This window comes from Ziziphus jujuba, chromosome 1 (genome assembly GCF_031755915.1).
Source record: "Ziziphus jujuba cultivar Dongzao chromosome 1, ASM3175591v1".
Taxonomy (NCBI): Eukaryota; Viridiplantae; Streptophyta; class Magnoliopsida; order Rosales; family Rhamnaceae; genus Ziziphus; species Ziziphus jujuba.
Window position 1 is genome coordinate 36,410,382 of NC_083379.1, and position 72,089 is coordinate 36,482,470.

General features: G+C 31.3%; 4 protein-coding genes across 4 annotated transcripts; 3 read left to right on the forward strand and 1 right to left on the reverse strand.

The window, feature by feature from the left end:
- Nucleotides 1-13,207: 13,207 nt before the first annotated feature.
- On the forward strand, nt 13,208-17,456 carry LOC125420681 (NAD(P)H dehydrogenase (quinone) FQR1). The gene is made up of 4 exons (XM_048467435.2): nt 13,208-13,368; nt 16,464-16,557; nt 16,813-17,075; nt 17,177-17,456. Exons 1-4 carry the CDS (start codon nt 13,346-13,348, stop codon nt 17,406-17,408), a joined length of 612 nt encoding a protein of 203 aa, XP_048323392.1. The 5' UTR covers nt 13,208-13,345; the 3' UTR covers nt 17,409-17,456.
- Nucleotides 17,457-23,200: 5,744 nt separating this feature from the next.
- LOC125418255 (transcription factor bHLH123) lies at nt 23,201-26,825 on the reverse strand. The gene is made up of 7 exons (XM_048469148.2): nt 26,160-26,825; nt 25,379-26,066; nt 25,154-25,267; nt 24,974-25,039; nt 24,621-24,686; nt 24,423-24,473; nt 23,201-24,267 (listed from the first exon to the last, which is right to left on the reverse strand). The coding sequence occupies exons 1-7, from the start codon at nt 26,483-26,485 to the stop codon at nt 24,118-24,120; spliced, it is 1,461 nt and encodes a 486-aa protein (XP_048325105.1). The 5' UTR covers nt 26,486-26,825; the 3' UTR covers nt 23,201-24,117.
- Nucleotides 26,826-46,391: 19,566 nt separating this feature from the next.
- On the forward strand, nt 46,392-50,460 carry LOC107404358 (uncharacterized). Its single transcript, XM_016011307.4, has 4 exons — nt 46,392-46,871; nt 46,972-47,142; nt 47,359-47,843; nt 49,632-50,460. The coding sequence occupies exons 1-4, from the start codon at nt 46,592-46,594 to the stop codon at nt 50,001-50,003; spliced, it is 1,308 nt and encodes a 435-aa protein (XP_015866793.3). The 5' UTR covers nt 46,392-46,591; the 3' UTR covers nt 50,004-50,460.
- A 14,630-nt stretch (nt 50,461-65,090) lies between these two features.
- Nucleotides 65,091-67,681, forward strand: LOC125418342 (indole-3-acetic acid-amido synthetase GH3.6). Its single transcript, XM_016011305.4, has 3 exons — nt 65,091-65,570; nt 65,726-66,666; nt 66,799-67,681. Exons 1-3 carry the CDS (start codon nt 65,248-65,250, stop codon nt 67,383-67,385), a joined length of 1,851 nt encoding a protein of 616 aa, XP_015866791.2. The 5' UTR covers nt 65,091-65,247; the 3' UTR covers nt 67,386-67,681.
- The last annotated feature ends 4,408 nt before the right edge of the window (nt 67,682-72,089 follow it).

Consider the following 72,089-nt stretch of genomic DNA (forward strand, 5'->3'; position numbering starts at 1 on the left):
AAGGATATCCCAGGCAAAACTGTATTTGGGTGGTAAACCGGCAGAACCTGATCAATGACTCCTCTGGAACTTCGATGATGAACACAATAGGCCATGCTGTCCTTCTTGCCCAGAAGAGTAGTGTTGTTTGGTTAGCAAATCCAACTAAATCTATACAAGCTCCAACGTTATAGCTTTTGGATTCTGGAAATATGGTACTGAGAGATGAGTAAGATGATAAGAAGTCAGACAAGTATTTGTGGCAGAGTTTTTTATTATCCTAGTGAAACTTTATTACCAGGTATATGAAGCTGGGTTAGGACTTGCAAACTAGTCTCAAACGGCGTATAGTATCATGGAAGATCATCTATGACCCTCCTCTTGGAGAACTTACTTGGGGGATAACACTTTATAACCATCCAGTCTCTGGTTTGGAAAGGTTTGAAGAAACATTATCGGAGTGGTCCATTGATTGACCTTCGATTCAGTGGTGCACCAGAGTTAAAACCAACAAACCCTTAATTCAGCATCAAATTGTTGTCCAATAAGGATGAAGTTGATTACATCTTCCACCTCAAAATGACTGAAAAATCGAGAATAGTTGTGAACCAAACAATGGTTATATTAGGGATCGCTATGCTTGGAGTTCAGTGACTCAAAGTTGGGATGTGTTCTCATCAGTGCCAAGAGACAACGGTGACAGGTATGGTCTTTGTGGTGCCAGCACAAATTGTATTATTGTGGAATCCCCTATTTGCCAATGTTTGAAGGGTTTCAATCCAAAAAGAAACTTCATAAACTGGTCTCAAGGATGTATAGAGGATAAACCATTCGGCAACCAGGACAAACATTCATCAGGGTTTATCAAATTTCAATGGACTGAAACTGCTAGATGCTACATTTACTTGGGTCTATGGAAGCTTGAGTCTCAAGGAATGCAGAGCTGAATGCTTGGACAATTGTTCTTCTACGGCTTTCACAAATTCTGATATCAAAGGAAAAGGTAGTGGCTGTGTCATGTGGTTTGGAGGATAGATATTAGAGAGATTAAAGATGGACAGGATATATATATTCGAATGCACGTTTTAGAGTTAGGTATGGGATCAGATCACTTTCTTATATGTTCATACCTCTAATTACTAATACCATGAAAGAAATAGTTAATATCCTTACTTTCCATAATGACTTTGTTTGTATTAGAATGGACAAACTTTCTATGTTGTAGCTTCTTTTTATTTTCTTCAAACTGTAATGATTTAATGATCCTTTTTTGTTATACTATGCCAAAATTAAATGTGAAGGTGGAAATGGTTAGCGTAAGATGAAAATAGTTGTGATAGTTTTGGCTGTCTTTTTTGTAGTCTATGGAATGTTCTTGCTTGTTACATCCACAAAATTCAGGACAAGGAAAGGCTTAGGACCCTTTGAACAACTTTGCAAAACCTATATATGATCCATGTTCAACCATTAAATCCCACAACATCCCACTTATATTGTCTATCTAATTGATACTAACTGCAACACAATCAATATTTTTGTGACATCCTTTTAACTTCCATGAGTTTCTTCTTTAACACTATAAAAATCCAGCTTTATGTCATCTTGGTAACTTTAAAGAACCATGAATATGAGCAAGGTTGTGCTTATCTATAGAAATCCCGTATGAATAGTTTAATAGTTTGCCTGCGAACTTATCCTAATTTTTATTGGATACCCTGAATCAAGAAAGGTGACCAAAATATAATATTTGGTTCAATTTGCATAAACATTTTTAGTATACATATAGTTTGATTTCATATTATGCTTTGTTGTCCATGAACTCATGATCTTTGTTAACAAAAGATGTTTGATTCATTGCTTCCATGCTTTTGAAATTTGGATTTGATATGTAGCTTAAATCAAGTTAGTCTATCCAATCCATAAACATATCAACTTATGTTCCTTTTTCACTTTATAACTTGAAGCTGCCATTTGAAGATCGGGGAAGGTGGTTTTGTACCTGTCAAGGTAACTCACAACATGATCAAAAGAACTGTCCAAACGAACACTGATCTTAGTATATATCATATAATACAAATAAATTTTCAGGATACCCTAGAAGATGAGCAAGAAATTGTTGGGAAGAGGCTTTCAAGTTCAGGACAAGGATTGGACACGAATTGAAAAATGAAGTTATTCTAATTGCAAAACTTCAAAACTGAAATTTAGTATAGCTTCTTAGTTGTTGCTTTCAAGGAGAAATAAAGATGTTGATTTATGAATACATGCCTAACAGAAGCCTAGACTCCTTCATTTTTGAATTGTTTCGCTCACAAGCCCCAAAAGTTTAATTAGAATAATATTGCAATTTCTTTTAAAACTTGGAACTTCTTGATATTTTTATATTAGTTTAACTTTTCGAGAATTCAACTATGACATTGGATTAATTTGAGTTATTTTCTATTTAGATGAAACAAAGAGCAAACTGTTAGATGGTTAAAGCACTGCAACACAATCTGTGGAATTGCAAGAGGGCTTCTATATCTCCATGAAGATTTGAGATTAAGGATTATACGTAGAGATCTTAAAGCCAGTAATGTTTTACTTGATAATGAAATGACTCCAAAATTTTCAAAATTTTGCATGGGTTGAACTTTTGGTGGAGATCAAAGTGAAGGAAATACAAAGAGAGTGGTTGGAACATAGTAAGTATTTCTTAAAATACTATATGTTTCAACATTTTGTCTAAATGATATATGTGTCAATAATGTTTTGCAGTGGTTACATCTCACCTGAATATGTCATAGATAGACTATTCTCAATCAAGTCCAACGTCTGTAGCTTTGGTATTTTGTTGTTGGAGATCATAAACGGAAATAAAAATAGAGGGTTCTATCATCTAGATCACCCTCTTAACCTCATTGGACATGTAAGTGGTAAAAATAAACAAATCATTCTCAGCCCATATCTTAATGTTTGAGATCTTAAGCTCAATGGTGTTTAACATAACATCATAGCACTTGATTTAGAAATTGATCTTTACTTATTATAGGCATGGAAATTGTGGAAAGAAGGTAGACCTTTAGAACTCATAAATCCATGCTTCAAGGACTAAAGTGATGTTTCTGAGGTGCTTCACAGCATTCATATCGGTCTTTTATGTGTGCAAGAGCGCCCAAAGATAGGCCATGCATGTCATATGTGGTTGTTATGCTTGGTAGTGAAAATGCCTTGCGTCAGCCCAAAACAGCCTGGTTTCTCATTCGGTAAAGACACTGTTGCAGCAGATTCTTCATCAAGCAAGCATAAATCCTTCAACCAATGAAATTAATCTAACTCTTTTAGCACCTCGATAAAGGTCTGTATAATCACTTTTAGTCTTTAATACGTTTATTGTTTCATTCTTTTTGCATTTCAATAAGTAAGATCAAAGCTCAGCCTACAAAATTAGTGTTAAGTAAAGTAAAATAACTATATTTGCAGAAATTGACTACTTAGGATTTAAGATGCAGTTTCTTGCATTTTGTTTTCGCAAAATGGAGGACTCAAATTTTTGAATGTTAATGCAATCATCGGTTTGATTAAACTAAATTAATTGGATGATTCAATTTTGGGTGGTTTGTCAAATGGAATTCATAGTTACTTTGAGTTCAAGATAGAGGAAGTGAGAAATTTTTATTTGTAATGTTTATAAAGAATGGAAAGTGAATGCGAATTGCATATTGCATGTTTAACAAATCTTAGTTTCCAAAATTTTTTTAGGCTTTGATTTGTCTTGTCTGCTCCTAAAAGTACTGTTGAATTGTTGGTTGAAGATGGAAGAGAAGTGTCAATCTCATGAGTCCCTATTGTTGAAGTATAACCTACTGTGCTAATGTGGAGACTAGTGCTGACGTGGATAAATGGAGCTGCACAGGTGTATTTCACACTGGCTTACATGCCAGGTGTCATAGAAACAACTAGAAGAATGTGTGCATGAGTGCATGAAAGTGTGAGAAAGAGGAATTGAAAAATTATGCTGTATAACATAATTGTAATCATTGCTTTTATGATGTAAGAAAGAATATATGTTGTTACATTGAAAAATATAAAAATATAAGTTGAGCTCATGTTTTCCTCTCCTCTAACTTTTCTCTCAAATTTTCATCATTCTCATAGAAATATACAGAGCTCTTCAATCTCCATTAACATGGTATCAGAGCTCATTGAATCTGAGTTGGGAGTAAACACTATGTTTTAAAAAAAAAAAAAAAAAAGACCAAACAAAATTCGAGCAACTCTGAGCTCGACTAAAGAGTGCAAGTTAGAAATTCAGATCTGCATAATCAATGCCTGGATCTAAAGTAAGAGCTCCAATATTCTTAGGTGAGAATTATGAGTTCTGGAGAATCAAAATGGTGACCATTGTCAAATCCTTTAGGCTTTGGAGATTCGTGGAGAAAAGAATTCCAATTTTTAATGAAAAGAAAAAGGTGCTGTTACAGATTAGATTTTCCCAAGGATAGCAAATGCAAAGACCTCAAGAGAAGCTTGGGAGCTCCTGTACAAACAATTTCATGGTGGAGATCAGGTAAGATCTGTGAAATTACAGAGTTTAAGAAGAGAATTCGAATATACTAAGATGAAGGATGATGAAACATTGTCTAGTTATCTTATTAGGCTGAATGATCTGATAAATCAGATGAAAACATTTGGAGAGAGTTTGTCTAATGAGAGAATGGTTCAAAAGGTTTTAATAAGTTTGACTGAAGCATATGAGCCTATATGTTTGGTGATAGAAAATACTAAGGATTTAGCATTAGTGGAATTTCAAGAAGTAGTTGAAATCCTTAAGAGTCAATAGCAGAGACTTAACTTGCAAGTCACTGATTCCATAGAGAAAGCCTTATCTACCATATCTGTAAACTCTAAAACACAGCATAAAGGAGTAATACAATCCAATGCAGCTAAATTCCAGAAGACTTGGACTTTAAAAAAGAAGAAGTGGGAACTGAAGCAGAGGTTTCAGTAAAGATTTCATGGAAATCAAGCTGTGAACACTCATTCTGTGAATACTGTTCATGGTGGAAATAGATGGCAAGTTGGAAGTAATCAAGAAAACTCAAAACTATAATGTAGAACTTGTGGTAAATATCATTTTGGAGAGTGTAGATTCAAAGGTAAACCAAAGTGCTATAATTGTGACAAATTTGGACATTGGGCAAGAGAGTGTCCAAATGGAAAGAATGTACAGAAAGCTAACTGCACAAATCAAATAAAACTGACATGTAACATGTTCTATGCTGCTAGTGAAGTTGATAGTTCAAGTAAGAGTAGTGAGTGGTATATAGACAGTGGTTGTAGTAATCATGTGACAGGGAGTATAAATCTATTAGTTGATGTTAAGAGAATTTTTATGGAAGAGTTCAAATGCCTAATAGAATTCTAGAGAGCATAGTTGGGAAAGGCACACTGGTGATTAATACTGATAGGGGTAAAAGACATATTGAGAAGTATTATATCTACCTAGTTTGAAAGAAAATTTGTTGAGTGTTGGTCAAATGGATGAGCATGGTTACTATCTAATGTTTGGTGGAGGAATGTGTCATGTTTATGATGGACCTACATTAGAAACCTGGTTATGAAGGTTAAAGCAAAGACAAATCGATGCTATCCATTAACTATGACATCAAGTGAGAGCTTGTACTAAGAGTTCAAACTGAATTCAGTGTGGAAGCTTGGCACAAAAGAATGGGACATCTTCATTTGAATGCATTGCTTAAATTAAAGAAGAAGGATATGATTTTAGGACTACCAAAACTTGGAGAAATTATAAAGGTTTGTGAAGGATGTCAGCTTGGAAAGCAGCATATAGAGGTTTTCCAAAAGAATAGTGGATGGAAAGCAAATCAGCCAGTACAACTAGTTCATATTGATTTGTGTGGCCCAATGCATACAGAAACACTTGCTAGAAACAAGTATTTTATGCTATTTGTGGATGATTATACATGCATGGTTTGGGTGTACTTTCTAAGAAACAAATCTGAAGCTTTTATCTGTTTTAAGAAATTCAAAGCAATGGTTGAGCTACAAAGTGGATTTAAAACCAAGTACTTAAGAAATGATAGAGGAGGAGAGTTTCTATCTACTGAGTTTGTAAAATTCTGTGAACTTGAGGGAATTAAAAGGCAAATGCCAGTTGCCTACACTCCTCAACAAAATGGGATAGTTGAAAGAAAGAATCAAGTGGTTGTTGAAATGGCCAACGCCATGCTACAATATATACAGATGCCTTATTATCTGTGGGGAGAAATTATTCATACAGCTGTGTATTTACTAAACAGATGCCCCACTAAAGCTCTAGATAATGTAACTTCTTTTGAAGCTTATAGTGGAAGAAAACCTTGTATTGTACACTTGAAATTTTTGGATCTCTTTGTTATGTTCATGTTCCAACATAAACAGGGTAGAAATTGGATCCTAAAAGCATTAAAGGGGTCTTTGTTGGATATGGAACTTGTGAGAAGGGTTATAGGGTATTTGATCCTATAACTAAAAGGCTAATTTTATCAAGGGATATTGTTTTTTATGAAGGAAATTCATGGGATCGAAAGAAAGATGAAAGTAATGGAAATGGAAGTTTCATTTTTGCAACAACAAATAATAGTAGGTTTACATGAGGGAATTCAGTGTTTGAAAATATTTATCAAACACTAAAGAAGTTAGCACAAGGAGTGTTTAATTCAAAAGAGGCTACAAGCAGTAGAAGTGACATTTCGAATATACATAGAAGCACAAATATGGATTCTGCACACTCTGAAACTAGTGGAATGCATGCTGAATTTGATCATACACCAATGAAATGGAGAAGTCTTACCGATATTTTGGCAAAATGCAACAATTACATCATTGAGCCTGAAGACTATAATGAGGCAACACAAGATCAGTCCTGCATCAATGCAATGATAGATGAGTTGACAATAATGAGAAAAACCAAAGCTGGAGGTTGGTGAACAGGCCAACAGATAAGCCTCTAATTGGTGTTAAATGGGTATACAAGACTAAATTCAATCTTGATGGTTCAATTCAAAAGAATAAAGTAAGGTTAATGACTAACGGATATGCACAGAAACCAGGAGTGGACTTCAATGAGACCTATGTTCCTGTTGCTAGTCTCGATGCCATCAGAACATTAATTGCTCTAGCAGCTCACAAAAGTTGGAAATTGTACTAGCTTGATGTTAAATCAGCATTTTTAAATGGTGTGCTGCAAGAGGAGGTTTATGTACAATAACCAAATGGATTTGTAATTAAAGGGCATGAAGATAAAGTGTATAAGTTATACAAGGCTTTGTATGGACTAAAATAGGCTCCTCAATCTTGATTTAGTGAAATTGATGCATATTTCTGTGAGAGTGGTTTTCAGAAGAGTCAAAGTGATGCCACTTTTTACATAAAAATTAGAGGAGAAAAGGGAATACTAATTGTGGCTATATATGTCGATGACATAGTGTATATAGGAAATGATGAAGAGATGCTTCACTGGTTTAAGGAAGATATGATGAAAAAGTATGAAATGACACATTTGGGATTGTTACATCATTTCCTTGGTATGGGAGTAATACAAACAGATTCAAGCATCTTTGTGCACCAGAAGAAGTATGCTTCCACATTACTAAACAAATTTGGTTTAACAAACTGCAATCTAGTTCTTACACCACTGATTGCAAATGAGAAGCTTAGCAAAGAAGATGGTAGTGGAACTGCAGATGAAGAGTTTTATCGAAAAATTATGGGAAGCTTCTTGTATCTTACAGCTACAAGACCAGATGTCATGTATGCAGCAAGTCTTTTAGCAAGATTCATGCATTATCCTACAAATAAACATCTTGGCACAGCAAAGAAAGTACTAAGATACATCAAAGGTACTTTAGACTATGGCTTACAATATGTCAAGGGAAAACAGTCTGTGTTAGTGGGATACTATGACAGTGATTGGATTGGATCTGTGGATGACATGAGGAGTACATCTAGATATGCTTTCAGTTTTGGAAGTGGAGTATTTTCATGGGCTTCAGTAAAGCAAAACTGTATTGCACTTTCTACTACTAAGACAGAATATATTAGTGCCTCAGAAGCAACTACACAAGCAATTTGGCTTCAGTTTGTACTTGAGGATTTTGGTGAAAAGCAAGCTCAAGCTACTCCTCTGCATTGTGATAATACTTCAACTATTGCTATCACTAAGAATCCTGTTTTTCATCAGAAAACTATGCATATTGATAGGAGGTACAACTTCATCGAAGAAGCTTTGCAAGATGAAATTGTTGACTTGACATACAATGTTTCTAAACAACAGATTGCAAACATATTTACTAAGCCTTTGCCAAAGGACAGATTTAATTACTTGAGGGAAAAGCTTGGAATTGTTTCAGCACAGAGGTTACCGGGGAGTGTTGAAGTATAACCTACTGTGCTGACATGGATAAGTGAAGTTGCACAGGTGTATTTCACACTGGCTTACATGCCAGGTGTCATAGAAACAACTAGAGGAATGTGTGTGTGAGTGCATGAAAGTGTGAGAGAGAGGAATCGAAAAATTATGCTTTATAACAGAATTGTAATCATTGCTTTTATGATGTAAGAAAGAATATATACTGTTATATTGAAAAATGTAAAAAAAAGAATATATACTGTTACATTGAAAAATATAAAAATATAAGTTGAGCTCATGTTTTCCTCTCCTCTAACCTTTCTCCTAAATTTTCATCATCCTCTTCACAAATATATAGAAATATACAAAGCTCTTCAAGCTCCATTAACACCTATAAATTGTTGCTAGTCTTTCTTTGGGGGCTTAACCCGCCCTATTTTACCAGAAAATTCAAATAACTAAATCAAAGCAGGAATTCAAACATTAACTTGGCAAGTTTGGAGTTTGGAACTGAAAAATAGCTGCACCAACATAATATAAAAATATTTAACCCAAAGCAACATATTCACTTCTTACTAACTTATTTTCCAAATATGGAAGTAAGTTCAAGATCACTATTCCAGCTAAAAAAATTATAATGACTTTGAGTAATCAAAATTAAGCTTTTATTAGGAACTGCAATAGGATGGCCTTAATACATATGAAACATGAAGAGGCTGAGAAAATTTTTAAGGCAAACTGTTACATAGCTTAATATACATAATAACTCAATTTTCTAATTACTTAAACTTTTGAGATCATTTGGTAATTTAACATGATATCAATGTCAAAATCTTACATATCTATGTTCAAGTCACACTACTAACTATTAGAGAAAACCAATACTTGTAAGGACCAAAAATGGACAACAAGTGAGAGAAAATGTTAACATAGCTTGGTACACATAATATATCCACTTACGATAGTTTAAACTTTTAGGATGAAATGGTAAAGAAATCTTATCTACATGACCTCTTTCCAGACTTTCCTACCCTTTGAACAACTTTCCAGTAGAAGTACAATGACAAAGCCATGTCCATTGAAAGGTTATCTTTAGAATTTAATTGGAAATTGAAAGCATCAGTTCAAATGCACAACATTGTTGGGCTGCGAAAATTGTGTACCCCAAAAGAGTGGCTAGGGACTGCAAAGGGAAAGTTGATCCTGATCAGCATGCAGGGCAAGGCTGGTAACTAGCTAGAACAAAGCTTTGTCTTTCTGTGGCTCTAAGAAACATCATTGCTTTGCACGACCTTTTTTCATATGTCTTTGTTTTTGAAAAGCCTTTTCTTTATTCACCAATTACAGGTAACGTGGCCAGTGGGCATGGAATTTGGTCCAATTTTTCCAGCAATGACTGTTGCTGATGGATGCCTAAAGCAACTTGATCAGGATTCGGGACTACTACTATGCGCCATGAAATTTCCGAAATGGCTTGCTATAATTGGATTATTCCCTGCTATTAAAGTACATAAAAGTTCATTTTCTATAAGCTTTAGATTTTATAAACTGATGCTTAATATGGTATCAGAACCATAGATCATAGGTTCAAACTATGTTATTATTTTCATGTTCACATGTTGGGCGGCCCTATTTCTGTTTCAATGGTCTGGAAAAGCGATATACCCTTATATTTTCCCATTTGGGATTCAATTTAGCGGCCCATGAAAAATACATCCCATGCACACCAAAAGTATATAAAAGTGGTCTTTTAACACCTACCACTACTATCATTTCTTAGCCATATTTAATAAAATGACAGAATAATATTCCTGCAATCCAGAAAATATATATAACAGAAACAAAGATAGAATTGGTTTTGTACATGATGGAAGTCAATATGTATCACTTTGTGTAGAAGGCAAAATAAGATTCAAAATTATGGGCACGACCCAGTATGAGATTCGTGAAGCCAAAGCCAATTTCCAATTTTTGGGCAGGTGGGGCAATTCAAGAAATCATGAAGGATTATAATGGAGACATGGGTGTTCCTGATAATCTAAGGGAAACCTATCCTTTTCTTATCACAAATGTGAAAAAGAGCTTTTATATATATATATATATATATATATTGTTTTTATACTAGCGAAAAGAAGGGCCACGAAAAATATGATAATATATTCTCTTGGATACCTTCTAACTTTTTATTTTTAATTTAAATTTTGAAAAGCTTTTTGCCTTTGGTATTGCAAAAACTCAAGAAAAGTTTTGAATGTTCTTTCTAAAAGATAACAACAAAAAAGATTATATGTCAAACTTTTCTAGCTAGCGGCTATGATAATCTGTTTGATCAACTTTTTGGCTGAAGCGAACGGAATTTACTGAAATATAATGATTTCAGTTCCCACTTCAAAAAGCAGCTAGCTATATATTGATTATATTTGTTAGGTGAAATAACCATGGATTTAAAAACACCATGTTAATCAGACTTTTTCTTCAAGTTTTTCAATAAATTAAGCACTTTGGTAATCATTTCTTTGCATTTGAACCAAATCTGCACGCCATTTTGACATCAAAATGGGCAGCAAAGAGTTGGATTTTGTTGACCTTTAAATATTCATTTGCTTGCCACTTTTGAAGAAAATTGGAACTTGGCCCTAACAGTTCTAAGGTTTTAGCATATTGCATGGCTTACTGACTTTATTTTATTCTTTTTTTATCTCATATTTATGTATAATATTCAGACTAATTAAAATTACTATACCAAAAAATAGTAGTTTTGTCAATTGATCATTATTGATGCGGGACTGCACTTTCTTTTCTACAAGGCTACAAATTTAACCAAATTTTGGTCCATGCCTATTAAATTTTTGAGTCATACCTTTTTTTTTTTTTTAATATTTCAATAAAATTCTAATCTAAAAAGGAAGTGATGTGATTAATACTTTATGAATATGGTTGTGAAAGGCACATCAACTAATCAACCTCATTTTTAAATCATGCTTGTGATACAAATTATCATCCCTAGTTAAGATAAGGGGGACAGTAATTAAATCAAAATTATTCATTAATCTCTTTATAAGGAGTATTCCAAAAAAATAATAATAAGGAGCTCAAATATGGTCAAATGTTTTTTTTACTAAGGGAACAATATAAGGGGGGCGATGAGCTAAAAAAATCTTAATATATATGTATATATATATATATATATATATTATATAGGATGCATGACTAACATCATTTTTCTACATATTCATTTGAAAAAAAAAAATCATTTTTGTACATAATTCAACCTTTCGTAATTTTAAAGTTGTAATTTTTTTTTTTTTGGGTCCAATTTAAAGTTGTAAATTGCTTTCGTAAAATTTTAATAAGTTTCTAAACATAATGCTTTCACAAATTGAGGTTTTTGAACTTGAAGAGAATTTAACTTAAATATGAATCTAAATTAGGTAATATATATATATATATATATATATATAAGCGGATTTAGTTTTGATAACAGCACCATGTTACCCCTAAATAGAAAGACCCCATAGTGTTCATGCTGGAAGCATAGACATATCAAATAAATCTATTAATATATATATATATATATATATATATATATCAAATGTCATAAATCCTTATATAATTAATTTATATTTAATTATATTTATTTTTTAAATATTTTTTTATTTATAAAAAAAAATTATTTTTATATTAATATATTAACTGAAAAAATATTAATATATGACATTAAATATATTTTAATGCATGAGATATAAATATTTTAATAAATATATTGAGTTTTTGTAGCATGCATGTGAAACTGTAGTATCCAGCATAACCTTTTTTTTTTTTTTAACTTTTGATACAAGGCACTATTTATTTATTTATTTATTATATAATTTTTTTTATTATTATTTTTTTTTGCTTGAATGATAGAAGGCACTAATTTTTGCTCAATAGTTCTATCTCATCATAAATTACAATAGAGAAGCAATTAATTATTCTGAATAAAGTGGTAAACAGGGATTAAATTCATATATTAATTCATTCTAAACATGGGTTGGCATTAAAAAGACATCCATTACCAACTTCAGCATGGGTGTCTTGGCACATTGAACCCACTGTGATTTTGACTAAAAAATAAAATAAAAGTATACAAAATAATATTTAAGAGTTGGTGGGAAGGACATATTTGTCATTTCGTTGATTATATTATTTTGGTCAGCATGCAGCCTTTTATACGTCATCTCATTTTCTCCTCACCCAATTTCTGGAAGGAAAAATAAATAAATAAAAAGTCAAATGCCATCAATTTCCTTTCCCATCTCAAACCACCAAAAAAAATTTTAAAAAAAAAAAAGAAATTAAGAAAAACAATTTAACCAATTTAATGCATATCTTTATAAACTAACCTTATAATGAAGATTAACGGCTAACATTGATCATTACCTTACATTTCCAATCCTTGTCTTCACGTTTGAAACTCCTTCCATTTTGACTTCATATTTTGCACCTAATTAAAACCAAAATGATTAATTAATAACATAAACCAATAATATTTTAATAATTAAAAAAATTGAAACTTAAAAAAGAAAATAATATAATCTTCTAGAGCGTTTTAGTTTTGGAAGGAAGGATCAATGAAATGATGATGATGATGAGCGTGACACCACCCCACCATCATTAATCATTTTAACTCCTAATTAAAAAAAATATCAAATTAGAAAAGAAAAAAATTAGAAAAAGCCAAATTTGTTATTAGCTCCAATCAAATATAGAAACGACTTCGTTTCTCCTAGCTGTCAAATATCAGGTATTATAAATAATAAATAAATAATAAAAATCCCAAGGTACAACTATAAATAAGGCTTTCTGGGCCTTCTATCTCCCCCACCCATTTGGCGAATCGTCAACGTTCCCTAAATTTAGCAAAAAGAAGAAGAAGAAGAAGAAGAAGAAGCAGAAGAGAAAAGAAGAAATCGTAGACCACACACGATTCCATCAATGGCTACCAAAGTGTATATTGTGTATGTACTACTTTTCTTTCCCTTTTTTTCTTTTTCATCTATAAATTTTGTTTTCCTAATGTTACCCAGTATTGCCTGGAAATGTTCTTTGTTTTTTTAATCGCTTGTACTTTTTTTTTTGGGTGGATGGTTGGTTTTGTTCTGTTAAAGCTATGAACTCTTCTAGATAATAAAATTTACTTCTTTTTCATTTTAAAGACGATGGTTTGGCAATAATTTGAATTGGAAATGAAGCTGTGCTGTGGGATTTGGCTTTCTACTGCTTTTCGGCTTTGATTTACTCTAGGCTTCGCATAATCTTTGTTTTTTAACATTTTTAATTAGTGGGGTATTATATAAGTTGAGAAAGATTTAATCTTTAAAGTGTTTTTTGGTGGTTGTCTCTGTGATTTTAAGATTTAGTGGTGTGAAGAAGATTTTGGCCTTCTGTTCATAGTAACTGAAGAACTAATCTACTCCAATAGACCCAGTAAGGTCCTTCTTTAATTAGTAGTAGATTTCAAGATCTAAGGAGTTTGATGGCAGGAAGAAAACGAGTAGATAGTTGAGGAACCACAAACCACCCCTTTCTCACTTGAAGTTTCTGATGTAAATGTACAACCTTCATATTTTGGCTAATAAGCTTAGTCTGTTTTTTCCTTTTTCATTTATTATTATTATTTTTTTTGTTGGGTAATCACTACCAGCTTAGTCCTTGTATGTTCATATTTGGCTAGACAATTTCAGTCGTTAAATGCTACAAATTAGACAGAAGTAGAGGAAAACGACAAAATTAGTTGAGAACAGGAACATTTGCCTTGTTTCCCCCAGGAAGTTCTCTCTCTTGCTTTTTTATTCTTTTTATTTTATCCCTGGAATTTCTGTATGACATTACCTGTGTTAAATGTATTTAGATACTCCCAATCTGACGTGGAACAAAATTAGGCTTTATTCACCCTTTTACATCTAGCTTTGTAAGGTCCATAATATATAAAATCATATATTTAAGTTGGAATTACTTGGTGGTAAAAATGGTTTTACAAGACAATGAGATGCGGTGTTATCATCATTAGAATTAAGTAACTGTCAGTGTAATGATGCGGGTGGCCTGTTTTCTTTTTTTTCTTTTTTTTTGGCTTGAATCTCAAGTAAGATTTAGAAAATTAAAATGGTAAAAAGCAATTGTCTGAAGTTGATATTTGTGCTTGTAATTTTGAAGTTTTGTGCAAGCATGCCACTTGAAGGTCACACGTGTATTAAATCATTACAAATCAAAACACATACATATAAAACATTAGGCAATGGGCTTATTCTTTTATGTGACAGCTGTTCTTTGTTCTCTAGAAGACTGAAGTGACCAAATTAAATTCCCAGTTTGTGCGTACTGTTCAACTTATCTTAAATGGACAATCATACTCTGACTATTTGAACCATATCATATAACCTGATGGAATCATACCAATCTCTCTCTCTCTCTCTCTATATATATATATATATATTTATATATATCTGTATAATACATATATATTCACAACATAAAATTAGGTTGCTAACTGCTATGCTATAAAGATTTTATTGGCTAAACCTTTTAAGTTAGATTGGTGATCTCTGCTACAAGCCTTCTGCATATACGGAACATGCTGCATCATTGTTGTGTGAACATTCTGTGTGTGGAAGAATACCTGGCTTGTAATATATAGGAGTAAACTTTGTTGAACAGTACGCACAAACTGGGAATTTAAAGGTCAAGGCTGACAGAGTTCCTCGTTCTAGATATCATTTTCACCTTGCTGTGCCTGTGTAGTCTAGTCTATTATCAAAAAAACTGAAAAATAAGAAAGTTTCTTATGGATGGAAAGACATGGTGGGACTAATCTGATATTCAAGCATTCATCTTAAAGTTCCAAAGCTACCTTTACATTTTTAATAAGTGCATGGTTGTCTCTGGATTTTGTTCTATAAACTAGTTTCTTTTGTATTAGAGGAACCCATCTTGTTTACTTACTTTTGCATATTTGGGACGCCACTCATGTCTGTTTGAATCTTTAAGGGCCCATTTTTTTCCCTTGAAAATGCAGTGTATTTGTTTTTAAGAACCTTTTTATTAGATAGGTATCTCTTTCAGCAGCTTGGATAGTAACACTGATTGGCAGGGATCTCCTTCGATGATTAATCACACAGCTATTTAGGTGTTGTTAAAAGCACAACCTGTACATCCCAAATTTTATTGCCAATCTGCGCCTTTAAGTGTCCTCTTTCTATTGTGATGTTCAAGTCCTTATCGAGCAGTTATATCCTCTATATGCTCAGATTGATAGTGCATATGGATTATAATGGCTGTGGCATGGGCTTAATGGTAAATGTTATTAATCTTTTTGCTTGGCTATCTCATGGCCTTGTGGAATTCTCCAGGCAGGTGGTTATCATTTGTCAAGGACAGATGGTGCACCTTGATTCTTGGTAATAAATGTATTGTGTCTTTGGCAAGGAGAGATGACTTGTTAGTGAACTAGAACATGCAATTTCTTAGCAACTAATTTATGGTTGGTAGTGAATTTTTTGTGAAATTTAAACTCCCTATAACTCTAAACTTATCTTTAGATTTACACTGTGCCGCAATTAATCTCCAAAGAAACCAGAACATTGTATCTGATAGGTGAATTAAAATACTGTTTCTAGCAAAATAAAGAGGAAAAATTAAATCGATGTAGGATGGCTGTTTTGTGCTCACAATTAAGTAGGGATATGCATTTGGAAATCAGTTTATAACATGATCTGGAAATTAGAACAATGATTTATTTTTGGACAACGAATTAGAATGACGATTTATTTGATTGAGAATCTTATGTGAATTTACATAGAAATTAATTTTTATCCTATTATCAGCCATGAAAAAAAATTTGGTTTCTTTCTCACCATCTTAGTTATGCCTAAAACCGTTTATCTATTTATTTATCTTGGTAAATAAATGAACATTTATTCTACTAATACTGCTTTGCTCTTGGTTCTTGGCCATGCTTTTGTAATATATATTACATACATGTATAGTCACAAACACACGTATATATGCATATATGCAATCCTCTTGTTAATCAACGACTCTTTCTGCTTAATAGGTATTATTCCATGTATGGACATGTAGAGAAACTAGCAGAAGAAATAAAGAAGGGGGCTTCATCCGTTGAAGGTGTAGAGGCCAAATTATGGCAAGTAAGGATGCATGTTAACATTTGCCTTCCATTTTGCTGATGTATATATAACTACTAGATTTTATTTTAGCTTACTTTATTGATACACAGAGCACATTAAAACGAAAGAAATGAGTAATTTAGAAGGAAAGATACGTTCATTCTCTTGGAAATTTCATCATAAGCATGAAAGTATCTTCCTACTGTTTGACTCTCTTTTTTTTTTTTTTTTTTATTAACGTTCTGAGCTCAAGTAGTGTCTTCTTTGATAATGCAGGTCCCTGAGACACTACCAGATGAGGTGCTTGGAAAAATGAGTGCACCACCAAAGAGTGATGTGCCAATCATCTCACCAAATGAACTTGCAGAAGCAGATGGCTTTGTATTTGGCTTCCCAACTAGATTTGGTATGATGGCAGCTCAATTCAAAGCTTTTCTGGATGCAACCGGTAGCCTTTGGAAAGCACAACAGCTAGCCGGAAAACCTGCTGGGATCTTTTACAGCACTGGATCTCAAGGTGGTGGTCAAGAGACCACTGCGTAAGTTACACTCATTTACCTCTGCTTTGTATAATGTTTAGCTTCATGAAGACAAAAAATAAAAATAAAAAATAACGAAAATTAATAACAATTTGTTTTAGGTTGACCGCCATCACTCAGCTCGTTCACCACGGCATGATTTTCGTTCCAATTGGATATACATTTGGTGCTGGCATGTTTGAAATGGAGAAAGTCAAAGGCGGAAGCCCTTACGGTGCAGGAACTTTTGCCGGGGATGGCTCCAGACAACCATCTGAGCTTGAGCTGGAACAAGCATTCCACCAAGGAAAGTACATTGCCACCATCACAAAGAAGCTCAAGGGAGCGGCTTGATTCTAGTTCACCATAACCATACATTTTATTTAAAAAAAGAAAAAGAAACTTCCTTACATTTTTTTCTCCCCAGAATTTAATTTCTATATCTATTTGCTTGCAAATAATAATTCTTGCTCTATTTCATGTATGCTTTGTATGTGTGTCACATTAAAGTAATTATGTTAATGATAAAGCTTGTTTGTCCTTTTTATGGTTGCCATTACCGGCCTTTGGTATCTATTCACACACCTTCTTTATTTTTCTCTCCCACGTCAATCAGTCTGTTGAATGAAAACAAGCCAACATAACATAGAAATGTAATGTTTGGTCACATTTTGCTTTTAAAAATGGTTCTCAAAATAGAGGGAAAAAAAATATATATATATATATATATTTATATATATATTATGAAACTAAAAAGCACTTTGCAAATTGTTTTTACTTTCAAGGAAAAAAAGTTTACCTGGACCGTGTTACATAGGTCAGAGGTCAAAAGCGACGATATTTACAAATTGTTCTTCCATATATATTTTTTAAAAGATTTTAGAAACAATTCAAAACATGTTTTTGGTTTTCCATTTTTATCCGTAGAGAACATGATTTTTTGCTTTTAAAAACAGTAAACCATTGTGTAGTTATGTGGCCAAACAGACCCTAAAAAGAGAGATTTGAATTTGGGCAGCAAAGCCAATGTGGGTGTGACTTGTGAGAGGAAGATGAGCAGATACCTATTCAGAATATCAGCCTACCGAATTCCAAACTGTGCTGATTTATTGGGTTCTGGGGGACATATGAAAAGCTGAAAATAATAGAATCAATAATCTTTTCGATCATTCTTCTATCCTAATTCCAGCACTTGATTCTGGTAGCTAAAAATTCTAATGTTTGTTGCTTAGATAAAACCAAATATTATATGCATATAGAAGGTCGTGGAAAAAGGTAATATAAAAAGGGCAAGGATAACTCTTTTGATTGTTCCATTCAGGAAAAATAAATAAATAAATTTTACTTTAGTGCACCTCATAACTTTTGTTGAGTAGTCCATTTCAAATCATTTCGTGGGTCTAAATCCAATATATATATTCTTTTTTCCTTCTAAACCCTTCTTTAGAATTTCCAAGTATTCTTGTTTCCATCTATTCCTCCCAAAATATATGAGCAAATGCAAAAGAATCAAATGTATACGGAACACACATGCTAAAATTCATAATTCTCTATTTGGGTATTGACCATCAAATTTGTTAAATCTGAAATTTCTTTTCTACACATTAATTAAGCACCATCTTGTCAACTACCAAACATGGTTTAAAATTTTAGAAAACTATCTCACATTCTTTTCTTTTCTTTTTTTTCGCTTCAAAAAAAGGATATTACATTGAACCTTTGCTGCTTTTTGTCTCTGAAATGTTCCCCTTATAATTAAACACTCAAGACGGGTATATGTTGGGATTTTGAACTAGAAGATTGTGCAATTAACTTTCGGGGTTTCCTTTTGTTACTTTTTAAGTAATTTATTACTGGGGACAAGCTAAAAAATTTTGGCTTGTTGCAATCAGGCAGCTGTTAAAAACTGTGAAGATATATATATATATATATATTCTAAAATCTGGCAGTCGTTTCAATATCTATATTAGATCAAAAATACCGGTATAGTGTCATGTGAGGATGTCAGTTTCTTTCTCACTTTTCATGTCCGCTTTTTCTTCATCTTTTTCAATTGCCCGTATCCATGGGTTTCTATATCTGGTTTTTGCAGTATCAAATTCCATCGTTTTACAAGAATGAATGATTGAGAAGACGGACCTACCACAAAAATATTGTGACAACAAAGTTAAAGAGCCTTGGAATAGAATCTTAATTTTAAAAATTAAGCTATATATGTTAATTGATTTAGGTCCAGAATATTGTTTAATATGTATCTGCAAGTTAAAATTTTGCAGCTATCAACATCATAAAAAAATTTAAATAAATATACTAGATCGAAAGTTCTCTGATTAGGAACCTGATATAAATTTTTTTTTAAGTTTTTAATTTTCAGCTTTGGATATGCTATATCAATAGGATTTTTTCTGTGCATGATGGATTTTTTATTAGTGGCTTATTTATACTTTTAAGATCATTGTTTTTAAAATGTACTTTATTAAATTTAGATTTTTATATGACAAATGTTAAAAATTTTCACATTACATTTTATACATGTTTGTTAATATTTTTTAAGTTAAAATAAGTGCTAAAAAATAAAAAATAAAAACTTGATTATGTGTTTAGTTAGCAAAATTTTAGGGAATGCTTTTTGCATAAAATAAAATAAGCACGCGTGCTTCTAAGTGAAGCAAGTGGAAGAAAATGTTGCAGGCAACTTCGATAATGTTGGTGACATTCTGGAAAAAAAATATAAACTTCCAACATCGATAGGGATGGTGAAGGAATTTTCTTCCCCACTGCTGACGAAATTATACGGAAAATCAGTCAATGTTGTTAATATCGTTAATATCGATCAAATAACTGAAAAAATCAATGATTTTTCGACGATTTTCTTTAAATATATAGGCGATATTTCACAACAATTTTAGTGGCTTCGGCTGGGCCAAGTTTTGATTTTTAGCTTTTCACAGAGAAGAGAAAGTACATGGAGAAGAGAAAGATAAAAGCGCATACTTTCCTAAAAAATTAATCAGCTTTTCACTTAATGGAGTGGTTGAGTTAGTGACTTGGTATCTGCCCCTATTACATGGTGAGTAAATAAAAGACTAAAAAGTAGATTTTCCTTTTTTTCAATGTTAAATCTAGTATTACATATATAATAAAGAATCTATATATTAAGTAAAAGTGAAGCATAATTATTATTAGCAGCAAAGAAGTATATCATAGTGATTATAATAGATTTTTATCATGAGCTTATTTGGGTTCTTTTCTTTGCTTAATTGGACAGCTTCGAAAAATGAAAGGAAAATCAATTGAATGAAATTAGCTATGGAATCTTCAACAATGATACGGGTGACAAAATCATTGCCAAGATTCTATTTTAATTAGCCATGAAATGAAATGTATATCAATATCATCAGCAATTATGCTGAAGCATAAGGTGACAAAGCCTATAATATTAGAAACTTCTAAAAGCAAAACGGGGGTTTAAAAGGAATTTGATAGCGAGGTTCTAAGTGTATAAACCCAGTTGGTTGCCTGAAAATCACGCAACAGTTAAAAGAGTTGTTATTTGAAGGGACTGAAATGTGAGGGAATATAATCTTACATATATTAAGCCAAGCATTAATCAATAATTATAAATGGAGACAAAAAGACCTTAATATATTAACATCCAAAATCTTTTTTAGAGATTGAAAATTAGTACAAATGAAAAAGAATGTGATAGTAACTTATAAAAGTACTGCCTTTCACGGACGACAATATAGTAAGCATTTTCATACAATAATTTTAAATTCGAATTTTTATATTTGGAAATTAAACAAAAATAAAAAATCATGAGAAATACTTTTAGATACATTTGAAAATTAAACAAAAATAATAATAAAAGATGGAAAAAAACCTTTTAGAAAGATCGATCAAGTTGATTTTTATTTTCTTTATAAAAAAATAAAATTTCAAAAAACAAAAGAAAAAGAAAAAAGAATGCCTCGTTTTGCAACTAATTTACCTGTATATATGATGGATAATATATATTATTTACATACATAATCATTTATCAATATATTAATAAATATTTATATATGTATATAAACAATCAGTTTTCTTTATAATTTTTTAATAGAATTTTTATTATTAATTTTTAAATTACATTAAAGATTAGAATTTAAAAATATTTTAATAATTTATATAAATTTAGTAATATACTAAACTTTAAAAAGAAATAAATTCTATTTAATTACTATTATATAAATTCTAATTATATTTTTAAATCTCGATCCTTCAAATAATTTAGTAGTTGATAAATAAAATTTTGATTAAAAAAAATCAGAACATCATAATAGGAGAAAATCTGTATATATAGATTTGCACCCTCGAGTTAGGATCTCCATTTTTCCATTTTCTAGAATGGAGCTTTCTTGTAACTTCAAATTTTCCTACCTTTTATTATTGTGTTGGAAAATTTTCCATATAAAATTGCTTAGGTAGAAAGTATTTTCGCTGATTCAAGCAAAGGTATGCATGAAGTGGAGCACATGCATCACTGCTGATGCATTAAATATCTATATAAAACTTATTATTTGGAGAATTTGCTTTTGGCCCAAAAATTTTTTAAAAAAATAAAATTGGTTGAAGTGCAAGGATTGGCAGTATGTATAGCAAATGCTTGAAATCATAATCTATATATATATATATATAAGAGCTGGTAAACTTTTTAAGTAAAGACAAATATAGATGGTAAAAACAATTATAAGTCTGTTATATGTGGTAGTCACGTGGCACTTCCTCTATATATGAAAAAATTATATTAGCATTATAATGATTAATTCTTAGAAGCTTTTCTTTGCATTCATTTGTCACTATGTTTCTGACAACCATGATGCCATATAAACAAGATATTCTACAAAACTCTTCAACCAATTATTTCATGACCAAGAGGTAGAACAGATATTTAGATATATGTTAATTAATCAAGAAGTTACCATGTACTTTTTTCAAATTGAAGACTTTCGCTTTCATCTGATTTTTGTTTTGTAATTTATGTGTCTTCTTAGATTAAAGTTGTTTTGTAAAGAATTAGTGAATGGATTATCTATTCATTAAGTATATAAATTCACTTTCAAATAAAAAAAAGTTAAAAAGCTCGGGTTATGTCTGCATACTTATAATTGACTTATCAAATAAAAAAGCCTAAAGTCGAAATAAATAAGATAAAGGAACAGGAAAGGAACCAAAAAAAATAAAAGAGAGAGAGGCATGGGAGACTATTTCTTAATTTGAGTATTATGTTTTTAATTTTTTTTTCTTAACAGTCTAAATTGTATCAATTCTTTTTTTTTTTTTTTTTTCGCGACAAAAATTTTATCAAGGTTTAAGTGTACAAATTGTTTAGCAACCCTAATGTATTCATATAAGTGTACAATTTGTGCAAAAAACAAGAAAATTGGTAATCAAAATAGTTGATTCTCTCTTCGAATGTTATATTCAAAAAATAATAATGATAATAATAGTAAATCAATAATGCTATGTTATGGGTATTAAATTGTTTAATAGTGACATATTATTATTAACTTTATTATGTTTCAGTCATATTATTCTCAGAAAAAGAAAAATTTCACTTAATCCAATTTATATTAATTTTTAATCAATAAAATAATAACATGGCCATTAATGAACAATTTTATATCTATAGCATTGATAAGAAATACAGAGTTAACAAGTAACAAAATGCTTCTTCTTTTTTTTTTTTTTTTTTTTTTACTGCTTTTAATAACCATTTGAATTTTTGTATTTTGTATTTCATGGCCAATTTCATTGTACATTTCCAGCCATGATATATCTAAATTTTAAAACATAATTTCTAGATTAACCCAACAACAATCTGGTACAAAAAAGAAAAAAAGTGGATAAAACAAGGACAATTTGATAATTTCCATTGCTCGAAAAAAGATTTTTATTTTCTTTTTTTCTTGTTTTCTTTTTTTTTTTTAATTAGTGAAAGAGAAAGAGAGGTTCAGGGTTTGGCCTTCTCTTCAGCTTCCAATAGAAGCCCTTGAATGTGACCATTAGAGAAAAAGCACAAAGCATGACTGATAGCATCTACAGAAATAGATTTTAATTTCTAATCATGAATACTACAAAAACAAAAAATAAATTATGGAAAATATAAAATATGAAAGGGAAAAAAAAAATCTTCAAAAAGGAGGAAACTGTGGGCCACCTTCTGACTTCCACTAACATATTCCAAACACATAAACAAATCAAAAAGTGAGATTTCAATCAAACGCCATCCCCACACTCACTCATCCTCCCGATTCTAAAATTCAATTATTCCCCTTCCATTTTTTCTTTTCTTTTTTTTTTTTTTTTTTTTTTCCCTCTTAAACTAAAGGTGGTGCCAGCTCTATTCACAATATAGCAACAAAGGAATAAAAGCTCCTTTATCTTCTACTAATTAAAACTCTCACTGTTAATTAATTAATCAACAACAATTTTTTGGGTTTCTCTAAAACTAATTAAAAAAACAAAACAAAACGAAACAAAAAAACATTTTTTTCCCTAAGTTGAGCATCTATTCTCATTCCCCCTAACCCACCTCTCTAATCATAATTCATCAATTATTACAACAAATTAAAATGCTTCCAAATGGTCCCAATATTGGGCAAACCGTGCATCATTTTGCCTGTAGCTGGCCCAACAACGGCATGTACCTTGGGAGGGTCATTTCCTTTTCTTTCTCTTTCGCCAATCTTATTATATCCTTTCCATCCGAGACTGGTACAGATATGTGGGCATATATGTTTCTCTGCCCAGCTAGCTAGCTTTTTTTTTTCTTTTTTTTTTTTTTTTTTTTTTTTTTGGCCCTTTCATCTTATCATTCCCCAACCTGCCCTAGGGTTTTGATTAAGATATCACAACACTACTATACCTAGCTAGTTGCAGAGAATAGGTTCTTCTTCAATCTTAGCTTTCCCCTCCTCCTCAAGAGAGATCAAAAAAAAAAAAAAAAAAAAAAAAAAAAAAGAAAAGAAAATTTCATATTCCACCATTTTGTTTTTTCTTCTTTCTTTCTTGATCATCTCTATCTGTAAGTTCCTCCAAATGTTGGTGTCCAAAAATCAACCGTCGTTTCATGTGTCACTGGGAATGTGCTCGATACCGGCACCAAACATAGTCCTCTGCTTCTAAGATCTTGCTTTGGACCTTCAGGATCCTTTGATTTATCTGAACTCTGCAAATTTTTTTTTTTAACAAATTAATTAGAGTTTTGAACACAATCAAACTTTGAGTACTACTGATATATACATAAGCTAATTAATCTGCCACCTTATTAAAATGGATAATAATATCATATATATATAGGAGGAAGGAGAATATTAATTATACCTGTTGATGCGGTATGGCGGATCCACTTTTCATGTATGGGGTGCTTAAAACCTGATTTTTTTTTTTTTTTATGAGAAAAGAGAAAAATATGAATTAGAAAGATTTCCAAAGAGAATGACGTGCATTGTCGTTTAATAATTTTTCTTTTAGTATCATATACAAACGATCGAGAATAGCAAAGCAAGGTGTTGAACTTACAGTGACTTGTTCATGGAGGAACTTGATGTACTCAATAGCTTCAGAGAGCACTGAAGCTGTATCAGTCTGACAATCATTCACAAAATAACATAAATTAGTATCCCTTCATGCTAAAAGCTTCTTTTTTTTTTTTTCTTTTTTTTTCTCTTTTTTATGAGTTCAGAAAGAGAATGATCTCTCTCTCTCTCTCTCTCTCTCTCTCTCTCTCTCTCTCTCTCTCTTTCTCTTTCTCTTTCTCTTTCTCTCTCTCTTTATCTTTCTCATTCTCTTTCTCTTTCTCTTTCGCTCTACACTATGTTTGTGAAAGTAAAGATAGAGAGAGTAGATAAGCATTTGAGAAGGCTTAATTTTACCTTTCCGAAAGGCGAAACCAATTGTTGGAGCGCAGTGATTCTGTCCCCCATCTTCTCTTTTCTCACCTAAAGTTCAAAGCTAACAAGTTTCTCATCCATGTCTATGATAAAAGCAACCAAAATTTTTAAAAAAATTTAAAAATAAAAAAAAAAAGTTTTTGATTGCTCTTAATGTTGTACCTTAAAAGCTGGCAAAGGCGATGCTGTTTCATTTCGAGGTCTTTTCGATGCGGCTTCGTTCCCACTTTTCTTCACCACTGCTGCTGCACTCGAATCCCTAACCTCTGATATATTCTGCTCATAATATACACCACCCAAAAAAATAAAAATTCTATACGGATTCAATCATGATATATAAAAGATCAAAACCCTAATCATATATTAAAAAATTACACTTCTACCTACCTTTGGTTTTTCCTCGAAGCTTTGCGTGGGAAACTGGGGTTGCAATGACGGGAAAAAGCCCGGTCTGACCTCTTTTATGGCTGCTTCAGACGCATTCCAATACGGAGCGTTATTAGAAAAGTGTAAATGGTTGTAAGGTTGTTGTTGCTGCTGCTTTGGTGGTGAACCAGTTCTAAGAAATTGAGGTACTTTAGACCAAGTAGAAGGCTGCTGCTGCTGCTGATGATGATGATGATGATGAGGGAGTTCATTAATAGAGCCGATTCCGTAAGTAGTTGCGGGATAAGGAAAACTATTAGAGCTTGAAGATTGCTGATTATTATTGTTATTGTTATTACTAGTATCAGTTCCACCAAACAATCCTTGTAAGATGGTTGATTGATTTCCATACAACGCTGCAGCAGCAGCAGCAGCTGAATCCATCTGAAAACTCGAAGTTATGGTGCTGTCGCCCGAGCTATATTGAGGGCTAAACTGAGACGATTGATCTAAAGAAAACCCTCCTCCTCCTCCTCCTGCTGATCTGTTCGACGTTGAATCCCCTCCTGCCGCTGCTGCTGCAAATAACTTGTGATCTCTCCATTGAAGCTGCTGCTGCACACCGCCTTCTTGCTGGAAGTTTGCATTGGCGTTCATGTTTTCTTGTAGAATTGATCGGAAACTGCTCTCTGCTGACTTTTCACCTCTACTGCACACATTCGAATTAATTCATTTCCATGGATTTTGACCAAATGATAAAAATAAAATGAGAAAATTAATATATATACATATATAGACTTACAATAAAGCTTGATTCCAATCCATAGCCTGAGTAGAAAGGCCTAGACCCATCATATGCAAGTTGGGATCGGCCGCGCCGCCACCGCCGGAAGAATCCGAGCCTTGAAGCTGTGGCTTCTGGATATCGTGGAAAACCATGGAAGTACCAGAGACAGATACAGAATCCATGGGAGACCTTGCTTTGATACTATCCACCATATCTGTGGAAGACCATCCAAAGCTACCTAAGCTATTGAGAGCTGAAGAAGATGGTGATGTACCGGCTTCGAACCTCGATGTTCTTGATGATTCCCACCAGTTACCGCTTGTCTGATATTCATCTGCCATGGCTGCTTTGGGGAAAAAAGAAGTTTAATTAAAGCTCAAATAAAGTACTAGTACTACTTGTGTACTTTATTTGTCTGTGGTTTAAATTTTTTTGGGGGGTTGAGATTCTTTCTTCTTTCCTCTTTCTTGTTGTTGTTGTTGGTCTTAGCTAGACTGTGCTATTTGGTATCTGGCTAGCAGTTTGTTTGTTGCTGTTGTTGTTGTGGTTCCAATAAGATGATGAAAGCGGTTCGCTACATCTCACTCGGTATTTATATATATTTGTAGGTGGAGTTGAACCATCTGAAAGAATGAGAAGAGAGAGAGTAGCAATGAAAGAAGTAACCGGAAAGTGGTTGACATTTCAGGGGCTGATTAGACAAGGGAAAGGTCAATTTGAAACTAAATACTTTCTTTTTTTCCTTTTTAAAAAAATAATAATAATTCTTGATTTCTTCAATTTTATTGTTTATTTTTTTAAATAAGGATTTTTTTTTTTCTATTTAATTAATCCAATAGCAAAAGATAAACATGTATTTGTAATGTGTGGCACTTCTTTTGTCCAATCATGTCATGCCAGGTTGGCCTGATTCACAAAGACACTCCACCTGTGGAAGTAAGAAGACAAATGGGTTCATTTCATTATTTGCTTTGGGGGTATTTTAGTAATTTTAAAGAATTCATTTGTAGAGGGCAAGCCTCTTTTTAGGAGCTATGATGGAGCAAAGACAAAAGGGAATACTCCATGTTACTAACAGTGTGGTGGTGGTGTTCTACACAATAATTTTAGCACCTCTTTTTATATATAATACATTGATTAATTTTATGATTTGAGGAACCCAACTGTCCTCCTTAACTACGAGCTACAGCAATAAACTGAAATATATACTTAGCTTTTATTTCAGGTTGAAGCAAATTTCAAAAGTTCTTTATAATTTATAGGACGTGTCTTAAAATATTGAATGTTAATTTTTATTTTTATTTTTATTGTTTTTATAAAGTAAATTTATCCATGAACAAATGTCAAATTGATTTATAATATATATATATATATTTATATATATTTAATTCCTTTACGAAAAAAAAAAGAAAAAGATCCATCCTCCTTTTAAGTTTCTGTTAGCTAGAGTTTGAATATTTATCATTACATTCACTATTTGCATACAGAGATTATATGGGTAATGTTATATCCTAAATATACATAATTTGCCCGTTTTACAAAAACCGAATTTACCAAATATGAGATTAATTCAATAACTGCAAAGATAATCAAGCAGAGAATCACAGACAATTTCGTAAAAATTCACAAAAATTATGGCGTGAGAGCCATCCCAAAAGAAATCTACATGTAATAGTTTGATTATTGACCTGAGCATGGTGTTAAAAAAGATAAATAAATAAATAAATTTGTCGGTGAATGACTCGAAATCAATTAATCTTTACATTTTTTTTTATTTGTTTCAGTAGAAATTTCTTGTACCTTACGTTCATTTAATAAAGTTGTCAAATTTGGAATCAAATGCATGTGTTGCGTATGTCGTAAGTTAATTAGAAAAACATAAGAATTCAATAAGATTGACATTCACCAAAACTTGTAGTCAAGAAATTTAAGAAACCAACCTATATATTCAAGTTTCAAATGCTGATTTTATTGTCAAAAATACTTTTTGCTTTCTAATGCGTGTGGAAAATATAACATCCTACAAGCCCTTACCAAGTTGATAGTCATAATTAGGTAGAGATTGCAACAGGTAGCCTAAAGTTAAATTTACTTTTTCCCGGGAAATAATTCAATTGTGAATAAATGCATCCTCACCCCTCCAAAGCTATCCAAATACCTGATAAATTTTATATGAAAAAGCAATTAAACAATCATGAAACATAGGGATTCAATGATTGTAGCTAAACTGAGATCACTAGAGTTGCTAATTTTCTTAGGGAAACAAAATAAATAAACAAAAATAAAAACTCATATATAAGATTTATTCTCAAATTAAAAATTAGAAAAAAAAATGAAAATGTTAAAGAAATACTAGCCTAGAATTTTACTCCAAAAATTGGTTTGGTCAACTGTTGATTATATAAGTGTATGATTATCGTTTTAGGCACCAAAAAAGATTTTCTGCTTACGTTAACGTATGACCCCTGCACTCTTAATTCTGTTTTTTGGAAAGACTTAATTTTGTCGTGTTTCTTTTGTCAATGGATTATTACCACGAAATATTATTTGATTAGCATAAGAACTTGGATTCTAATCGTACGACTTTTTGTGGAATATAGACCAAAAAGTTTGAGTGAAAAAAAAAAAAAATCAAAGGGAAAAGCTATATAGATTTAAGTATATTTTCACAAACTACTTTGAATATTTTGCAAACTTTTTATCAGATTTCCATTTTTCTTGTAATTTGAAATATTTTCATACTTGCTATTGCATTTTCAATTTTCATTTTTTATGAAACTTACCTGTAAATTTTATTTTCTTTCTATTTTTTTTTTCCTTTTTATATAATTAAAGAGAAAATTGATATAAAATTTTATTGGTAAAAAAACAAAATATGTAATCTAAGAAAATATATAATAAAATTAAAATAAATAAATATTATCATTAGAAACTCTAATTATTTAATTTAATTTTAATATATTGAATTTACTTAGTTGTTGGGTAGTTTTACGCATTAATTTGGATTTAATTACATATTTTGTACTAAAAAAAAAGGAAGAAAGTGCCAAAAAAAAAAATTGAGATTCAAAGGAAAATGTCTAAAAAACGAAATGAGAATAGACTGGAAAGTATGCAAAGTTTGAAATTTCATAGGAGGTTTTGCGAAGTTAAATTTTCAAACTTAAAGAAAAACGGTTATGAAATGGACAGCAAATTGTATATCAAATAGTCTAATTGTATAATACTGGTTTAAATCCCAGCCAGTATAACTAACTTCTAATTTGACCAAATAAATAAGTGCCAAAATTGTATGTATATGTTTGGTGTAATGACAAAAACTACAAAGAATACATTTTTTTATTCAAATTCAAAACTTTAATCTAAGTCAAATTTCTAATTCATTGTGATTAATGAATTGAAATTGAATAGATAATAATAATATAATAATAATACTAAGATTGACAAGACATATCAAAATTTTAAAGTATTACCTTAATAATTTAAAATTAAAATCCTAGTCGGACAATGAAATTATTTAAGTATAATACCTATTCTATACAGCCATGCTTGATATATATATATACATATATATATATATATATATATATATATATAAATATTGGATTTCTTGGTGGGTTTAACTATTCATGCAATATGCTAAAAATGATTCATATAAAAGTTTCTAAAAAATGACGAAAAAAATTATAGTGCATCCAATATTACTAATTTTGACTAGGAAAAATATTTATATTAAGCAAGAAGAAGTATTTGTTTTTGTTTTTGTTTTTTTATACTTAAAAAAGGCAGCCGAGATTACTAATTTTGACTTAAGAAGATATTATAGGGGAGGGAGGTGGCAGAGGTAGCGGGGTTAGACAGGAAGCGGAGTGAGACCATTGGCGTCGTACTCGATTTTTGTTTTATTTTATATTTTTTTAAAGGAAAAAAAAAAGACTATGACTTTCGGAAATAAGGGTCAACGAGTGGGCTCCACGCGGCGTGCACGCGTGCGAAGACACGTGGGCCTACATGAAAATTCCACAGCTCCTCTCTCTCTCTCTTCCCCTAAGAGTCAGAGCCCTGAAAGTGACTGATTATTGTATATTCTCCCGTCCTAATCATTTGGCCTACACGCCCCCACTCACCCACCCCTTCTTCTTCTTCATCTTCTTCTTTCATTTCCCTCATCACCGCCTCCTTTGAATTTTTTTTTATATTATTTTTTTAACCTCTCTCTCTCTCTCTCTCTCTCTCTTTTACATATTTCAATTTCACCCCCTCTTCCTGTTTGAGTAAATGCCTCTGAGAGATATACACCGTTAAAAACTCCTTTCCGCCAAATGAGCTTAGAGTTTTAGATGACGGGAGCGTACAATTTTTTGATCTTGGATTGGGTAAAGTGCTGATCAGTGTACATTTTCCCTCCCTTGTCTTCTTCGATTATCCCAGTGGAAGTCGGTCAGACCATGTGAAATTTGAAAAGGGGTCAAACTAGGCTGCAAAAATTCACCAGGCTTTTTTTTCCCTCACTCATTCTGTGCCTTGATGATCAGGTTCTTGATGGGATATATGCCCTTTTTTTATATGGGTATTGGATGAAAGATCTTAACAATTGGATCATGATGAAGAAATCATATAAATTAATGAGCCAACGAGAGAGAAAGACAAGGGTGACAGAGTGTATTTGAGCCATGCATGCAGGCAGTATCAGAATTAAGAGTAACACACTTGATCGATGACTGATGGACCTATATGTTGAAAACCCAACTCTGATTTAGCTTAATTGCATTAATTAATGGATGGATAGTTAGGTTTAATTAATGTAGTATTTGTTTTTGGTTTTGTTTAATGTTCTTTATAATTTTCTCTCTTATAGAGCGCTTTCTTTATGCATATTTTATAAAGAAAGCAATTGAGGGAAGTAATTTAATTTTCCTGTATTGCAATTAATTTGCAGTGCTTGCAATGACCAAATGTATATGGATTCCAAAACTGATCTTCCTTCCTAGCTAGCTAGTTGCGTCTTTCATTTGAATTAAAAAAGGCATACCCTACAAAAATTGGTGGTTTGGTTGAACATAGTTTTTTTAAAAAGATAAAACACTACATATATATATATATATAGCATAAATATATCTAGTTTTTTTAAAAAGATAAAACACTACATATATATATATATATATATATAGCATAAATATATCGGACGACCAATCTTTCTTTTCCCTTTTTCTTCCATTTTTTTGTTAATTTATATATGGTAATACTTAGATTTTATAGTAAAAACTAAAATGGGAATACATAGCTAACATGCATATAGCTGCCTCAATTTTAGTAGAATGATATTGACTAATTTTCATCTACCTGCACGCACTAGCTTTAGGCATAATTATCAACCAAACAATGAAATTAACATTATTAAACTAGTACAAAACACCACTACTCTACACATACTCTACACTCTATAATCAAAAAAGATTGATAATAAAAAGGAAAAAAAAAAAAAAAGAGAGTTGAACATATTATTTAGCATATCAATTAATTATGAAGAGTGTCGATAACTATCTAAAATAATAATTAATAAAGTAGATAATGCTAATTAATAATAATATTAATGTAGACAAAGTTTGTGGGTTTTAATGGCGGTGGAAGGATAAAGGTTAAGTTAATAATGGACCAAAATTTTACGGAACTAATGACAAGTTTCAATTAAGAACCAAATATCTAATTCATCATGCAATTAGAAAGCTATAAAAAACAGCCAGTTACAGATGGACTCGTTATGCGAGATTAAAAGAATTTGGACAAAAACAACAACAACAACAAATATTTGATGTCATCTTGATGTAAGCTTGAGGTGTCTCGCTAGCCGACAAACCCCAGAGAGAATTCACTTAGATTGAGACACCAAGTAGTGACATCCCTAATGTAAGATAAAAAAAACAAAAGAAAGGGGGGACAAGGCACACGAGTGAGGGATGAGTAAGGATGAGTCTCTCTCAAGTACAAGCTGACTGCAGTAGTCACACACACACACACACACAAATGACAAAAACAAATACAAATCACCTTACCCTGTGTCTACGACTATGACTATGAGAGAGACCATATACCCTGTCTTTCTTTCAACCCCATGTGATTTTATTTATTTATTTATTTACTTTTTTGTCAATTCCAACAACTTGTCCTAATTCATAATATATTATTATTAAAAAAAAAAAAACAAAAAACAAATGCACAGTTTAATAATTTTCATTTATAATATCTTTCTTAAGGTCAACCACAACCGCGTAATCGATCATCCTTTAGGGATGAAATTACTTCTTCGACTCTCACCAAACTTGGTCTTCTTTTTTCATACAACTAGATTAATTGATTGGAAGAACAACATAGTTATTAATACTATATTTATGATTATAATATATATTTTTAAGTCAAATTAAAACCACTATAAGCCTAATCATAATCGATGTTATTTGATAAATGTTAATTTGATGTGATAGATTCTTTGTAGTGAAAACACACAAGGAAAGGAGGCCCATGTGTTTGCTAAGTCATAAGTCAATAAGTTATTTAACCATTTAAGAGATAAGTCAACTGACATTATTTTGGAGGTTGACTAAGAGAGGGTGGTGAACTTTCGGGAGCAAATTGGATGGCTCGTATTGATAGGTTTTGACTTTGATTTAACCAATTGAGAATTTTGGAAAGATTACCTTCTTTTTCCTTTTATTTTCTTTGTCTTTAGAAAAAAAAAGAAATTTTTCTAAGAATAACAAAAGTTTTTAGCGAATATTTTTTTCTACTCATAAACCTTAGTATATATGTGGCAACAGAATATGTGAATCAAATTTAAAGTTTTGAAGGAGAAATACTATATGTATATTTATATAAAGATATATTCAAAATATAATTTTCACTTTATTATATTAAGTATCTATTAACATAATAATTGTTAAAAATCAATATACTGTTGAATTAGAATTTTAATTTTAAATTATTAATTGAACTTTTTCGATACTTAGTAGACAGTATATTTTTGTCTTATATTGCGGAAATTCCCAACTCAACATTAGTCTATATATAAAGTTTCAATAAATGAATCATCTTCAACAGAATTAATTAAACTGGTCCTATGTATTTTCATCTACATGTGCATCGCGTTTTGCACTGCTTCATGACCAGACAAACCGGTTATTCTCCTACATGTGTATCAAAAACCATGTGAATACCGAAGATTACAAGTATACCGACAATCCTTTTTTTTTTTTTTTCTTTCTTTCTTTCTTTATTATTATTATTACTATTTGTGCTTTACCACAACCTTCTTTACCTAACTTATTGTGTGAACCTTTGTGCACACACATCAAACTTGTCAATACCAAATTGATTAAAACATTATCGGTGATCAGAAATAATTATTAGTTTTATGGTTTTGAAAAATAAAAAGTTTATCTTAAAAAGAATAATTATACATGTTCTATAGTTTTTTTTTCTTTCTTTTAATCTTTAGCCTCCATTTTAGTTAAAAAAGAAATTATGTTTCTAAAATTAATTATAAAACTAATAGTTTCTTTAGTTAATACATAATCAAACAATTAATTCCATCCCTTTGTCTTTCAACCTAGCTATAGAAGTTAGGGCAAAGTCCTGAAAATTTGGATAGCTAAAATTAACTAAATATAGCAAGGACGTTCGATGATTTTAGCAATTACTTTATGCAAAACAAATTTGCTCCAAGACAATTTTAATAGAAGAGAGACAAAAAGGACTTTGGACGTTTTTCTCAATGTGGGAGACCTAAAAAAGGAGTGCATAGCTTTGGTGTTTGTTGATAATAATAATAATGAGAAGAAGAATAGTAATAAATAATATAAATCTATTTGAAAATTTTTTATTTTTTATTATTTATTTATTTATTTCTTTTGCTTTGTATCAACCTCCTAATAATATTCTTTCTTTTTTTTTTTAATTGTAGTCCGCCGCTTACTCGCCCACCAGAAGGTACTGTGTCCATAAATAACCCCACCAATGTTATATTTATATGTAATATATATTTATATATAAATATATATCAAGAGAGACCAACCAAGACTTCCACTATGTTCATCTGGACTGCACAAATCCGTATATTTTAGCCGAAAGACTGTTAGACAACTTTCTAAAAGTTGGCTTCCCAAAGAGACAAAGGGTTATGGATATGTATATTCAAATTCTATCAACTTGAAAAAATTTTCAATCGGATACATCATTGAGAATTGGAGGCAGAGAAACCCATAGATAGTTTTTTTTTTTTTTTTTTTCTTTTCCTTTTTTCCAATCTTGAAAAACCCATAGTTTCTTATTCCAGTAAGATTCGTAAATTGGCTCAGAGGCAACATAATATATATTATACGTTTCTCTTAGATTTAGCATTGTTATCATGATAATATATTTAATGTATAACACAACGGCTAAATCTTAAAACGTGCAATATTAACCAAATGTGAATGCTCTTTAATTTAAAGTTAATTTGTCTAAACTAATTATTGTGATCCTTTTGTGCTGACCCCTTTTTACCCCATCCTCTTTTTTGCTTTATTTTTATTTTGCATACATGATTTATATGTATGTATAAAAGACAAGATAGTTACCAATAGTATAGCGTAAAATTTAATTTTTTATTATTATTTATTATTATTATTATTTTTTTTTGTGTTTTGGGGGGGGGGGGGGGGGTGTTGAGCCTTCTATGACCATCTCTCTTTTCATTGACTTAGGCAAAATTCTGTGGTTTTGAAAATTTGAAAATGAAAAATTTCAACCATAAAGAAAGAAGGTCTTGGGGTTTCAATAAGATGATGATAGGTGAATTAATAATTTGACTAGTGGGATAGTGTCTTGTCACCAAAATGAGTCTAACCCAAGCTGGTGGGGTTGACATGGATCTTGACCCTCTTAGATGAAACATTCCTTTAGTCATCTCCTTTTGGGGCCCTCACCTATCACGAAAACCTTTCTTATTGTTAATCCTATAATATTTGAGGACATGAGTTGAATGCTGATTTCATGCTTGTCCTCTTATGCTTTTGCTTCCATAAATAAAAATAAATATTCATTCTACAATTTTTTTAATGTGTCCTCTTGGACTAGTCTGTCTGTGATTGATGTATCATTTTAAATTTCCTTAATTCTTTTCTTCTACTGGAGAGTAGCACCACGCTTACTTTAAAAAATTCCTTTCCACAAAGTATATTATCATCGGTTTGGTTTATCCTCGCGTGTTTCAATTAGTTCCACAAATTGATTTTAATTTTACTTTATCAAATATCTACACATATATTTCCAACGCATGCCAACTAACCCATACCATTATACCCTAATAGTCTTCTTCTTTTTTTTTTTTTTTTTTTTTTTTCCTTCTTCAAAGAAATGATTAATTGAGGAACCATTCACATTTAATTTTAAAAAATCACTCTTCAATTTCCACAACCTCACACATGTATATGAATAAAACAATATTACTTGTGGATTTTTTTCTAGTTGGCATTGGTGATTAGGATTAACGAGTTTGTTGGTGTTGGAAATTTGTTTAGCCTAAATACCATCTTCATTTGGACAATATTCCTGGGACCTTGAGCGTTTTTACTTATAACACCGCTACATGCATCCAACAAGGTTAAGAAAGGAAAGTAGTGCAATTGGGAGTAGGGATGAGCAAAAAGTGATCTAACCCAACAAACTCAACCAAACCAAATTGTTTGGTTTGGTTTAGTTTGATTTTTTTTTATCACATAACAGTTCAACAAGTTTACAATATTAAAAATGCTTGGTTTGATTCGCTCGTTGGGAGTTTTTTTATCCAAACCAAACTGAATACAATAAATATATGAATTATTTGAATAGTTTTATTATAAATATCGACATGGCATTTATTATTGGTTAGTTTCTTTTTGGTTAATATTGTTATATTAAAATCCCATCAAATCATATTATCAATAAAATATTACCAAATATAAAATTCCATCAAATTCTAAATTATTGGATTTCTCTCATATTTTCCTTTTCCACATTTTTCAAATTTCCATAACATCACCCATTTGATTTCCTTCACATCACCATTCCAAAGCCTCCCCATCTAATTTCCTAATACCATTTCACAATTTGACCAAATACCTTCAAAATTGAAAACCCTAGCCACCTCTCACCATTCACCACCACCACTTCTCGACTTGCACTAGCCACAAACCAACAACAAACAAGCCACCACAACCAACATCGTTACCACCACCTTCTTGTCATCACCACCATGAGCTTGACCGTAACTAGCAACGTTGAGAACTAGCAAGAACCGGCAATGACTTCCACTACATGAACAAGCAGCCTTAGATTTCAAGCCCTCCAAGTAAATCGCCAACCTCAAATTTCAAGCCCTCACTACAGATCAATAATTCCAAATTTCAAGCCCCCCATACAGATTTCAAGCTTCATTTCTTTTTCTTTTTTTTATTAGTCAGTTTCTATTCTCATCCTTTTCTATTTTAAAATCCCCTTTCGCATGCACAACCCAACCATGAAACTGAATACTAATTGCTAAATTTCATTTTGGTTCAGTTAACCACATAACATAAACCAAAGTGATCAATTCAATTTCAAAAACCACCCAAAATCATACCACACCAAACCATTCCCACCCCTAACTAGGAACTCACCTCTATTAGCAAACATGTCACTCTCTACTAATATTGTTATCAATTTAGCTCCTACATTCGATATGAGAATTTTCGTGCAAAGCTTCCCAGCATGAGTTCACCCATCCTTAAACTACTCTCGTTTGAGTATGCTAAACTTCAAAATTCTTTCAAAACATGAAGTCAACCACTTTGAAAAGGCATTGGTATTATGAATCATTATATTTAAATCAACCCCCATTCCATATCCAAGCGATGTGAGATTGAACATCAGGTAGCCTACCACTACCTCCTGTATCACCTACATTGATCGTCACAATCTATCCTTCTTAGGGCTCAGCATCCTCATTGGCACAACTTTTGATTGGGTACAGACTTTAATTCCATCCGTAACACCCCCTCCACTAGCAGACTTGTCACTCTCTACTGATATATAATTATAGCTTCCATCCTTGTTTATTTGGTATCATCTACTGAATAAAGAAAGAGCAAGAGTCAAAGAAAAGATAGCGATTCAAATCAAGATTTATATGATACCCTACTTAAAAAATTAAAAACAAAAAATAACAAAACAACCTCATCTCTATTGACAGACCTATCACTCTCTGTCGATATACAATTATAACGATATTATGTCAGATTACTTGTCTTCGCATCCAAATCGGGGTCATATTATCCCTAATTTAGCCACTGCACTCGATATAGATTTTTTTGTTCAGAGCTTCCCACAAGGTCACTCATATTTGGACTACTCTCGTCTGAGCATGTTTAACTCTAGTGTTTTTTCTGTTACAATTGATTTAAAAATTATTAAAAATTATTTTATATTATATGAAGAAGGATTTTACTGAAAGACTAAGTCTAAATTGTTTTTAACATCGTAAATTAATTCCTACAAGATAGTACCTTTTAACATACATATATTTAGTTATTTAGTAAAAGTCAGTTTCCTATTTTATCTAATATTTCAACATATATATTAGTTTATTTACGTTAAAAAAATTGGTTTCTAACGTTTATTTTTATTATTAAGTTAATATTTTTATTCCTAAAAATCATCCAAATCCATAACAATCGCTTGTTCTACTACAAATAGAAGCTTTTCTCATTTAGAAATACACAGCCAAAAAAAATATATATATTTTTCTTCTTCTCTCAAATCCTCCATATTTCCTTTACAAAAATCATTTTATTACTATCAAATATATTTTAGTATATATATTTTTAGCATTATAGGTGTTCTAAAAAGTTCGTGGAAAGTTCTATTACTGCACCTAAGAACTCCTGAAGGATTGTGGTATCTTTAGAGAGAAACGTATTAATATTACCAGTGCAAAAGGGGGAATATCTTATCTAAGGATAGCGCATTATATGTGCCTCGATCTATCATTTACAGACTATGTTTTATTTAATTATGTTTACTTATTTGTTATTTATTTATGAATGAAGTTTATATTGGCAGATATTTATTCTCCTGTGTTATTTTTCTAATACTTTCAAACTCTGAATATCTGAAAATGCCTCAGCATTATGAGAATGACTATCATTACATTTGAATAATCTCCTAATTTACATCCAAATAATGTGGGATTGAACATTAAGTAGCTTACTAGTATTCTGAACCTACCCACACTAGTCATCACAATCCACCTCCTCGAGGCTAGCGTCCTTACTGACACTCCGGTTAGGTATAGGCTCTGTTACCTTTATAACATCCCATCTCTACTGGCAACCTATCATTCTCATAGCTTTAAGGCCTTTTCGAAGTGATTGGCTTCAGGGTTCGAAAAAAAACTCAAAAGTTAAGTGTGCGCGGTTGAAAATAGTCAAAAGATAAGTAATCTTTTGGGAAGCTCTAAATAAAAAACTTTATACCAAGTGCGGTGGCTAAATTGGCATAAATATTGACAAAAAATAACAAATCTGCTAATAGAGGTTGGATGTTACAGATGATATCATAACCTATATCCAGTTGGAAGTACATCAACAAGGACGTAGGCCTCAAGGGTGGTGGATATTATAGATTAGTGTGGACAAATACAGGGCACTGGTAGGCCACCTAGTGTCTAATGTCACATTGCCTGAGTATAGATCAAAGGATGATTCAAATGTAATAGTAATCATTCTCATAACACTTAAACTTTTTCAAAGTGGTTAGTTTTATGGTTCGAAAGAACTGTAAATTTAAGCGTACTTAGGCGAAAATAGTAAAAGAATGGATAACTTTCTAAGAAGCTCTAAACAAAAAATCTTACATTGATTGCAATGGCTAAATTGGGGACAATAACGGAAAAAAGTGACAGATTCGCCAGTGGTGGCGAAGTATTATAAAGAAGATCTAAGAATAGAGAAAAAGACATCAAGAGAGCGCTAATAGATTGGCCAATGCAAACTTTCCAATGTTAAAGTCAGTATGAAAATTAAATATGCCACTCTTAAAGTGAACTTCAGCTAAGTAACAATAAGATGGGTCTAAAAGACGTCTTAAAAAAAATCAAACCTGATGATATTTAGATGTAAAAAGGGATAGATTTGCATTGTGTGTGACCAAACTGTGAGATGAAGGCCACTTGGACCTTCTGTTTGTCTTTGAAAGCTTCTCTACCAGGTAGAAGGGCTCTCAACCTCTCTCAAAATGATAATTAAAAACAATGACAAGTTTTTCCAGCTTGTTATTCATGTATTAGCATTTGATCTTTGGACATCAAATTGCCCATCCTAACTTTTTTAATGGGCTGAGATAAGCTAAAGAGGAACAATGTCCTTTGATTTGTTAATTATGTGGAGGTAACATGCACATCTTTGTGCTTAGCATGTGCTCCTTGCAATTCGGTCTTCTTGGGCTCCAAGTCATTTTTCTAGCAAGTACATACTCACCTAAATATTTTGTAAGTGATGTGGAGTTCTAGATTATTCCTCCACATGCCACTTCCAAATGACTCGATTCCTTTTTGCATATCGTTAGGTCATGATTGAGTTCCCTTAGGCTCCAAGGTGTTATCTTAAGATCATCAAGTTGAGAATACATGTCCTTATGTTGGAAATATGTCTTGTTGGATTACGACCTCATACTATGAGTCCAAATGCTATTCTTGAGCCTGAGGAAGTGTCATGAGATGAAACCTTTCATGAGCCTGCTTAGGTGAGCTAGGGAAGAAATTTACCCATAACAGAGTTCATTAACCAAATTATTAAGTTAAACAAATTGGCTAATAAAGTCACAAATTAAGCACAAAAATATAGTTTCCATGAAAGCGTTTAACATGTAATTTGTTGACATCTTAACATTGACAATCTAAAACAACAAAAAAAGGACAAAATTCAACACACCCACCCTTTCATTTAGAGTACTTACTAATTTCTCATACAAAAATCAACAACAAAAAAAGGACAAAATTCAATACAACCACCCTTTCATTTAGAGTACTTAATCATTAATTCCTCATAGCCAATCTTATTGAAATGATCACAAATATCCTTCTATTATTGGTATAAGCATAACAAGAATGAATTTATCAAAAGGCAGTCAAGAGTATTGAAGACTATGAATTTCTATAATTGACATTTGGAGGGTTCCTATGCAAAAACCAAGCCCCATAATGGTTTAGCTTCCAGGTCAATCGATGCAGAGTATGACCTCAGGTTTGCATCACCAATGCTTAGAAACACATTTTGTTGGACTTAATTTAACAATTTGAAAAAAGAAATATATATATATATATATATATATATATATATATATATATTAAGGTAAAGAAGTAAGTCCAGGATCCTCATGAGTTTTATTGTATTTTTTTTTTTTTTTTTGTTGAAGGTTTCATGATGGAAATATGAAGGGAAAACAATAAAAGAGAATGGATGGGCCTACTTCTTTACATTCCCTTTCTTCATTTGTCATGATTGGTATTGAAGGCTTACATTATCTTTGATTTCCGTTCAGGCCAGTTTTCACACTGATTTAAAAAAAAAAAAAAAAAAAAAAAAAGAACCCAACAACAAGATCAAGAACAAGAAAAAGAAAAAAAAAAAAAAAAACAAAACCACATGGGCTTCCTTTTCTGGTTCACTTGGCAAGTGGCAAGGGCTATGACCTTAACACCCTTCTCTTAGTTCTCTGGAAATTACTAATCTGGCTTGGCCTCTTGAGCAGAAAATTGACAATAAACAGATTATTTTAAGTCTTTAATCCATTTTGCGTTTGCTATGGCCTCTTGAATTTGGTTCGCAGTCCACACCTTTTTCGGATAACAAAAGCCTTATTTTGACCAGTCCATTTAGCTGTGGGCTTCTAGTTCTAAGGGTACGTACGTATCCGAATTGAGCTCCTTTCCGTTAGTATAAACAAAGCCAGACAGAAATTCACCAAAATAAAATTTTAAAAAAAAATCAAATCAAATAAAAAGACAAAAGCTTCCCCCGACCAAAAAAAAAAAAAAAAAAAAAAAAAAAAAAAACTGATAGATCTTTTTCAAAGTAGAGTTCTAATATTAAATCTTCTTTTGAGAAAGCTTTTTATTGGAAAGCTAATAACTGTTTTATTGTTAATCAAAAAAATTTATTGTGAGGTGTTTGACAATAAAACTGTAAAAGTGCTTTCAACTTAAATATGTATAATTTTATTTTTTATTATACATTCAAATAACTTTTTTATATAAGTACTGTTAATTACCAAAATATATATCATCTATACAAATTAATAATATTAAAACTAATGTGGTAAACATTATTATTGATAAATTATATTATATATATATATATATATTTTTAAGATTTTGGCTTTTACATTTAGTTTTTTAAATATATACAAAATAAAAATAAATAAAAAATTTACAATGCCAAAGAAAATAAGGTGATGAGCCAAAATATTTGTAGCATATATATTGGGTATTTTATTAAAATAACGAAGAAAAACTGTAAGTAAAACAGTTTAGTTTTTGGGATAATTATTGTAAACTATAAAGTTTTATTAAATAGAAATTTGTGTTTCTTGCACATAAGTAAAAAGTAAAGCATTTTTTAGATAACCTTAAAATTTAGGCTTTATCAAAAAAATAAAAAAGGTCTAAAATAGTTGGTTTTTTTTTTTTTTTTTTATGTGAACAAATATTTATTGACTGCAGAACCAAATACTTAAGTTGTTTTCAACTCAAAAAAAAGAGCTTTTTGATTTAAAAAAAAAACAAAGAGCTGTCTGATTAAGAAATATGGGTTTGCAGCTCGACATCCATTCTGATTTGTGGTTTAAATAGCACAACTTTTTCTTTTATTTTTCGGAACTTTTTTTCCCCCTATTTGATGCAAGTATAAATAGCTAAACTTTATTTTTAGAGTATAAAAATAGCAAAACTTAGGATCTATTTCACCTCGTTTACTATTTTCAATTTTTAAAATATAAAATAAAAATATTTTTTTATTATTTTGTGAAAATAATGAATGTTTGACCAATTGTATTTATTTGAAAACAATTTAAAAAAAAAACATAAAACATATTTGGGCACAATAAAATTATGTTTTTTTTTTTTTATAGTGTAGCCCAAGATGGCATCTATACTCTATAAAAATATATATATATATAATATCTATTAATATTCACTTAATAAAAAGAAAACACCATTAATTGATGTCATATATATACGTTTATATCCACATTTGCTTACAAAATAAAAAATAAAAAATAGTTCTACATTTTATCGAAAATATTCACAGTTTGAATTTTATAAGCAAATAAAATCAAAGAATAATATTTAAAAGTTGAAGATAATTTGTAATAGTAAGTGAATACATTAGCAATGAAAAAATACATAGAAATAATTTGGTTTCATTAACTTTCGAAAATAGTTACTTAAAAAATTACTTTTATTTGTAGTGATGTTTGAGATGAAAAATGAAGTATATGTAATTACTAATAATAAGGATTAATTAGTTTTAAATATTATATATATATATATATATAATGTGATAAATAAAAGATAATAAAGTAAAAACAAGTGTTATTATAATTTTCTTTAATTTTTTTGGCACAATTTTTTATTTAATTTAAACAAAAGGAATACTACTCTATAAGAAAAAAGATATGCACAACAGATCTATTATTATTATTATTATTATTATTAATTATTGTTGTTGTTGTTAAACTTTTTAACATAAATGAAATATTAAAAACAAAGAAAATATTTTTGTAATTCAAAAAAAAAAAAACATTTACGTAAAACTGAGAACAAAGAAGGTTGCTTGTATAATTTTGCCTTTAAGCAAAAATAAATAAATAAATTTGCTCAAACATTTTTAATATTTTCGAATTGAAAGTGAAATATGTGGGCCTCATATTATCCAGCCCCACTTTCTCCTAGACCAGCATTCAAGCGCGAGTTTGATGTGTGAATCAACATATTTTTTTTATTTTTTGGATAACTATGAAAATATTTTTTTTATTATCTTTTAAATTTAATTTTCTTTTTCATTTGTTTTGTGAAAAGCTAATAGTCAAACAACATATTTTTATTTTAAAAATAATATTTCATTTTCAAAAACAAACAGTTACCAAAACAGGCCCTTAAATGCTGTCCATTTCTCACACCCAAGCTGCTGGATTTGGTACCCATAATGGAGGTTTTTATTTGTTTAACTTAATAATGAGTTCAATTAAATTGCCATCGTATTGGTATGCATAAATATTGATGAGCCTCAAAGGGGAAAAAAAAAACATATATATATATATATATATATATATATTGATTAGACATTTTTAAATATTAAGAATATAAAGCTAAAGGGACCATATATATTTACGCCTCTTCTATTTCCAATTAAATACAATTTAGATATTCTTATTTTGAAAAAGTAATTCTAACACTACCTCTCAATGTTATCATTTATCAGCATCAATATTCTCAACTAACTAAGATATCCTTTAAAATTACACAAATATTAAAAAAAATTACAGTAATATAACTACATCGTTAAAGGATAAGATTATTCAGAAATAAAAGATATAAAATCAGAAAATTAACTAAAACATAATTAACAATAATATACAAATTTATCCATAAAAAAAACATAACAATAGTATAAAAAAAAATCCATCATGCACGCCTTTTTAATAATATATATATATATATATATATATATATAATATGAGTTTTCCGTTGGTAGGCTATTCTACTGATATGGTACAAAATTAAATAGCGGTAAAGAAAAATTATATAAAATTTTTAATTTTTTTTTATCTATTTATGAGAATTTAGTTAGCTTCCATTAAAGAATTTATTTTCTCTTATTATATTTTTTAATTTTAAAAAATAAGAATAAAAATAAATATTTTAAATTAATAATTTCATATATGATTTACTGATTTTATATGATTTGCTGATTCTACCTTATGTAACAAATGACAAAAGTGAGTTATCTATTTTTTTCTTGAAACTTGCAAATATATGGAAGCATCTATTTTATTTGTAACTTCTATAGTTTTCAATTAATAAATAAATTTTCTTCAAAAAAACAAAAAAGTTAAGTCTTATAAACCCTTATAAAATTTTCTTGAAACAAAGAAGCATAAACCCTTTTAAACAAATATAATCCATACAATTAGTTATGTCTAACCAGTCATAAGCCAGATCTCAACATGAACACCAAGAAAAACAACTAACACTCCAGTTAAAATCTCTGTTCTGGTTGCCTAAATATGACCTATCAGTATCACAATAATGCAGCCTAGATACAAGTGAATCAATAGCCTTGCAAGAAAGAAAAATCAACCTCCCTACACGTAAGTTCACATAAACAATTAGGTAGGCAGATTTCCAATCTTCTCCTATGCCACAAACAGCAAAGTGAAGCCACATTTCAGAAATCCAATACACAAGTCCAACCTCAAAAGGAAAAAGGTGAACTTCACAGAAGTACTCATCAAGCTGATCCATGATCCATCTATGGCCTAATCACATAATAACATGCAAAAAAGGCAAGAATAATTCTCAGACACCAACTATTTGTGAGTTTGAATATAAAAAGTAAGAGTCAAATGGAAGTTATGGCAGAGATGAAAATAGCCAATCTTCTTTTCTAGCTACTGGACCGAGAGAGTGCATATCGAATCATTATCAAAAAACTATGAGCATTTATTTGATAAAAAAATAAATAATGATACTAACAGCAATCATTGAAAGCTATAATATTTCCCAAAAAAAAAAAATGAATTTCCACAATAATTATTTATAGAACTCTTATAATAAGATCAAAACTGTAAGGAGAGCTTCTAAACCCAAAAAAAAAAAAGATAAAAAGAAAAAAAAAAGAAGAAAAAAAAAAGAGGAATTAAAACAATACCTTCATTAAAATTTGAAAGTAAGAAATACAAGAAAAGAAATATCTAAAAACAAGCATCACCAATCTCCCATGTGAAAAAGTCAGAATACCACAAACCTTTGATGATCTATAAGTACCGGTTTGGTAATTTGAAAGTCACCATGCGAAACTGAATGTAGTATAAAATATCACTCATGAAAACAACACAAGAAGCTCAAAGTTAATCATGGAAATGCAACAACAAACATTACACCACCAGTAAACACTCATGAAAACAGTCCTCACTTCTTTTCAGAATATCCATATTATATGGACATCACAGTAGCAAAATGCCAAAATGTAAATCTAATCCAACCCAGTTCATGCTTTTCTGCATATTATGAAAGTATATCATAAGAATTGACATTCACCAAAAAATAAAAATAAATAAATAAATAACTATAAGAATTGACAATTATTATTATTATTATTATTATTTACTAAGCTCTCAAAATGTTGTTGGAAAATGATAAATTTTTTTTTTGAAAAAAAATATATCAAGAATCAAAGATTAAAAGAAACAAAAAATAAAAAATAAAAATAGAAAGATATTATGATTATCAATATGTGAAAATAACTTTTTTTAAACGAAAGAAACAAGAGAGAAAAAAAATCTTAACCTTTAAAATTATGGCCCCAAAAGCTATGCGGCTCAATAAAAATGGCGAACTTTGAATGCCCAAACGCCAAAAAGTGTTATATAGGATTAATTACATATGGGTTGAGTTTTTTAGTAGCGAGAAAATTGAGTGAGAAAAAGAGAGAGCCAACAGTGCAGGAAAAACTGAACAAGGGTTGCAGACGAAGCAGAGAGAGAGAGAGAGAGAGAGAGAGAGAGAGAGAGGGAGAGAGAGAGAGAGAGAGAATAAATAAACTACTGTAATTTGTGTTGCAATGGGCTTCAGGTGTGGACTCCAGCTGAACGGGGCTTAGCATCATTATGGCTAGTTATCGAAAAAAATATTGGCTATTTTCATCTCTGCCATAGATAAGGGTACTTTAGTCCAAACAGATAAAATATTGGTTAGTTTTTAAAAAAATAAAAAAATTTACTATTTTTCTAAATTGCAATTGTAATTGTAAAGTGGCTAGTTATCGAAAAAACCCAAATAATAATTCACTGGCCCAAGCTCTTATATACAAGAATAGGCCCAAAGCGGAAACTGAGTGGGCTTCATTCAGAGGCTGTCAAGCCCTTGAAAACAGAGTTTAGGCCTTTATTCGTGGCGAAATGACAAAATCACCCCTACTGAACTTCATCTCTTGCAATTACCGGCAGCCTTTGAACTAATCGATCGCTGTGGTTTTGGCGACAGATTGATAGTCTGATTTTGTTTCAGGCCCCAATAAAATCACATAATTTTTAATTTTATTATTATTATTATTATTATATTTTTGATATATGGTGCAAAAGAAATAGGGAAATCGGAGTGAAAACCTGGCATTTCAGTGATGGACCTTATCTGCAGCGCTTACTCAAACGATTCAGATGAAGAACAAGGAGACCAACCCAAATTCCAAAAAAGCTTCACAACCCCTTCTTCCAAACGACCCAAACTCCAAAACCCGACTCCGCTAACCAGACCCCATCAAGCTCTGCCAACCTCCAACCACTCACCGGCCATCCGTACAGATGCTCAGCTTCCTGGTAAATATGTTTCTAAAAGAGAGCGGGCTCTCTTGGGCTCGCTTCCTGTGGCTCCTGACCCGGAAAAGCTTCCAACTTCACAAGGTTTTTTTGTTTGTTTTTTAGTGGGTATTATTTTACTTTTGGTTATTTTCGTTTGAAAATTCGAGCTTCATATATGCTGAAAGTACTTTGTTCTTCTCAGTCTCAGTTTTCGGGACTACTTCAGATTTGAATATTCGTGGTGATATATTGTCATTGTTGAGAAGTAAGACAAAGGATCGTGCACAGCTTGCCCAAATATCTGAAAGGATGTCTGTATCTCTCTGTAGCCATACAAAAGCTGTCAATGCTTTACATTGGTCACCCACCCATGGTAATTTCTCCTTCTTGAATTACTTTTTGTGTAATATTTTACTCTCTTTATTTATTTTCATATGATTTTTGTTAGTTCTGTAGTTTCCTTTATTTGTTTTTGAACCCCAAATGGGTATTATGAAAATTGGTATGATCATAGTTTTGAGCATAACCTCGTTGTGCGTTTGTGTTTGTTAATTACTCTATTCATCTCTTCATGATCGTTAGTCTACAGCTCACCTTCTTGCTTCTGCTGGGATGGATCACACAATCTGCATTTGGAATGTGTGGAGCAGTGAGCAGAAGATAGCAAGGGTATTGCGCTTTCATAATGCAGCTGTAAAGGATGTGAAGTGGTCTCAGCAAGGATTTTCTGTACTTTCTTGTGGATTTGACTCCTCGTCAAGGTTAATTGATGTTGAGAGGGGAGTGGAGACACAGATTTTCAAGGAGGACCAAATGGTTGGCGTTGTTAAGTTCCATCCATACAATTTTAACCTTTTCCTTTCTGGAGGATCACGAGGTTGGGCCAAGTTGTGGGATGTTAGAAGTGGAAAGGTGGTCCATGAATTCTTTCGAGGTCATGATCCTATCCTTGATGTTGAATTCTCCACCAACGGCAAGCAAATTATCTCGTCTTGTGATATAACTGGAAGCAATATTAGTGAAAATTCTATTACCGTTTGGGATGTCTCACGACAAGTTCCCCTTTCTAATCAGGTGAAAGAAGCTTCTCCCATTATTGGTTTACTAGAAGTAATCAACTACATCGGTTTATTATTATGGTGAATCAGTGCATCAAGATGTCAATCTGAGATCTTATTTTGTTTCGGTACATCCACCTATGAGTAGAAACTCAGTTTTATACCATATTTTTTAGTATGTCAGTGGAAACTTTGGCAGGCCCTTAAAATTACAGATATCTGCTACATCATAGAAAATGATTTTTATACGTCATTTTAAAGTATGTCTATAGAAACTTTGGATGGACCTAAGTTTCAGAAATCTGCTAGGTGGCTTTCCTTCTTTGAAGTAATACAATATTACAATGTGCTTGCTAGGTGTATTATTAGAGACTTTGAAAGAGTACTACTATAACATAGGTTTGGCAATTATAGCATCACTAGACATGAAAAAAAGGCTCTGGCTGCTGAGGAAGAGTAATTTGTTTGTTTGGAATACTTTGTTTGTTAACTTAAGGTATATAAGCTGTGATGATATACTTCTTCACATATTGCATAGGTACACTCAACATCATGTTTTAAAAAAAAAAAAAAAAAAAGGTTTAATGGTTTGTGTCTAGCACATTCATGCATTCCAAGACCTTGAAACAAACTTAGTAGGTCCAATTGTTTAGATATTTTCACATCATGTGATGTGCCATTGCATGGTGTGTGTAATTATATATGGTGTTCGTCTTCATGTCATGTTTATGGTGATCAGAAGTGGAGGGTTTCAAAGCCTTTTAGTCTCTGAAATTAAGTGCTTATTATATCTACACTTAATTGTTAGTATATATTCATGCACATGCACTCTCTATGCATGTGCCATTGTATAATTTTTCCCTACATATGGTTGCCTGCTGGATATACAATTTTTCCCTGTACCATCATGTCTTATATCTTCATATGGCTCAAGTTTAGTCCATTTATTAAAGAAAAATATAGTTTGTTTATTTAGTCAGCTCTCACTGTCTGTCTTATTGTAATGTAAGTTTGGACTTTGTCGTATCATCTGGGGTAGTTTTTGATAATAATTGAAACTAACAGGAATATTTGTACGTATGGAATCTTCTTTAATGACTGGATTTGGGTCTTTTAGCTCCAGTATTGCTTCATCATGCACTAGACCCTGGAATCTTTTATTTTATCAGTTGTTAGTAAAGAGTATGATGGTGACTGAAGAACACAACCCGGTTACTTATGTCTACACCAATATTTCAGAAAAATATGGTTCAGGCAGGAACCACATATCAGGTAGAAGAAGGATGTTGTGATGTGACTTATAATGAAACATTGTCAGGAAAATTATCAACTAGAAGGAGTAATTGTATATATCACCCATCTCTAAAGTGGACGTGCACTATCTAGTCCCTTTCAAGTCAAACATCCTTCTAAGCCTGAAACTTTTTGTGCTACTAGACTTTGTTTATTTTGATGCTATGACCATAGTATTCTATTCTTGTTTGTATCATGGATCAAGTTGAGTTTTAGTTTAATGTAATGATATCACTAAGCTTTTTACTCATCAATATGACATGCTGTTTTTTCAACTGAATGTGACTTCAAATTCTATAATTGCTGTATAATATTAACTGGGGCATTGCAATATGATTAACATATATAAGTATAATTACTGAGCTTATAATGTGCTCTTTAACGAACTTTGGTGGGTATCATAGAGCAAATATCAGCAAGGTCTGACAATTGGGTTCTATTTTTAGGATTGCTTCTTTATCTGTTCCCTTCCCCCTTGTCGTAGTTCAAAACTGATATTCCTTTGTTTCAGGTTTATGTGGAAGCCTACACTTGTCCCTGTGTGAGATACCATCCATTTGATCCCCATTTTGTTGCCCAGTCAAATGGAAATTACATTGCAATCTTCTCTTCAAGTCCACCTTACAAGCTTAACAAGTACAAGAGATATGAAAGCCATGGGGTATCTGGATTTCCCATTAAATGCAGTTTCAGCTTGGATGGAGAAAAGCTTGTTTCTGGCTCCTCTGATGGTTCTATGTACTTTTACGACTATAAATCATCCGAGCTTGTGAAGAAAATTAAGGCACATGAGCAGGCCTGCATAGACATTGCTGTCCATCCCATTTTAACTAATGTAATTGCTTCATGCAGTTGGAATGGGGAGGTTTCAGTGTTCGAGTGACTCAACATGATTCAGTACGAGGCTGTCTTAAGAATGGAGAAAGATTGTTCAGCAATATCCTATACTTGGTTATGAAGACAATCTGACCATGGTCGAAAGAAGTTAGAACTGTCACAGTTTATATCTATGCCATTCGGCCTTCTTGTGCCTCTAATGTTTCTCTTAATCTTTTTGTTTTCTTCTTGAGTGAAACGGAGACAACTTGTTTCAGCTTATGACACTTTTTTGGGTCCAAGATCTGGACTATTGTAAATCTAACAATACTGGGGATTTAGGTTGGCTAACTGTGTGCTTTCATTAAAGTTGTTTTCTAATTAATGTCATTCTTCCTTGGAAAGTGGGCTATATGGAAGCCCATGTGACACTATACGTGATATTGGTAAATGGGATTGTACTTTAATTTGGGCCAAGACAAATCTGTATGGTACTTGATGAGCTGTTTTTGGAGCTTCCTGAAGTTCGGTTTCTGTATTTTCTTTGCGTCCATATTATGGTTTGCTAAAGTTGTGAGCTATTTCTGTCAAATACGCAACAGAAGTTGGGTCGTTCACCGGAAATCTATGAAAGAATTGGCATTGCAATAACCATCACAAACAAGTATCAAAACAGTACCAATGGTATTGTTGGTTAACTATTCAACTGTTAACATATAAGGTAGTATTTCATCACACATGAAAGCTTGTATTTTGCTATATACCCATGAAAATCAACCAGTACTTGCTCTATCCATATTCTTCCTATTCAATGATGAATATTTGGAATACAATGCCAATAGATGCGTTGGTAAGGCACTTGGACTTGGATTCTAATTAAAAAGCTATCTCGTAGGTTGAAGACTAGGTCACACCTGCATCATAGACATTACTTGTGGAGCAATGTGGCAAATGGTAGCAAAATATTAGTCTAGGTGGTAATAAGCAATACCTAACACGATGGAAGCGATGTGGGATTCATTTAAGAAGGTGGGCTGGAGGCATATACTCAAAAGCTGTGCTTTTTGTTCATCCACCTGCTCATTTTCCTTTTTTTTTTTTTTTCCCCCTTCTCTTCACTTGAAAGAGAAGAAGAGGAAGTGAAGGGGAGGGGGGGGCCAAAAGGGTAATACAAGACACAATTATGAAATTTCTTTTCCATTCTTCGTGGGGGTCAATTATAAGGGGGACATCACACACCACTTCCCTCCCTTTTTAGATGCATTTGCAAATGGGTCCATCCCTTCCTTTCTCTCTTTCAACACCACCTCACAAAGATCGAAAAAATACCCCAGTTAAAATAAACAATTCTCCAATAAAATAATAATAATAATAAGATTTTTTTTTCAAATAAAATGTAAATAAATAAAACAGCATGCTTTTTTTTTTAATATATATCTCCATTTTCCCCCCTCCATAGCACTATCTAGACAAACCAGCAATTCTTGAAAAAACAGGCATGGTCCACAACACCCCCGCCCCCCCCCGCCCCCCCCTCTCAAAACTGTTTCCGATGGAAATACCATATATGTGAGTCTCTAATACCCATTGATAGCAAAAGAAACACAGTTATACAGCCTACTAGTCTATATACATTATTTAATTTCAACCCCTAAATGAATATGTTCCCCACCTTACCTGGTCTCAAGCACACCCTTCCAAACCCTCCCTCCCTCCCTCTCTCTCTCTCTCTCTCTCTCTCTCTCTCTCTTTCTCTCTGTAATCTTTCTTATCTAATTGTATTTGTCACATAATCAATTTTTTGAAGAAAATGGAAAAAGTAAAAATTAAGAAAAAATAAAAATAAAAACACTTAAAATGGGAAGCTCAAGTATGCCCCCACTCCATATGAGTGCAATCATCATCAAAAAGAGATACTTTTATATTTTTATTTTTTTATTTTTAAATCAATCTTTGGAGTAGTAGTACTTGTGGTCAAGCGGGTGGTTCGCACCATTGAGGGCCCACAAGATAGCCTATCCAGGGACATGAAACGATGGGCTGAAAGATTTTACCTAAGCAATTTTTTTATTTTTTTATTTTTTAATCCAACTCTCAAGGATTGGACATTAACTCCATGGTCATCATCACTTTTGCAATTAGCCCATTTGCTTTTCCCCAAGGGAACCAAAAGCCAAACAATTATGAGGAATCTTAAACCTCCTCATGCTTAACGATTGAGAATCGTTGCTTAGGAATCACAAATAACCATCTGAAAAATTAGTCACCTTCATTATATTTTACTTAACTATTATTTAAAAAAGTAAAACAAAAAGCACTTTTTTTATATGATCCATCTTTTCATGTTTCATTATTTTTTTTTTTATTATTATTTCTTCTTTTTTTAACTTTACAATTAATGTTTATCCTTTCCTACATGCTTAACCATAATCACCGATGTTTTTTTGTTTCAGATACCAAGTGTTTCACATCTTCATCCGTCTCCAATCCTAGCCTCCAAAAGTAGCCGACAGACTCATTTTATTTGGTATTACCATGTGATATTGTGGCCTCAACCAGTCATCCCATTTGGTTGGGTTCATCTTTAATTTTGTGTCCCCCTTAATTGGCCGATCAACAAAATTTTTAAAATAAAAAATTTCAAAGAAAAAGAACCAATCATGATTTTATAAAATGTCTTTTTTTTCCTAATTAGGAATACTTCCTTATTAGGTTTTCTGTGTAGGCCATGTAGCCATTAATCTAGTGCTGGCATTTTAATTTCCTTTTCTCATTTGTTTATGGATTAATTTAAATTTTCTTTACATATATATATATATACATATATATAATGTTTGAATTTAGAATGCTCCACAGACATGACAAACATGATTATAATCTAAGCCTCATTTTAAACAGCAACTTCTGATGGTAATCATATCCTAAAAAGCTAGCCACAGGGCCAAAGATTATGTCACCAATTGACAGCAAAGCTCTAGAAAAGCTGAGTCCAGCTAGAATCCAGTTGATCTCTCTGTTAGATTCTTTAAGCATCATTCATATATATGCTTTTTTTTCTTATATATATATATATATATATATTTAACACTAGATTAAATTCTATTCTATCTTTATAGATTTATTTCTTTTCTATCAAAACAATGTGTTTATTAACTATAATATATATCTGATTATGAGGAACCGCATGCATGGAATTCAAGTCAACCATATATAGTCTTAGATTCGTTTCATTAAAGGTAAGTATATATAAATATATCACCAACTAGTTGATCAGGAAAACAAGTGATTAATGAAACACAAACCTTCAAAATAAAATTATGTATTATTAATTAATTAATAATATTGGAAATTAACTATGTTAGTGGTGCAGAGAAATTGTAGCCCTTTTCATTGTGTTTTCAACTTTTTGAACCAATGTGTGTACACAAAATATGAGACAGGTAGTACAGTTAGCCTTTTGATTTTGCCAGCTGCCTTTGAATTGACATGCAAGTATATGCATGCCTGTATTTACATATTATTGAGCAGGGAAAGTATCTATAGCTAGCTATTACAAAAGTAGTCTACTCATAATATCGAGCTTCGAGTGAAAGTTAAAATGTTTGATATTATGGTTACTTGATTAATTGTCTTCCTCAAAATTAACCTTTTTCATGGACACATGACGATGCATATCCTTTATTGTGGAGGTACGTTAGAAATTTTTCTCCAAAAGAAGGGGAAAATATAACATATATATATATATATATATATATATGTATGTATATTAAGTTGTGAAGCAAGACTGACAAAGTTAGGTATTAGTTGGATGAAGATTGATCCAGACTCCACCCATTTGTTTTGTTAGGCGTTAGTTGGATGAAGATTGATCCAGACTCCACCCATTTGTGCTCTTTGGCTTAAAGAGACTTCCTTCTACATATATATATATATATATATATATATATATATATATAGTTTTAATATAGCAAAGGCGGATGAAAAGAAATTGTGAAGGAACAGTGTATATAACATTAAATCTGTTTAATTTAACAATTATATAGATAGTTATCCTTTATATTTTCTCTCCATAAACTCTTTACTAAATCCAACTTATATATATATATGTATATATGTATATACAATTAAATTAAGATTTATATGGCAAATGCTATCTATTGGTTTCATTATAAATTATTATTTAAATTTAAATTTAAAAATCTTAAATAAGATATGAAAACTTTTAATATTTACTACATAAAATTTTCTAAATTAATAAAGTTGAAGATTTTTTAGCTAATTTTTTTTTTATAAATATAGAATTTTCAAATCAAAATCTTTTTTATTAATTTTTAAATTATTTTAAAAATTAAAATTTAAAAATATTAAATTTTATATAAATTTAATAAAATTTTAAAATTTTAAATCTCAAATATTTAAAATAATTTAATAGTTAAAAATGAATATTATAATAGCTTTTATAAGAACAAAATCCTTAGAGATGGTTCAGATAGAAGAATGACACTATGTATAGATACTAGATTGCACAATTATGAGGAGCTCTCTCTACTTTTAGCCATGGACAAGTAAATAAGCAATAATTTTCTAGATTCTTCCACCACCAGGAGGATAGCCATATAGGATTGACTTACATAGGCATAATGAATAGTGTCCCCTATTTTCTAGGGCACTTGACCGACAAGAGTGCAAAAACAGTTTGTGGATAAAGACCTTTTTACTAGCCAAGCTCCCTCATATGCAATCAGTACCATCCATGAAAGAAGAATACTAAGCACCCATTTCCTCTAATAAGTAAAATCACTCTATCAACGAAAGTGACAAAAACAAAAAAAACAAAAAAACAGAAAAAAAGAAGAAGAAGATAAAGCGAAATCCAAAAGGCCAAAGTTATCGGCAACATACTTATAATTATCATTTTTTTTCATAGCTATAGCTAGATAGCTCTAGGGTGTTACAAATTGAATGTCATGGACAGATATAAGGACATGGACATATATACATATATATATAGATATATATCAATGAGATTTGAATCATCATCTGATTAAACTATGTGTCAAAAAGGTAATATTGTCTATGTTGATTCTGCAGCGTAGCTTTTGTTATAGCAAGTGGGTATTTGGCATAACTTCTCCGCATATCTATATATTGGCCTTTGAAAATTTGAAAGCGATTTACGCTTTTGTAGTAATTGATGCATGAAGTGGAGGACATGGCATCATATATATCATATAATAATACACGATTTTTCTTCTGTTCCTTTTTCATTTTTTCATTATTTTTATTTTTTACTTTCTCTTAATGTAGACGTAATCAATGAGGTGTATAAGGACACGCCTGAAAGATGGTACGAGCCAGTACTAGGCTCTTAGGCATACAATGTCATTTCGGCTCTGTCTTTCTAGACAATGATGATGGTTTTAGTGTCGGCCAATTGAGCAACTCAGCTCTGTGTATTCCCCGAAAAAAAAAAAAAAAAAAAACCACCTCAGCTTTGTGTAGATGAGAAATAGATCGACAACCACAAAAATGGAAGATGAAAATGAAAAGGAAGACCACCAAACAACAGAATCTCACCCGCACTATTTCTTTTCCTTTTTTCTCATTTTGGTTAATTGTATTTTAGCATTCTCTATCTTAGTTATACTGTGCATCATGCCATTGAAATTTATAATGTTCTCTATCGAATTTTTAATCTATAATTTATTTTATATTAATTTAATTTTTAAATTAATTTTCAAATTGATTAATAAAAAGTTTAAAATTGAAAAAATTGATTAGTTTTATCTTTAATTAATTAACGAAAATTTTTCTCACCTTATTCATAAATAGAGAAAATAATTTATCATTTTTTTTAGTTTTTAAATCTGGTCAAAGAGTAAGAAATTAAAGTGTAATTAAACTTTTTCTTTTCTTTTTCCTTGGACAATAAGCTTTTGGTTAGATTATATATGCGACTGCTAGTTTGTACAATTCCTTCTTATTAGGTTGTCATTACTGAAGATAAGATGAAGCTACTGAGTGTTTTATGTGCAAAAAATGATAAATTACATGTGATTGGAAGGTATTTTACTGGTAAGAAACTCATGAATGTCACCCCAGCATAAACTGGACGATGAAACAGCTAGCATAATAGAATTACCAGTTTGTATACATATTACAATTTATCTGTTGGATAAAATGTGTGCAGAAGATAAGTAAAGTATAGTAGTACTGTTTTTGTTCCAATGTATTTTAACACACATTGATCAATCATTTGAAAAATTATAACCAAGTAAAAATAAATTATAGATCAATGAAAACCTAATTAAAGAAAAGCGTCAAACAGAATTACTAAATGCAAAAACCAGTTAAGATTAATTGCGCTTAAATCATGTTTTTTTAGATTCACCAAATAAAAAATAAAAAATAATTCTATAAAAAGCGCATTAATATCATAAAAATTTATTAGTGGTTGTCGCATTAATCCAAAGATAGATTGAAGAATAACGTGTTTATGATGAAATGCATGCATTGACTGATAAATGGACCAACCTTAAACTGCTACATGTCTACCCCTAAGAAATCAAAAATGGAAACTCTACCCTATCATGTCCCATTTACAAACACCACCTGCTTCAATGCTTGTGCTTCAACTTGAATATAAATATATACGTGTATATATATTACTTAGAATATTATGACTTTATTAAATAAGGATACAGTATAAATTTAGATAAATAAATTGATTATTTTCATTTCAAATTGATCTTTTTTATGTTATATTTTAATTTTATAAAATCATAATATTTTCATTGAATATTTTTTCTATATGTATATTCTTACAATATATATATATATATATATATATTCCTTGACTTTGTATAAATAAACTACTAAAAATATATCATTACAACAAAAAAATAGTACTAAAAATATGTGGAAATTCATAAAAGCGATCCACTGAATGAACAAATAGTGCATGAAACATTGTGCCCCCATTAAGACTTTTAATCCAACTAAATATTCTTTATTAGTATACTATATATATGGGGTCACCAAAAACATAATAATAGTAGAGAAAATAAGAGCACCCATTTCAAATTAACGTGTGTATAATGCATATATGGATTTGTTTTCATGTATGAAAACAATATGTCTGAAGTTAAATTGCAGAAATTATGTGCAGGGCTACAATATATGGATGGGAGGATGGCTAGCTAACTTTAATTAATATGGACCCCCAAGTAGGACCAATAAGGCTCAAAGTGGATATCACTGTGTTAGTTTTTAGTGATCATAGACATATATGGGTTAAAATTGAGACATTCTGATTACAGGGAACTTCGCTTGAATCTTCCTGTATAGCTTTTCAATTTGTGCCACATTTTTTTCCTGTTGTCGATATGCACGTTTCATAATTCGCATCATTTTGATATATATATATATATATATATTTATAAATATATATACTTGAATATTTTCTTTTCTTTTTTCAGCTTCAAGAATGAAAAGGATTCCCACCAATAATTCAGCAGTGTAGGACTACTTGCTATAACCGATAAAATTTTATACCTTTCGGGTCCTGACTCCATCATTATTGTATGAATTTTGGAAGCTGAGCTTCCTTGAATTTCTTTTTTTAATTATTAAAAAAAAAAAAAACCATGTAAAACTATGATTTTGTACCATGTTAAAAGGTAAGTAAATAGAATATAATATTAATATTAATTGAAATGCCCAAGGCCCAAAGTCCTTTTCATAGTGTAAACATAAAAAGATCATCTTTTATCTCGAGTCTACGCGCCATATGACACATGTACTTATATATGTGAAAGCGAAAAAGTTTGCATGTGGTTTAAGGATTTCTTTTACAATTTATACATTGATCTAAATCTCTCAATTAGCCAATAAGCATTTGGGTCAATTAATTAAGCCGATGTATATAGTTTAATTATCTATAATTAATATTTAAAATTTTTTTAAAAAAAATTGTCAGATTTAAGGCAGGATCCTGGTTTAACGATACGGTAATGATAATTCCTTTATATATAGATTCAATAAAAATGTCTCTAATGCCTGCTGTCAGTGACAGTTTCTTCCATGTTTAACACAAAGATCAACATATGCATAATAAGGGACCACTTTTATGCACATTTGTTTAAGTTAATCTTATAATTAATGTCTTATTTAATCTTATAATTAATGTCTTATAAAAAGCTGTAATATGACCAACTTTTTTTTCAGGAATTCTATGCTTTAATTCTCCGATCTCTCTCCGCTGGAATTGGAATAAATTATTATATATCAAATAAAAATGGTTTATTTGTTTAGCTTGCTTCGATCTCCTCGTTCTGCATGTTCTTCATGCTATAATAAACATATATTCTCTAGCCATTTCATTTTTATCACCGTAGCTTAAAGCAATCAGTTTGTACTACCATGTGTTCATGCACACACATTATACTATATGCAATCTTTATTTCTAAATATGTACCATTCTTCTATGCAGGAAAACAGTATACTTTTAAAAATATATAATACTATTCAATATCCTACTTCCATAAGCCTTTCTCAATATTAAGTAAATTACCAATCAAAACAGAGTGTTATATTTACTAATATATATATATATATATGGAAATTCTATGGTAAAAATGGTTCGTATGAGAATCGCAATATTAGTGACGGTTTTTTATAGTATTAACGATGATTTTTTAGAAAATCGTTACTAATACTATTAAAAACCGTTACTAATACTATGATCCGTATGAGGACCGTTCGCATCATAGACGGACTGTATATATATATATATATATATATCCATCATAAATAAATAATATATAAAATATACGAAGCTAGCATGCATGGTGGTTGGGTGCATTTATACAAAGTTGACATTAATTTTTCAAGTTAAGTCATATACTTGTACTTGCCAATTAATAGCTTCATTTCAATTTCTATCACTTTCAACCATATATTGGACATTATTTTCATTCCTTTATTTATTTAGTCTTCCTCTTGGCATGTTATTTCAAACAAACCGTACTATGTATCTTTTGCGTGATGACCATATATTATTACTAGTCTCTATCTTAATTAATCAGATTTCAATTACTTAGTTGCACTTTAATTTTTTGATTGTCATATCATGTGTACTTACATACCGATTAACATTAAATATTTGATCAGTCTCAATCTATTTTCACTTTATATAATTCATATTGCTTTCTTACATAACATATTTATCGTGATTAAATTGAACTCCGCAACAAAGCTACATATATATATATATATATATATATATTTATATCTACTGCTATGTTTTGAACTTTCATGTTGATGTTCTTAATTAGGTATTATGATTGATTAGACATTTATGTATAATAGCAAATAAATTAATTAATTAATGTCGTAATTATTTAGTAATAATACTAGAATACAAGGCAGATAACAGCAAGCTTGCTAACTACCCAAAGAGTAACAGTAGAAAAAGCTGTGGAAATGGGAGACAAATGAGAAGACGGCAGGGATTTGAGGAAATCTTCATACCGCATACTTATTTTTCTTTTAATAAGTTACTTATTAGTTTTAATTAATTTAAATATTAAACACTTTTTATTTTAGTTTTAGTTTAATGTGTCTGCCTTATTCTTGCCATTTTTCTCGAGATGTTAAATAACAATAAAATAAATTAAGTTAGAAAAAAATATATTTTATGACCAGGAAGTCAACGGTCAAAGATTTGCATTAGTGTATCTGTCTCCCACACACACACACCCAGCACCACACTCTCTCTTGAACTACACACATTCTCTCTCTATAATTTTATTATTATTCTGTTAAATTCATACATATATATATATATATATACATAACATTCCCTAAACCCCTCTCGGATGCACCAAGCACAATGCGTCCCACTTGGGTGCGGGCCTACCTGCTGCCTTGGTGCACCCGCCTCCCCTCAATTCCTCCTCCCAACAAGCAAGAGTTAAAGAGAGTGGTTTGTGGTTATCCCACTATATATTTAATGTTTTAATATAAAGATATATATTTTTCCATTTTTTATCTTGTTAGATGCTGCATTTCCAGCCATCCGATCAAATTACCGGTCGGGGTGTCTGACCGGTCAATGCGTCCGGGTCGTGCAACACGTGCCCAACCCTTTAGCTGTGCGGAGCTTATATCAGGGGCCAAACACCAAACTTTGGGTACACACAGCCGACGACTGTGCCGGGGGGCTTTGACACGTGTCGAGTTTTAAACACAACCTCCGTTGTGGGGATGTGATGACATGGCGCTGACATCATCTTTCAGATTTCTCCTCTTCAAGTTTCCCCAACCAACATAAACCATCTTGAATTCTGGGGTATTTTGGGATTTCCATCGTCAATTCAATTATCCAAACGATTATATATATTCTTTTTCTTTCATTTTTTATTTTTTTATGTTACATTAAGACTTTCACACTCAATAAAAGATCATTTAATTATTCGAAATGTACTAACTAAATTCTGGACGTGAAAAATTAAGTAAAAACAACAAATATAGAGGTGTTGAGAGCATTTCTAATGCAAAATTATTATTTAATGCGGAATAGAAATTAACAATATTATATCTGAGTCAAAAATATTTAATGAGTTTGATGACAATTCAAAAATTGTTTTAACTATTATTGTTCCAAAAACTGTTAAATAATTATATTTTATTATTTTTTAAAATAAAAATTAACTTTTAAAAAAATTTTAATAGAGTACTTAAAAGTAAATATTTACATTGATAATTTTTATGCTATCTCGGTTTAACATTCATCCCATACATTAGTATTAAAGAATAGTGTTTTTTTTTTTTTTTTTTAAGATAATGCTAATATTGCTTATGTGAATTATTATTTTTTTAATTAATCTATATCTCCCTTGGAAATGCTCAATATTCCTCATTATTTCTCTTTCTTGTTATTATTTTTTTTTTGGGTGACTTAAATATAAGCAAAAGTCAAATGTATAACATTATACGAAATGCCATGTATATGTGTCATAAATATCTTCAACGATAAATTCGATCTTTAGATATTGCGTGTTTTGTGTACAAACAATCTTTGGAAGTAGTTTTGGCTCCAAATGTCTGTGACTCTTAACTTAAACTTGGTTTTCTTCATTCCTTGGTGTTGTCAAGCCCCTCAGCGTCATGCATTTATAAATCATTTTGCTTTCCAAATCATTGTCAAAATTATTAAGTGCCACATACTGACTTTGCTCTCTTTTTTGGTTTTTTATTAATGGGTTGTGAAAACTTGTTGGTTTGGCAAGCCGTTGAGGGTGCTTTCATTTGTGATTCAAATATGAATATGACTCCGCATAAGAACATTTAGACACATATTTTTGACGTCATAATCAAACTTATAGAGGAATATGCTCCATTCTTACAAATTTGTTATTCTTCTTTCTTTGCTAAGTTCCATTAGTATAAGGTAATTTAATGCTAGCTAATTGTGCATCAATGAATATTAGGGATTCTCGAATTTTAAGTAGAATAGAAAAGTTCCTTATCTTTTTTCTTCTTTATACAATAGATAAGAAAAATATCATTTGTCATTATTGGTAAATGATTATCAATGAAATATACATACGAAATAGCAATTTAAATGGTTATAGTTAAAGATTTACTTTTAAAATTTTAAAATGAAAAATAATATAATTAAATATCCTAATTAAAATTTGTTACATAGAATAATAATCATCACTACTAATGACAAATACCAAATTTTTTTAACAAATTTTTACCCTAACAAAATATAAATAAAATCCTTGAACTTCCATTTCAAGGGAATAAAAATTTGATGTCATTAAGTTACATTTTACCAAACCAAAAAAATATTGAGTTCAGTATCTTTTTATTTCGACTAATTAATAAGCAACTTCAGTCGATAATAATAAACCTTCAAAGTGCATGAGCTTTAGCAAATAAAGAATTCAAGTGACAAATGTTACTATTTTCTTTTTTACATCAAAATACTGATAAACCAACAAAAATCAAAATAAAAACTGAGTACACAACTATCCAGAAGTTTCAATTTTATATGAAATGTTATTTATGTACAAAATGAAAATTAAACAATAAAGATTGTTAGTTGTTGCATATATGCTTAAACAAATTTCCATTTTTTATTTTAGGAATTTTTTTGGGAATATCATGAAAGTGAGCAACAAATTTTTCAAACAAAAAAAGAAGCAAACAATTTGTTTGCAACGTTCTAGTTTTCCTATATCACATCATATATCAAAATAAAGTCAGCAGCATTTCTCATAAATCGACACATCATCTGACTATCAATTGTATAATTCATTATTTACATTTATCAATGCGATTAGTTAATTCAATATTTTATATCTTAACCACTATTATTATTAATTAATCGTTGATTCATTGTCATGGTCATTACTATCATATCATTATTATCATCTTCTGACTATGAGAATCAATATTCTTATTACTATATTTATACTTTATATATATATATATATATATACACAATCAAGCTAAAGTAAATTATACTTAATTTACATTTTGAAGTAAGGTTTACCATTTACGTGGCTATTGGATTTCTGATCAATTGAAAAATAAAATGCACCTTATTTTAACCTATTCACTAGACATATTATCATTTCCAAATATATATGTTTTATAACTTTCCAAAGAAACGAAGGAAAAGAAAAAAAAAAGAAAAAAAAAAGAAAAAAAAGAAGAAGGAAAGAACATATAAGAGGGGGAAAAAACAGACAATTTAAGTAATGCCTATATAGTAGTTGTGATGACACAACAAAAAGTGATATAACCAATACATACCCTTGGTAAAAATGGTTTTGTTTTTAATGCAAGTGGAATGTTAATAGCTTTTCATTCCCAATGACTCACATGATCAGTTCTCCTTTTTTGGAAACTTCACAATAATAATTGATTGATTTTATAGATAACGGTCTAATTTATTTACAAATTTAGTCATGTTAGGTTTAACTATGCTTTGTACAAATTATATATATATATATATATATATCATATTTTCTTCACTAAAACTTACGTACCCATGTGGGTTCACATTTAAGGAAAACGAAGCACATTTACCTCTTTGTAGTACTACAGGGTCACATAAAATAATTGACACAATTTTTAGTTTGTCTTTGGTCTATTCTCATAAATCCTGCTCGCATTTTGGTTTAACATTTTTTTTCCCCTTTCAATTTGTACCTATTTTTCAATCCCTTGTTCACATTAAATAATAACCAAATTTTGCCAACTTCTTTTTGCAATTCATTCACCTACTATTATTCCTTCCCTAACAAATTAAATAAATTTTCCATATCTTTGTTAGTACTTATTTAGTATTTATCATTGCAAGTTTATGAGCAACTTATATGAAAATTGTTATTTACATCACATAGTAATATTGTGAAATTAAATAAATTTTCAGTACTTTTAATGTAAATAGTCATTTTTTTAATATATATTGAAAGTATAAGAATTTAAATTCGAAATCATTTATACAAAAATGTAATGGCTTAACTACTTTGTTGTTTATCAAGGACTAAAGAATTTAGGGTTGCTGTGAATTATCAAAAAACCAATAAAAATTGTATTAAAGCAACAATCAATTTTTATGTTAATCTGATAAATATTTAAAAATGATTATTTCAAAATTGTTAAAAGTGATAAAAGTAGAATTTAGGTGTTTGATAAAATAATTGGTTAACTATTATATTAATAATTTTAACATTAAAAATCATAATTTTACTTCTAATAGAATCTCGAAAGTTATCTCTAACTGTTTCTCAAATTCTAACTTTTAAAAAGGATTATTATTGGAGAATTTTAAAATTTACAAATTCACCAAACACTTAAAAAGAAAATTTTCTTCTATAATCAATTTAAAGGGTCTAAAAGTAACCACAAATATATACTCAAATTACGGCAAATAAATGTTTGCCCCTCCAAACCAATTATCAATTATCATCTCACTATGAATAGATCCAACAATGAGATTGATGAATGAATAATCGGTGGTGATCAAGATCAACGGTGCAAAGAGCAGGTGCAGCAAAAGTATGCTATGTTGTGAGAACTACATAGGCATCGGGGTGGATAAACTGTACCATAGGCGAGTTTTTGGCGACGAAATGGAACCAATTATAATCCCTTAAACTACGTGAAGGCACAGATCACCGAACTCTCATTCGTTCACGTGTCAACCTATCAAGTTTGGCAGCCAGCTGGCTGGTCCTACCTAGATTCTTGGAAAAAAAAAAAAAAAAAACCAATTATTTACCGTACACAAATCCACACAAGAATATAATCTCTCTGTCTATGCTCTCCAATTTATCGCGATCGCTGTGGGTCCAAAATACCACGATTAATAAAATTGTTACCGGAAAATGCAAGTTAACCCGGATAGCAAACTAGGCGAGTGGAGTGTTGGCATTTTATGGGACACCCGCGGTACAAGCGCGCATGTAAAGGGTGGTACTTACTGCGGGTTTACCGGATATTGCCGGTTAAAAAATGGTTTTCTAAGTGGCTTTAAACACCTTGACAAGGTGGATTCTAAATGGATTACGCCCGGTTTTACTTGTACGACAAGCACACACCTTCTTGTGAACCACACCACCACCACCATACCCTATCCAAAGGGCTAGGATAAGTTTTTATAACACTATTTCTTTTTTAAAAAGGAAAAAAAGACTTGCAAAAGTCAAAAATTAATTTATTTGGGGGCATTGAAGTTGGAACTCCAAAGTGAAATTTGACTGAAAATTCAATAAAAATTTAAATTAATAATGAAAAATTTGAGGGCATACTATATATATATATATATATATATATTTGTTACAATTGCGGGCATACTATACTACTACCATATTATTAATTCATTATTGTTATTATTGTTACTTGTTTGACATTAAAATATGGTAATGGGTAGTACTGATTTTGGAGGGATAGAGTGCATGGAAAATCCATCTTCTTATGTGTAATGGAAGCATTTTCGGAAAAAGAAAGCAAAATGATACCTGGTGTGGATTTTTACACAAATGCCCTTCATTCTACTGTTTGTTTATTGCTAATCCTTTTAGGTGAAACATAGCCACCTTGTTATGTCGCTCTATATAAAGCCTCTTCTCTCTTCCTTTTTTCCCCACACCTAAACCATTTCCTCCTTTTTATAACTATCTCTATCTTCCATCTTCCTCTTCTCTCTCTCTCTCTCTCACTCTTTTTCATACACTAAAAGGCCATCTCTTTCTCTCTGTCTCTCTTTTGAAAGATCAAAGAGAAAAACCATGCCTGAAGCTCCAACGAACTCTTTGAAACCCAAAGAATATAACCTTGCAGAGAAAAACAAGAAGACTCTTCAATTCATTGAAGATGTCACAGAAAACGCTGACGAAGTTCAGAAAAGAGTCCTGGCTGAAATCCTGTCTTGCAATGCTCACGTCGAGTATTTGCAGCGTTATGGCCTGAATGGCCACACTGACCGAGACACCTTCAAGAAACTCATACCCGTCATCACCTACGAAGATATCCAACCAGACATCAACCGTATTGCCAATGGCGACACTTCCCAAATCCTCTGCTGCAGCCCCATTTCTGAGTTCTTGACAAGGTTGCCTATAAATTCATACAATTTCATAAAGAAAAAAATACAGTAAATTTAATCTTCTATTTTTTTGGTAAAACATAATTAATTTTGGCTAAATGGTTTTGTTTTTTTTTGTTTTTTTGTTTTTTTTTTGTTTTTTTTGTTTTTTTTTTTGGCAGCTCTGGAACATCAGGTGGGGAGAGAAAATTAATGCCAACAATTGAGGAAGAGCTAGGAAGAAGATCACTGCTATATAGCTTATTGATGCCTGTGATGAACCAGTTCGTCCCTGGTTTAGACCAAGGCAAAGGAATGTACTTTTTGTTCATAAAATCGGAGGCAAAAACACCTGGTGGACTAGTGGCTCGCCCAGTGCTAACGAGCTACTACAAAAGTTCCCATTTCAAAGAGAGACCATTTGACCCTTACACAAACTACACTAGCCCAAACGAAACCATTCTCTGCCAAGACTCGTACCAAAGCATGTATTCCCAAATGCTCTGTGGTCTCTGCCAGAACAAGGAAGTCCTTCGGGTCGGAGCCGTTTTTGCCTCCGGATTCATCAGGGCCATACGCTTCCTAGAGAAGCATTGGCCTCTGCTCTGCAATGACATAAGGAATGGTACCATAAACGACCAAATCACCGACCCATCAATCCGAGAATCCGTGATGAAAATCCTCAAGCCCGACCCGAAGCTTGCAGATTTCATCGCGATGGAGTGTGCGAAAGATTCGTGGCAAGGGATTATAACGAGGCTGTGGCCCAACACCAAGTATGTGGATGTTATTGTGACAGGGACTATGTCACAGTACATTCCTACGCTCGATTACTACAGCAATGGGCTGCCTCTGGTTTGCACTATGTACGCTTCCTCTGAGTGCTATTTTGGTGTGAACCTTAATCCCCTGTGCAAGCCCAGTGAGGTCTCTTACACTCTCATTCCAACCATGGCCTACTTTGAATTCCTGCCGGTTCATAGAAACAATGGAGTGGTCAGTACCACCACTAATTCTCTCTCCGTTGCCAAGTCACTCAACGAGAAAGAACAACAAGAGCTTGTGGATCTTGTTAACGTCAAGCTTGGACATGAATATGAGCTTGTTGTCACTACCTATGCTGGTATATAAGTAATTTTTATATCTATCACTGTTACATATGCATATTATAAAAATATGCATTTAATATGTTTGTTTTTGTTTCTATTGTGACTTTTGGGTTTCTTTTTTTTTATTTTTATTTTATTTTTTGCAGGACTTTACCGGTACAGAGTTGGAGATGTGCTCAGAGTCGCCGGGTTCAAGAACAAAGCTCCGCAATTCAACTTCATATGTCGGAAAAATGTGGTCCTGAGCATTGATTCCGACAAGACTGATGAGGTTGAGCTCCAAAACGCAATGAAAAACGCTGTGAACCATTTGGTACCCTTTGATGCTACTGTGGCAGAGTACACTAGCTTTGCTGATACTACCACGATTCCGGGACACTATGTTCTTTATTGGGAGCTGAGCCTTAATGGGTCGACCCCAATTCCTCCATCCGTGTTTGAAGATTGCTGCTTGACCATTGAAGAGTCTCTCAACAGTGTTTACCGCCAAGGTCGTGTCTCAGACAAATCAATTGGGCCCCTTGAGATCAAGATTGTTGAACCTGGTACATTTGACAAGCTTATGGATTATGCTATCAGTTTAGGGGCCTCCATTAATCAGTATAAAACCCCACGGTGTGTGAAATTTGCACCCATTATTGAGCTTTTGAACTCAAGGGTGGTTTCTAAGTACTTCAGCCCCAAGTGCCCAAAATGGATCGCAGGTCACAAACAATGGTGCAACCATGATTGAACGAAAGAAGATGTGAAGGAATCTATAGCTCGCTCTAGCTCTCTATAGCTGTCGTAGCTACTTTTATGGACGTTTTACAAAAGAACTGTTTTTGTGATCATCTTAGGGAAGAAAATGGAAAAAAGTTGATTACCCATTTTAGGTTAGCCCCTCCATGTTTTTATGTCAATCTTTTTTTTTTTTTTTTTTTTTTAACATTTTTTTTTAGCCGCTGTTTAAATATGCTTAGACTTTAAAGTTAATTAGCCCATGTACAAAAACAGTTCCTCTTTCAAGGAAGCTTTTATGTTGCTTTCTATCTTTTTTTTTTTTAAATCTTTTTTATTTGTTTAGATGTTCTTTCTTTGCAATCATGATCACGTTTTTATGGGAATTTGATTCTTAATTCCAGCCAGGAATCCTGCCCACTGAAGTCTCATGGGCTTATTTACTCAAACGGCAATGAGAAAAGGCACCCCTTCTGAACTGCTTTCTTTTTCTATAATTTTTCAAGAAAAGGACACCAACTTTTTTCTTATACTATTTGTTTAGTAGTATAATTGTGATAGCATCGACCTAATTGAAAAACCATACACATAAAATAATCAATGATGATGTTTCATAATATCACTTGTTTTTTTACTAAATAATTAACTAGGCTTAAATTCACCAAAAATAAAAAATTAACTACGCTTAAGTTCAAAACCCATTACTGGCAGAAAACTAGCAAAATTGTGGGAATTTGCTTTTGTGAAATAATCAAACCTTCAAAAAAAGCAAACCAAATTAGACTCATCAAAGCCCTTTTTTTCAGCCAAAGATAGTTCGGAAATTGGGACCCCAGTTTGAACCCCCTTTCCATGTGAGCCACTCAGTAAAAATTAAGGCTTCTAAGAAGTAATATTTATTTAGTCCAAATTGCCTAAGAGATAAGTATAGTTTAATGTGAAAAAAGTAAAAGTTAAGCACTTTTAAGGGTATCTCAGAAGTCAGTCAAAAAGACCCGTTTTAATTAGTTCCTTTTCTTCTCTTATTTTGGGTAAAAATTTAAAAAGTGTATACTGATGAAGCTGATTTTATTTTGGGTAAAACTTAAAAGTGTTACAATGATGAAGCTAACTTACCATGATTCCGTATAAGATAAACATTCCAATTATTTTAAAAAATCATAAAAAATAAAAAGAATGTCCAAATTATGTAAGTGTTTCTCTTACTGATAGGACAGGACCCAATCTCTGTCCATAAGGACGATATGTAGCCGGAAATTGGCAGAAGCAATCAAAAGACAAGACTGCTGCAGAGGGTTTTTGTTTTGATGTGCTAAAGGGACAGATGAGGTAGAAATCGGAAAAATGTTCCCTGTTTGCCATTGTCTTAGTTAACAAACAAAAACTGTTTTTGATTTCAAAAAATAAAGAAATGAAAAAAAAAATTGTTATCTCTGTCGTCTACCAGACAAAATTATGGTAGTTCCAGACAAACCCAGGAAAAAAAGAGAGACAAAATCAGAGACATAATTTTCAGGTTTCAGAATAAAAGAAAAGCTGATTTTTTTTGTTCAGAGCACTGGTGAAGAAGATAAGGTCTTTTTCTTTCTTTTGTATGTGTTTTTGCTGTAGTGGTGCAAGCAACTGTATCATATGCCTTTGTCATCTTCCTGGCTTTTCCATTTATATACTGATTTTTTTGTTCAAACACTACAGCTTACACTGTGTCCATGCCATTTCCACCCATCACAATCTGAAAGGAATTGCATTATTTCCTTAATATATTTATTTATTTACTTCGGTAATAGCATTGTTTCTTAATTTATATACTTTAATTGTACTATTATTTTGATTATTGTTCCCAATTATTGCTTTAACACACAATGCATGAATGTTCCTGCTTTAATACAATGCACCACGACTATTCTTGGCTTTCCGTTGGTGAAATTCTTGCTTTGGTGGTGAAAATTCCTTAAAATGGTAAAAGAAAAAACGGATTGATCTTTGATTGAAAGATTTATAAACCATCTAGTTTTGTGAACATGATTTTGAGCTATCCCTAAAAAATATCTTATCCACGCATTCATTATTTTCTTTATTTCCATTCTTATCCTCCTCAATTACTCTTTCAAGTACTGTCATTTCAAAAGCCATAATGCTTTTCCTCATTGTACTTCACCATCTTAGCTATTGACAAGACAGATTAAATTTCTTTTGGATTGGTTGATTATCATGTGGTCCACCTAGTACTGATTTTGAGCAACTTCTACTGTGTATGTATGAAGTATATATGTTGTAGCGTTTAAATTAGCTTATTCCTTTGAAGAGACTTCATTGAAGTGATCAATCATTCATGAGATTCACCAAAATAAAAAAAAAAAAAAAAAAAAAAAGATCAATCATTCATGAGAATAGGCATGCAATTTTGGTTAAGAGAGAAAAAAAAAAAAAAATAGCATATAGCCATATATACTCTATCTAAGGAAAGTTGGAAAAAGTCATTTTTTTTTTACTACAAATTATATTTTGAGTTGACAGTGTAATATCTTTTTTGGGAATCATGATGCTTATAATACCATGTTTTTTGGTTTTCTTTAGAGAGAAAAAATATGTATATATATTTTTTCAATTTTCAATTCCCTCCATGGTAAGGTAAAAGGGAAAATATATAGAGCATATGCTATATCTATATAATATATAATTACGTTTTGTCCAAACATAAATGGTAGAAATCATCCTTAGCGAAACCAAAGGATATATATGATACTAAATAAGTGTATAGTGTGTCTATGATTCTAGATACACTTCATTGGCTGTAGTAGTAAAAGGATAATAAGTACTTTTTTTCCTTTTGTAGCAAAAGATAATAAATACTTAATGAAAGGGATTATTGTAGACAAAATTTGAACGAAAATGTTTATGTAACATGGTTTTTGGATGTAAATTTTTATTTAGGAAAAGACTTTTTATAATTATATTGTACACTTCAATTTTCATATCGATCATGACCCTACAAGCAAACAATTCTAGTTTTTTATTTTTTGTCCTTTTTTTTTTTTTTTTAATCTTCTAATAAATGACAAGTTTCATATTTCATCAACTTGTATATGTCAAATCTCTTTAGTTAAAGTCACCTCAAAAAGTATTCATTAGTCTCTAAAAATCAAAGTTAGTATTTATATCCCTGTTATGGAAAGACCAAAAAAAAAAAAACAAAAAAAAAAAAAAACAAAATGTTGGGAGTTCCACATTTAAGTGAGAGAAAAGAAAATGAAGAATAATTAGAGAATCGATTGTGATAATGCTACAAGAATCGCACGTAAAGACAGACTAATCTGTTTAACTTTCTTATTTTTTCTTCCATTACTAATTCAAGTATATCAAATAATGTGGAAGGCTATTGTTTGTCAAAAATAAATAGATTAATTCACTAATTGACCCAAATGACAACAAATGAACCATCAGAACTTAATAAAATAAATTCTACATGCAAAATCAATTAAAATATTGCCAAAAAAATCTAGACTAGACATTGTTGTATTAATATTTAACTAATTTTTAATAGAATATAATATAAAATTTACATGTAATCATATATATATATATATATATGTTTATATGGTAATGGTGGGTTGGAGCAGAGAAAGAGAGGGTGATGAGCAGTTTGAGAGAACCCTGAAGATTACAACAATTCATGGAGTAAAAAGCCAGCTCATTGAGAAATTGAAATCCAAAAGCGAAAAGATCGGCGAGGAAGCAGACAAATCCCACGTACAGGACGATCCCCCTTGTCTTTAAGGTGGGGTCCATAATCCATGCAATCACGGTTCCCGAGAGGCGTAGAATCCGGGCAAATATATATTCGGATGAGGAGCGCTCTCTCTCTCTCTAATTGTGGGGGGACCATCTTCGGAATCTAGCCACGTGTCCGGTCAGCAGCGTTGACCTGACGTGTTGAACAAGCTCTCTTTTCCCTTCCCGCTTTCTTTCTATTTCTACAGTGTCTCATTGAAAGACAAAGGGATTTTTGGGACCCACCGGACCTCAGGCCAATCAGCACTTAAGAATCCACGTGAGGCTGTCATTTTGAGGGTTTTTTTGGTTATGGTCCACCCCAACATAGAGGATACAAGCCCCTACCAAGCATTTTGTTTGAAAGGGTCTATCCTGGGAAATCAGGTGGTTTTGGGAGCAACCAATGTTGGTGGTCTAGCTACATTAACTCTTGCCATGTGGCGGAAAGTGTTGCATAAAACATTTTACACATTTCTTTAGAGTTTCCCTTTTTTTTTTTTTTTTTTTTTTTCTTTTTTTTTTCCATATATTATTATATGCTGATGTGTTTCTGATTTTGATTAATGGATCACACCATTCACTCATTGGTTGCTTCCTCTATTAAACTCTCTAAATTCCCTAATTATTTCTCCAATTTCCTATCATTCATTAGACCACAGTTGGCCTTAATTACTTGATAGCTGGCAATCCCTTCTTTAATTATTATTATTATTATTATTATTTTTCTGTAGAACAAATCATCGGTAAAGTAATTATTTTTTCTAATTTTTCAAAAAAAAGTCTTTTTATAAATTATTTTTTAAAATATTTGGTTATTATTGAAATATAATTAATTAAATTTGTATTTTAAAAATTCGAAGATAAAATTATTTTTAAAAAATATATATAAAATTATTATTTTTATCCTATATTTTATATTTTAAAATATACTTTTCCTTGGTCT

What these genes read in the sequence shown, in the direction of transcription:
- LOC125418255 (XM_048469148.2), bottom strand. Translation starts at nt 26,485, where the DNA reads ATGGCAGATGAATATCAGACAAGCGGTAACTGGTGGGAATCATCAAGA. An exon ending in GATTGGAATCAAGCTTTATT is followed by an intron (nt 26,067 to 26,159) that starts GTAAGTCTATAT and finishes GAATGTGTGCAG; the next exon opens with TAGAGGTGAAAAGTCAGCAG. An exon ending in GCTTCGAGGAAAAACCAAAG is followed by an intron (nt 25,268 to 25,378) that starts GTAGGTAGAAGT and finishes TATTATGAGCAG; the next exon opens with AATATATCAGAGGTTAGGGA.
- LOC107404358 (XM_016011307.4), top strand. Translation starts at nt 46,592, where the DNA reads ATGGACCTTATCTGCAGCGCTTACTCAAACGATTCAGATGAAGAACAA. An exon ending in AAAGCTTCCAACTTCACAAG is followed by an intron (nt 46,872 to 46,971) that starts GTTTTTTTGTTT and finishes TGTTCTTCTCAG; the next exon opens with TCTCAGTTTTCGGGACTACT. An exon ending in ACATTGGTCACCCACCCATG is followed by an intron (nt 47,143 to 47,358) that starts GTAATTTCTCCT and finishes GTTAGTCTACAG; the next exon opens with CTCACCTTCTTGCTTCTGCT.
- LOC125420681 (XM_048467435.2), top strand. Translation starts at nt 13,346, where the DNA reads ATGGCTACCAAAGTGTATATTGT. An exon ending in GCTACCAAAGTGTATATTGT is followed by an intron (nt 13,369 to 16,463) that starts GTATGTACTACT and finishes TCTGCTTAATAG; the next exon opens with GTATTATTCCATGTATGGAC. An exon ending in GGTGGTCAAGAGACCACTGC is followed by an intron (nt 17,076 to 17,176) that starts GTAAGTTACACT and finishes AATTTGTTTTAG; the next exon opens with GTTGACCGCCATCACTCAGC.
- LOC125418342 (XM_016011305.4), top strand. Translation starts at nt 65,248, where the DNA reads ATGCCTGAAGCTCCAACGAACTCTTTGAAACCCAAAGAATATAACCTT. An exon ending in ATTTCTGAGTTCTTGACAAG is followed by an intron (nt 65,571 to 65,725) that starts GTTGCCTATAAA and finishes TTTTTTTGGCAG; the next exon opens with CTCTGGAACATCAGGTGGGG. An exon ending in TGTTGTCACTACCTATGCTG is followed by an intron (nt 66,667 to 66,798) that starts GTATATAAGTAA and finishes TATTTTTTGCAG; the next exon opens with GACTTTACCGGTACAGAGTT.